Below are 72,089 nucleotides of genomic sequence, written 5' to 3' on the forward strand. Positions count from 1 at the left end.
TGATCCTTCTGCTCTCTTTCTACTATAATCTGCTTTAATCCTGAATCCACTCTCCCAGCAAGCCAATTTTTCCTGTCAAGAAAGTTGTTTAGCGATCCACCAGGACCTAGTATGCATCTAGCATGTTTCTAGATATGATATTTCCCTGCTACGCCCTTCTAATTCACTCTAAGATACAGGCACCCTCTGGGTCTTGAAGATACTTGATCCACGAACAGTCCACAGTCCACAGACCTCAGGCACCCATTTTATCACAATTGCAGACTGGCTGTGGTTCAACAAAATAGGGCAAAGCAGAGCAGAGAGAGTCAAAGCTGGGCTAGAGGAAAAGAAGTAATGAGAGTGGAGCCAGCAACAAATCACAGTACCTTAATGTCAGGTGACAGGCCCACCCTCAGGTCACGACTCAACCAGCTCTCAACTTCCCGCAGTTCTTCACCACCTGCTGCCCCGGTTCCTCTGCGCAGCTGGCTCCTAGGTGCTTCCTCAATGCTCAGAATCTTTTCCTTGAATGTTCGGAGGGGATTTATTTTCTTCTTTACCCTCTCATATGGACTTTCTCGCTGCCAGAACTCCACCAAACTTTCAAATTCTCCTAGACCAGGAGTAGGAGAGGGCATAAGGGGCGAGCGACTTTCCTGAGGTGACTCTCGATGCTTTTATTCTGCCGCTCCCACTACAGCCGCTTTTTTTCCTGAAGCGGGAGAAGGGGGTGACCAGCCTTCCTGCTGTGTCTTTTTTGCCTTTTTCACAGGTACCACTGGTACCGCTGCTGCCGTGCTCTGCCTCCACCTCCTTTCCTGCAATGCCGGTGAACTATATGCTCCCTGAAGCGGGAGCAGGAGCAGGAGCAGGAGTGGGATATTAAGCGGGCTGCTTTGCGGCATCACAATCACTTCCCGGGAGTGATTTGTGGCATCTTTCCCCAACTGCTGCTATCCTTTACACTCCCTAAAGTGGGAGTGGTAGCCAGGGAATGAGCAGGCAGGCTCTTGACATGCGGCGACTTTGCCGCTTCACTTTCACCTCCTGGGAGCGGGAGCAAGGAGCAAGCTCCCCGTAGCTTGCACCGTCCTCACGTTGTGGGTTCTCACAACTTTGCCGCGTCACTTTCACCTTCCGGGAGTGGGAGCGGTAGTGGGAACAAGGAGCAGGCTCCCTGTAGCTTGCACCGTCATCGCGGTGCTTCTCGATCATGCCGATTTCCCAGATCTGGAGAGCCTGCCTGTCAGCTCCACCACTGTGCCCTGCCTCCGCCTCCTCCTTGTGTTGCGTCGCGTCGCATCCTCTATGTCAATTCTCTTCCGAGCTCGCTATCTCGGACATCAGTCTGCAGTATTATCCCCAATCCTCACTTAATGCAAGGGAAAGTTCTATGCTTTTACATTTCACATTAACTCCACCACAAAAGAGAAGTTCACTTTAAATGACCCTAAGCCACACAACACAAAAAAGTAAATAAAGAGTACTAATTAAAAAAGATTTTTTTTTTTTTTTTAACATATGTAAGTAAAGACAAATACTTTATTTAAAAAAAAACAAAAAAATAGGAAACTAGCAATTCAAAAATAAACTTAAACATTTTTTAAATTGCACACCACCCTATTCCCTTATAAACTCTACATCCCACTCCTAAAAGTATTATAAAAAAAACATTTTCAAAACAAATACAATATATTCACCCAAACAAATACATAAAATACATGTACACAAGTGATATGAATTCCACTGATCTACGACAGTTTTTGTTTTTACCAATAATATTAAAAAAATACTATAAAATGTTAATTGTGCCTGACCTACAATATTTCTGACATCATGATATTTAAGACTTAATATTATAATGTATAAAATCAGCAATAAAGAATTAAGTAGCAATAACCAATATATAATTAACAAAAAACCCTACCCACCAAGTCCCCCTAAAGAAACCCAACAATAAAACAAATATTAGAGGATATCCTTATTTAGTTAGTAATTAAAACCATTACAAATCAACAATAAAACCTATTAGACAATCATTATAAAAGTATTAAACTAAAATACCTCAGAAAACAAATCATTATAATCAATACAAACAGCTAGTGCTCTCGAAGTCCCTGAAACCTGGATCCATAGTGGTAATACCAATCTCTAGATAAAGTCAACAATGTTACCTAAGTGGATGCAGGTACAATGCCTTCAGTGCCAATAACACTCAAAGTTGATGTTGACCCTCAATAAGCATTTAACTTTATGGAGTGATTGGTGCAAAAATTAGTACATAAATAAATAATACATTTGGCCTGTAAACAAATAAATAACAATAAAACATAGCATATATTAATATATAATTAAAAAGTACAACCCACCAAACCCCCCAATAAATAATTTGACAAGGGATTACATGGCAGCTGAGACCTGCTCTGTCAACCAGTAGATCCCCTAAGGCTCAGAGCCTAAGAGATCATAGATTTGCTATCCACTCTGTTGACTCTCAAATATCATTGGTCTGCATGCAGCCCAACCCTGCCAACCCTTTACTGACATTTGTCAGCCAGTGCACTCAGAGCCCATTTCCTAACTTTTAGAGTCCAACCATCCTCCTCTGCCAGACCTGCATCACTTTAACTGTCCATAAGATTGATGGGCAATCCTCCTGATATATAGTTTCTTATTGCTTCTTAGCTGCCTACTAAGACCTTGGATATCACACCTAGTGCATTCCACTCCTCCCATGAAGCCCTTTGCTGGTGGTCACATCTTTCAGTGTTTCACCATTCCAAAAATGACCAATCCCTTGCACACACTGGACTGCCAGGTGCTTCATTATGCACCTCTTCTCTGAGTCCAGTCCATTCTTTTCTGAGTCCAGTCAAATTGTTTTGTGTGCCTTCTCCTTGCTTTAACTTCATTCTCACTGCTTTCTCCTTGCTTTTCCCCCTGTTTTTTGTCTGCCTTTTCCTTGCGTTTCTCCTACTTTTTGTGCACCTTTCTCTTGCTTTACGCTCATTTTCACAGCTTTTTCCTCACTTTTTCCCCTGTGATTTGTATGCCTTCTCCTTGTTGTTCCCTTATTCTCACTGCTTTCTCCTTGATTTTCTCCCATTTTTTTGTGTGCAGTCTCCTTGCTTCTCCCTTGTTTTCATTGCTTTCTCCTTGCTTTCACCCCCATTTTATGTGTGCCTTCACCTTGCTTTTCCCTCATTTTCATTGATTTCTCTGGGACCACCAAGCGCCTTGATACCCTGCCAAGTGACTAGTAACACTTTCCAAATCCTGATTGACTTATTGAGCTTCCTGCTCATTCTTGAGCTGAAGACCTGTGTAGGCTGTAATCATGCTCTATGGGCCCTATACAAATTGTTTCTTCATTCTCTGCCTAAGATGTCTCTCTCATGCCAAATACCTTGCTGCTTTATTGCCTGTCCTCAGTCTCCCCCCGCTTCTCACATTTCACCTCTCCATGCCGAAGGATGCCCTTGCGCAGTTTTGCTTAAAAATGTATAGCACAAGCTTGTGCCATTCCAGGACGCCAGCCAGGTGCCAAATTTATGGAATGGCGCAATCTGGCACAAAGTGTGGGCTAGCGTAAAAAAAAAAAATACGTTAGCCGGAGGGAGTGGCGGTATGGGAGAAGGGGGGTTTTCACAAAAAAATGACGTTAGGGTGTTTAGAGTAAAAAATGATGACTCTAACCAGCCTGGTGTCATTGCTTGACGCAAAACCATCCATACCACATGACTCCTGGTTTATAAAAGACAGGATTCATGCCCACCACACCAATGGCCAGCACAGGGGACAAGGGTCCCCTGGGCATGGCCATTGTACCCTTTGCCATTTATGGGGACCCATTTCAGGGCCCCAAATGACACTATAAAATATTTTCAAAAATACTTCCCTCTACTTACCCATACTTATCTAGGGTGGGGTCCCCCATCCTGTGGTGTCCCTCTGGTGTGAGTGGGGATGTTCCTGTGACTTGGGGAGGGCACCTGTGGGCTCTTTCCATGGTGTTTGGCCATGGAAATGGGTCCACAGGTCCCCTAACTCCTGCCCTGACCCAGGCATTAAATATTAGTGCTAAGCAGGCTTAGCGCCATTATTTAGGCCTGCCTCCTTCCCGTGCACCATTGTTGCACAGGAGGATAAATAAGGCGCTAGGGCCTTAGAGTCATTTTTTGGATGGAAATACCCACCTTGCATCCTATTGACGCAAGGTGATTTCACGCATCCAAAAAATGACTTTAACTCCAATATTTTGGCGCTAAACTAGTCTAGCGTCAAAATATAAGTATGGAGTTAAGTTTGTGCTGAATTAGTGTAAAAAAAAGTTACTCTATTTCAGCGCAAACAGAGTATAAATCTGGGCCTAAGACTGCAGGCGGTAAAATTGAAACTGCACAATTCCCCAACAGTAAATTGGAATATTAAGAAAAACAACTAACACTGTCATATGATTTGTCTTTTCTACGAATCCATTGACATTTTTTTGATTGACCTGATTCTGTTCTAGCTGCACCTGAAATTCATTTGTAATGTTTTATTACTTTACATTTACAAATTATTGCAAATGAGAACCATTAAAGAACCAGTCCTGTTTGTAATAAAATGTGAACAAATGTCTAATGTTATTAATTAGATAAGTTTTTCATATTGTAGAAAATATGTAGGGTTTTATAACATTTTTTAGGATTTTTGTTGCTCTTTGTTTTCTGTTAATAATTTTGATTGTTTTAATGTTTGTTTAGCCTTTATAGGCATACAATCAAACAAATAAATAAACCTGACACATTTCCTACTGATCCTGTAAACAAATTTAGACTAATTATGGGCCAATGTTGGTGATCGGTGTGAGGGAGAGCAGAGGGTGGTTTAGACCATTGGAAGTTGCAAGTGATTTCATTCATTACGTCTGAAATGTGCTTGAAGGGACAATGATGCCTTTACAAAAGCATTTTAAGAAATGCAGTTGGAAGCATGCAGACTGTCTGTCCCTATCAGACCTCCAATAGTGCACGCCACACATTCACAGGGAGTCACAAAATGCCCACATCATTCACATATTTGTTCTTGTTCCTCTAAGGGAGTGAGTGGAAACATTTTGTAATTGAGAGGAAAAATTGGATACAGAAAAAAGCCCAGCTTTACTCTCCTGAGGAACATAGAAACAGGTATATTTGAAGGTTTTGGTGATTTGCTCAATATTCTCCTTACTGTGAAATGAAATGAAAGGAAAAAATGCTCTCAGCCCTATTCACCACCCATATGTACATTGGCTTATGTTCTTTTTTACGGTTGATCTTAGAGTGGCACTGCTAAAATGGAATAATGAAGGGATCTGATCAAGCAGTTTTTATAGTGCCTTTTTATGACTAGACTCTGGTTGTCAATAATGAGATCCAGAGTGGCTTCCTTGACATGCATTGGTCTGTTGAACATCTGTAATACATCGTTCTCATCCAATATGGACAACAGAGGTTTGTCAGGAGGTGGTCACATCACAATATAAAGTAACCTAGCATAACACGCCAAAACATAGCATAGGATAAAAACTTTACTCAAAACATAAAATCTCAAAGCAATGGACAACAAGATTCAATCACATGACACAACTGGTGGGACAACGGCACCTGAGGAGTTGGAAGAATTGACTTAAAGGCTTATAATTAATTATAGCACAGAATATTATGGCCCATATTTATACTTTTTGACGCAAACCAGCGCCGGCGCTGGTTTGCGTCAAATATCTTACCACCGGCTAACGCCATTCCTACGCCCCATGCGGGCACCTTATTTAAGGAATGGCGTTAGCGGGCACTGCGGACTGGTCTGATTTTAAAAAATGACTCAAACCAGGCAGCCCTGGCGTGGGGGAAAATGGGGGTTGAGCGTCAAAAAATGGTGTAAGTCAGGTTTGAGGCAAAAATCATGGCTCAAACCGGACTTGCGCCATTTTTTGACGCACAACCCCCATTGAAATGACTTCTGTCTTAGCAAAGACAGGAGTCATGCCCCCTTGCCCAATGGCCATGCCCAGGGGACTTCTGTCTGGCACAGTGGCATGTAGGGTGGCCCAAATGATCCCCCCCCCTATGCCACAAAAAATTTAAAAAATACTTACCTCAACTAACCTGTACCTACCTGGGATGGGTCCCCCCATCCATGGGTGTCCTCCAGGGGTGGGTGAGGGTGGCAGGGGTGGCCCTGGGGGGCAGGGAAGGGCACCTCTGGACTCCTTCCATGGTCAGAGACCATGGAAGTGAACCCACAGGTCCCTTAACGCCTGCCCTCACCCAGGCGTTAAAAAACGGCACACATCAGGCTATGCGCCTTTCTTTAAGACCAGCCCCCTCCTGTGCGTCAAAATGACGCAAGAGTATAAATAAGGTGCACAGGCCTTAAAGTCATTTTTTGGGCGGGAATGCCTATCTTGCATGTCATTAACGCAAGGCAGTTTCCTGCATCCAAAAAATGACGCACACGGAGGAATTTTGACATCTGCGGGCTCGGGCGTCAAAGTTTAAATATGGTGCACAGTTTGTGCCTTATGAGCGTCAAAATATTTGAAGCACATTCGGCGCAGAGTATAAATATGCCCCTATATTTCATATTATAAAGGTTGCAGCTATCTTCAAACAACTCTAGCCTAAATATGTCTCTTATGTTCAGACAGGGGGCATCTCCACAGGTAGTGCTCCTAAAATAAAGTTATAAAAATACATATGTTTAAATAGGACTCTCTATGTCATTTCAGGGATAGGGTGGGTGCATCAGCTACCCAAGTCTAAAATTTCAAGGGCGGAAAACACGCTTTTGTGTTTATTATTTGTTCAGTTTTTACTACTTTACAGAACCAGCACGTTAGCAATTCAAGACACAGTTTTGATACAAGGTTCCTGAGGCTTTTGCTGATTTCCTAGAAATAAAGAAATGTCAACGCTCAACCTGAATTTTGCTGAGTGTGTTGGAACACCAGAAGCAAAGTTAAGGGTCAGTATTCAGAACATGGCTGAAGCAGTGTCATCTCTCTTTCAGTGCAACCTTCTCTTAGTTATTTGAAGGTTTTTCTCTCATTTGTAAACCAGCGAAAATGCAGCATTTATCGACATGGAATAGCAGACAGGTATAATAGTGGCTGAAAATGGTTTCAACGGTCTGAAGTGCTTTCTTCCCGTACTGGCATCGGGCTGCACCATCGCTGTGTTTCTTGTATGATGTAATTGCTGGATTTGGCATGAACTGTTCAGTAAATTTCTCCATCAGCTATGCAACTTCCAAAGTACACGAGTCTAAGATCCTAGGCAAAGTGTTCCATTTCCTTTTTAACTGTTTGGATAGACGTCCTGCATTACGTACAGCTTCTTGCTCGGGTGTCAATAAGCACTGGTTTGGGACATGTTCTTATTGGTCGTTTATCCAGAGCATTCCCCAAGACTGCCTGTTTTAAACGCTCTTGGGTGTTTTTTGGGTTCAATAATTGGACAATTTTTACACATAGTGCACAGCCTTTCAACGGGCATGTGAGCCTGCTTTTAACACCCTCAAGTCTCAAAAGGCTTGTGAATCCACTTCTGTAATACAGATTGGGTCTGTAAAAAATGAACGCGGGCAAAATCTCATGAGTTTGTGCAGTCATTCCTGTTGGGGTGTGGTCCCATGTAAATGACAGAATCAGTTGCCCTTGTGTCTGCTGCTGTATTACAGACACAGGTGCAGAGACAAAAAGGCCTTCACATAACACACCAACTGTGTGCCATTTCGAGGTGTGTCAGGGGGTTCCAGTGATCCCACCACACATCCCTCTGCTGGTGTATGCAGTCACTTAGCGCACCCTCTTGCACCCCTAACAGGAGGTTGGAATGCTACTACTCTAACTTAAATGAGTCAAAGAAAAAATAACAAAAGAGAATCTACTTTATTCCTATTGCAACCATATGCACCCCTATAGAAGGCCAATGACAGTTTTCCCACGGGGCTGTAACTTGGCTGCCGTATTCTCTCTTTATTTTTCACAGATTTAAGCTTAGTGATATAATATTGGCTGTAACTTAATGAGTACCTCATCATCATAGTGACATCCACAAAGTACTCCACCGTTTAAGTCTATGCCAAGAAGCTCCTTTCGCTGGTTGGGTTTTAGTACTGGTGTGACCTCTTTTTGTGTTGTTTTGTTCACATAAGCATTTTAGCCCAGAAATGTGGACCATCAGATAGAATTGAGATATTCAATTCAGGGTGCTACAAATTGTGGCAAAGTGCGGCACTTCTGCAACTAAAGCAAATTATTTAATGCATTCTAAACCTTGCTGTAGAAAGCCTGGTGTTCTTTGAATACATAGAAGTTGGTGCCCCAGGCGAGAGAACTGCCTTTATCAAACTTGCCAATACACAAAGAGGACCTGAGTCACAAAGGTAAACATTCTTTTATGTAAGTTCACACTTGTAGTAACTTTACTACTTTTTGATATTCAGAAACTAAGAGTGTCATTTCACTTCTAGTAATTTTACTGGTATTAAAGTTACACTCCTAAAATTACTATTAGTAAAATCACACTAGTAATTTGTGAATACCAAAACAGTAGGAAAGTTAGGTAAACATACACTTTTGTGTAAGGTACGCTTGCTATAGGAACTTTACCACTGTTTTGTTACTCACAAACTACAAGTGTAATTTTACTACTAGTAATTTTACTAGTAGTAAAGTTGCACTCAGAAAATTACTATTAGCACAATTACACTATTAGTTTGTAAATACCAAACCAGTAGTGAAGTTAGTACAGCAAGTGTAAACTTACACAAGAGTGTAGGTTTGTCTTTGTGAATCAGGGCAGATTGGGGAAGAGTTGAAATATACAGAGATTCCTTTTGTCAGTGGCTGTTCTCTGAGGAAATTGCTAGAGGAAAATATTGTGGTGTTTTGTTCTTCAATGTAATACAGGTCCTGCCCATCATTTTGTGGCATGTACTTTCACCAATGATGTGAAATAACAAAACACCAAAGGCATGATGTGCTCAATGGGTTTGATCTCACAGATCTGCCTATTTGCAAAATCACAGCCTTTCCAAGTACGAAAACACACAGAGCAATGTCCCAAAATATTCAAATTATCTTTTCCTTTCACAATATACACTTTCAGAGACATTTGGAAGCAGGAGGGCGAACTAGTTGATACCCATTCAACATCTTATACTAGCCACATCAGAAAGTTGCTTACTTGAGAATGATACAATTGTTGGGTTTTCTATTTGAGAGCAGCATTATCAAAAATGTTTGGATGCTGAAAGCATGTGGGGAATCTGAAATGGCAGTTTCTGTATAAGTGGCTCATAAATGTTAGCATAGGGCCTACACTCCTTAGAGAATGTACCTTACATAGAAGGGTTAGCATGCCCTTCTTTTGAATGAAGTACGGTATTGTTGTGGAGATTGTTGACTAGAACTGAATCTTTTAAAACTTCAATTATTCTTAAAGAAACACTTTCTTACAGAAGAGCTTTTTAAAAAAGCCAAAACAACCTGATAAATATATGTCTAATATTAACCCTCATGTGGAACTGTCCAGCTTAACTATGGATCACATATTTTGTTACAAATATAAAATATCTCATTCTAGGAATCAAAGGTAATTTCTACATGATCAGTTAGTGATAAACTAAGTTTTATCATTTCATAATGATTTTCCTTGTCTACTATTGACATTTAAATGTGATGACTTTTAACTCATACATTGGTAGGCATCCGCATACTGAATAGCAGGCTATCTATAAGATTATTATCACTTTTGAGTAGTTATTGTAGAGAATAATACTGGTTACAACTTTAATCCTTTAAATTCATTCCCTTGGAAGTTTGTCAAAAAATATATTTGAAAAGACCCAACTAAGTATGAATCGTCAGACTAATGTGAATTATTTACTACAAAACGTATTACTATAATTCATTAGAGGGGTGCTATTCAATGTTCTAATGTGATTCTGCTGTTTTTCTCTTTGCACAAGATTTTATATATTATTTTGTAATGCCTATGATGGTGATTCCATTAAATATTGCTATGACCTGTGTATTACTGAGATATTTGGAAACTCAGTGCTCTCATCATTTATTTATTATAATGCATGACTGATATAAAAATGTCTCTTGGCATGATCTAATTGGTTTATTTTTTATTTTTTCACTTCCTTTATTACTTTTATTGAATTTTTCTTCTGTTGCATACTAATACTTCATAGTTTCAAGACAGTTTGTATAACCCTATTAGGAGAATCATCTATGCTGTGAAGAAGTGACATGTTACTCTAATGGTCATCAAACATATGTTGGTAGTTCTTTTCTTTGGATTCCTTAATAAGGCTAATCTTTCATTTGGATTCTTTCATATGATTGGAATTTTCTTTCTGTGTTCAGAAGAATACGTATTTTCCTTTTCTGAAAAAATTGGGAAGTGTAAATTAGTTACTACTCTAATAATTTATGCTTTGGTAGGTTGTTGCTTTGACCTTACATCTTTGTGTCTTTACACTATGTGGAGCGTGGTTTAATAATTTTCTGGCTACATCTTTGCGGGTCCTTCAAGGGCCAGATCAATTACTTATGGATTCCATTATTTAAGGAATGTTTTTCAACAACTATGTTTCTGCAAATCAGACAAATATATCATTCCAACACCCTGTCTAACAGTGATTTTCACAGTGAACAGAGAACTAATTCTAAAGCTAAAGGCATGGCTGTCAAATAATTGCACAAGACAATAGATTTGTCTGTGTTTTCATTGTAAACATCATTTTGGGAGGCCTGCATGCTTAGAATGAGCCATTTCGTAACACAGCTTAGTAGTTGTATATGTAGTAGATATACAAGATAAATGTTTTTAGGCTTTTACTACCAAGCAGCACAAGCTGTCAGTTTGCAAAATTACCTATTGTCAGCTGTTAGTGGGATAGTGGAATTCGAGCCCACCTATTCCTTGCCATTGGTTGACTTTACTGTCACTGTTGTTTGATTGCTTTAGATTTTATAGCTTTGGTGGGATTTCCTTCCTACTTATTACTTGTCCTTCTACTGCTTACATTTCAGGAGCTCCTTTATATTTTGGTTCAACCAATCAACCAATCAGGATTTGTAGAACGCAGCTAATCACATGACAGAGTATACAGACCTTTGCATTCCCTGAGAAAACAGTGAAAATGAGTGAAAAGTAAGGAGAAAGCATGCATAAAATGTGGGAAAAGCAAGGAAAAAGCAGTGAAAATGAGGGAAAGCAAGGAGAAAGCACACAAAAAATGTGGAAAAGGCAAGGAGAAGGAGGTGAGAACAAGGGAAAAGCAAGGAAAAGCCACACAACAAATGATGAAAGAGCAAGAAGAAAACACTGAAAATGAGGGCACACAAAAAATAGGGGAAAAAGCAAGAAGAAAGCAGTGAAAACAATGGAAAAGCAAGGAGAATGCACACAAAAAACAGTGGGGAAAAACAAGAAGAAAACAGTACAAAATGAGGGAAAAGCAAGAAGGAGGCATACAAAAATGGGGGAAAAACAAAAGAAAGTAGTGAAAACGAAGCAAGGAGGGGACACACAAAAAATGGTGGGGAAAAGCTAGAAGAAACCAGTGAAAATGAGAAAAACACAAGGAGAAGGCAGTCAAAAAACAGGGGAAAATGCCAGCAGGAGACAGGAGTACGAGCAATGCAGCAGTACAGGGAGAGCTGGACCTCCTTGTTAAGCACTTCATGAAAGTTCAGGTGCTATCCAGCTGTTTCTCTCATCTGTTTGTATTCCTTCCTCTGCCGTGCTCTGTGTTGCTCTCTCTCACCTATGTACTTCTTTCCTGCCCCTGCCCTTATGTGCTTCTTCTCAATTGCTTTCTCACCTGTGGGGTTCTATCCTCAGCTTGATGTTGAAAACGCATCGTGAACGCATCACATTTTTCCACTGAAAACGGATCCTTTTTTTAAAAATGGGATCTGTAGATTTTGGACCCTAGCTCACCCGGCACCTAGGGAATCCTAGCAAACCTGTACATTTTTTAAACCTAGACACAAAAGGGTTTCTAGAGTGGGGTGACGTGTGTGGCTCTCACCAGTTTTTTTTGACCCAGAACTCCTTGAAGACCTCAAACATTGACTATTAAAATCTTTGAGGAGCCACCAGCCTCCTTCCACGAGGCATTCCCCTAAGTCTCCTGATAAAAACTGTACCTCACTTGTGTGGGTAGGCCTTATGTACCTGACAGGAAATGGGCCAAAACGCAACATGGATGCATCACATTTCTCCGCTGAAAACTGATCCTTTTTTTTGCAATGTGGGTAGCTGTTGATTTTGGACGATAGCTCAGCTGACACCCAGGGAAACCTAGCAAACCTGTACATTTTTTTAATCTAAATACCTAGAGGTATCCAGAATGGGGTGACTTGTGTAGCTCTCACCAGGATGTTTTTTTTAACCCATAATCGCCTGAAAACACATTTTCCTGACATTTCTGTGATGGAAAGTTCTGAATTCAGTGGGGAGCCACAAATATCCTTCCACTCACCATTCCCCCAAGTCTCCCAATAATAATGGTACCCCACTTGTGTGGCTATAACAGAAACGGAGTAAACCAAGGTCCATTGGCGAGGACCACCATTGAACTTGGATTGAGCCATTCTTAGAGCGGGTACTAGGCCGAGCCACACAAGTGTGGCTATGTTTTTATTGGCAGAAGTGGGGAATACACAGTTGTACAAATGTTGTGGATTCCTGAGGATTCCGGAAGTTTCTATCACAGAAATGGAAGGAAATTATGTGATTTCAGGTAAAGTTTGCAGAGCTTTCTGGGTAAGAATACCTTGTGGGATCTATGAACGACACACCAACTTTTATTGGCTTGCTTGTCTAGTTTACAAAAATATTCCTAGTTCATAGGTTTGTATGGGTGATGCTACTGCATGGTTTCAAATACAGCCCCTACCCTACTGCTTAACTCTGAACACAGCAATTTCAGGCCATTTGTGTTGCTTTCACTTGGCCCACCCACAAATGTGAGGTATAATTCTTATCAGGAGATGTGGGGGAACACAGCATGGTAGAAAACCTGTGGCTCCACAGAGATTTCAGGTCTTTCCGACACAGAAATATATGGAAAATGTGTGTGTCTTACCCAAGTTTGACATTTGCAAGGGTTTCAGGGTAAAGTTACCTGGTGAGAGCCACACAAGTCACTCACAGCCACAGCTATACACGCTGCAAAAAAAAATTAGGTCTTGGTAAGGGCCATATTTACATTTTGGCTGACAAAGAAGACTCTGTTGCCCTGTCAGAGGAACTTAACGTTTGCCATGCTGAGACTACTCCACCTCCAAATTTAGAAATGATCGACAATATGGTGTGAATTCAAAAACATTGAAAGGAGCCGCAGTTCCTGTCAATGCCTTTTTATGTTTGATGCACCACTAAATCAACAAGATGGAGCCATCCATCAATCTTTTTTTAATTTTTAAAAACAAAACCCTGATGCCGGATTTTCTTTCATAAAATAAATACACCTCTCATCATAGGAGTTATCTCTCATGGCAAGGGTGCATTAGACACTACCAGTTACCACCATGGTTGTCCAGGTGGTGAGGGGCAGTGAAAACTGACCTGTATGTCTGCACATCTAAATGTGGTGGGCTGACACAGAGGTCAGCCGCTAGTGGCCCTTACTCAGTCGGTACATTGGAGGGGTGCAATCATGCCACAGATGGAGTAGTCTTCCCCACGGTTACACCAATGCTCCATCCACATTTATATTGGGTGACCCGACTCTTATCTTCACACTAAGGATACTCTGTTGCCATTGCGATGGAGTATCCTTACTGCCACAGAAACAAATTTGGTACTCATTTTTGAAAGTTAATCCTCCACCTACACTGATTGGTTTCAGAACCTCCAGAAACGCAAGCTTCAAACATTGACATTGCTGTAATGTGGCATTGGAATGGTGATAGGCCCTCTTAAATCTGTGCCAGAAGGTCCTAAAACATTGCTTTCCTATGTTAATTGCATAGGAAATTTTGGGAAGCAATTTAGAAAAAATATCCGAATGGAATTATATCAAATTTGGAAGAATATTAGAACTCACTTGGTGTGCTTTCTATTACTTGCTGTAAATCCACTAAGCCTTTTTCAAGGCATTCACAATCATTTAAATTAGGCTCTGGTTGGCCATTTTAGAGTGGAGAAATCAATCTGTATTGGCAACTGTTACATGACTCGGGGGTATTGTCTCTTTCTCCTGAAAATGAATAAAAAAAAATAGGGGTCAGGTTGAGCACAGCCTGGTCCCAGCAGTAATGTGGGGGTCCCAAAGGGACCCCCCTTGATTGGCTAGTAACAACATAGGAAACATTTTGTGACAGCTATTACAGGGCTCGTGGTCATGTTTCCCCATTGAAATGCCTTGTTGTGAATGGCAGGCTTGGATGGTAACAAAAAGTAGCGTATACATAGGGTGATAAAATATTTTCATCACCATATAAAATAATTGTTGGTGGTACCATACTAATTTTAGGAATTGTAGAGTTTTCTAAGGTGATCTTACCCAGTGAAAAATGCTGATCCTCTGCTGGAATTAGATGAAACACGTTTCAAAGAAAACAGTTTTCTCTCACTATGTTCCCATGAAGGTGCCCCAGAAGCTAAAATAGAGCACATTTTCTGTAAATTCAAAATTTCCTCAGCCACATTAGACTACCGTCTGACATTTTTAGTGTATATGTTTATTAACATTATTATCTGTACGCGTACAAACAGCTCAAACCGGTCATAACAAGACATGGCATAAGTAATGTGTGGACAAAACTGGTCCAATCACTGTATACATCAATTTTTCTGTACAGTACTGATAAGCTAAACAGCAGCTAACATCGATACAAGCTTCAGGATCATGCAATTAAACAAAAAAAAGGTAAGATATACTGAAGACCAACTTTGTCATCAACCTTGCTTGCTTCCACGCATTCACCTTCCATCCCTCAATTTTCAGAAGAAATAAACACAATAATAACCAACCATCAGAATGCAGTACTTCTCTGAGAACTACATCAAGGATAATGATGTGTTCAATTTATACAGAAGAATGAAGTAGCACATTTAATTTCACTAGGTAATCATTCCACTGTTCCATAAGATTATATCTACCATCCCTCGCTCTAGTGTCAGCCCATACCAAAATGTGCACGGATGCCCATTGGATTACATCTTTTTGCCACATAGCAATCAAGGGGACCTCTGCCACCTTCCAAGACATGCCAATACGTCTTTGTGCCAGAACAAGTGCTCGACCTTGGAACCCCCTGAGTTGTTTTGTGGCTATTGTCACAACTCCAACGTAAAGAAGACATACCATAGGGTCATGTGGCAAAACAGAGGCAGTGATATCCGAAATGCAAAATATTATATTCTGGAGAAAATCTATTACGGGGCAAAACCATAGCATTTAAAGGAAGTTTGCATCTACCTGTTGACATCCAAGCATGATGCTCTGGGTTCCCAATACATGTTTGCAATCCTGTAAGGGGAGAGATACGTGTGGTGGTAGTCATTACATTCTATAAACCATAATCGGTTATTTCGTGTAACCATTCTTGTAGATCCTAAACATCTCAACCACAAGGCATCTTTTATGTTTATTGATAATCGGCTCGATACTTCAGGGAGCAATCAGCTCCAAACAACAACTCCCTGAACGAATAAACTTGAGTAACATGAGGTTCTGCCTGGTAGCTAATTCCCCTAGAAACAGTAGGGGTAATTCCCCACAGTTACAGAATTGCAAAGAGCAATCATTTAAAAGCTCGTAGCAAAAAATGGATAACTCGAACATAAAAAATAAAACCAGTCCCATATTAAAAATTCTAAGCTGGAACATAGCAGGTTTAAAAAACAAAATGGAAGATAAAGACTGGGTTGAATTCATTAAAAAACAAGACATCAGCTGCTTCCAAGAAACTTGGGGCCGTATTTATACTCTGGTTGCGCCGAATTTGCGTCGTTTTTTTCGACGCAAATTCAACGCTAAACTAACGCAAACTAACGCCATATTTATACTATGGCGTTAGACGCTTCGGGCGCCAAAGTGCCCGGAGTGGGCGTCATTTTTTAGCGTGAACCCCTTCCTTGCGTTAATGATATGCAAGGGAGGCGTTCCCGTCTTAAAAAATGACTCCCAGGCCTTTACGTGGTATTTATACTCCCGGGCAAAAATGACGCCCGGGAGTGGGCGTGGCCAAAAACGCCGCATTTGCGCTGCTTTTTAACGCCTGGGTCAGGCATGGCGTTAAGGGACAAGTGGGCTCAAAATGAGCCCAGAGTGCCCTCCCCTGCCCCCAGGGACCCCCCCTGCCACCCTTGCCCACCCCAGGAGGACACCCAAGGACGGAGGGACCCACACCAGGGACATTCAGGTAAGTTCAGGTAAGTATTTTTTTTAATAATTTTTTTTGGCATAGGGGGGCCTGATTTGTGCCCCCCTACATGCCACTATGCCCAATGACCATGCCCAGGGGACAGAAGTCCCCGGGGCATGGCCATTGGGCAAGGGGGCATGACTCCTATCTTTACAATGATAGGAGTCATGTTGATGGGGGATGGGCGTCGTTAAAAAATGGCGCAAGTCGGGTTAAGACGATTTTTTTGCCTCAACCTGACTTGCCCCATTTTAAGACGCCCTAACGTCATTTTTGCCCAACGCCGGCGCTGCCTGGTCTACGTGGTTTTTTTCCACGCACACCAGGCAGCGCCGGTCTGCTTGCGCCGGCTAACGCCATTCCATAAATACGGCGCCCGCATGGCGCTTCAGAATGGCGTTAGACGGCGCAAAATTTTTTGACGCTAAACTGCGTTAGCGCAGTTTAGCGTCAAAAAGTATAAATATGGCCCTTGGTCTACACATGCTATTGACCTAGATGGGTTCGCCACCTTCCACTCACCTGCAATTAAGCAAAAAAAAGGAAGACCCTCGGGAGGTCTGAGTATTTGGATTAGAACTTCATTACTGAGGAACTCCGTAGTAACTCACACCGTACAAAGCAAGGGAATCCAGACGCTCGCAGTCAAATACGAAGAATGGTCACTTGAAATAGTAAATGTGTACTTCCCACCTATCAGCCGGGCTCAAGTTACGCCAGGGGTGCGGCTCCTTAAAGAACATATCCTAAACAAAAGAACTATGGATCGGAGGAACCCAGTACCAGGTCACATGAACAATCGCTCTCTCCAACCTTGTAAAACCTTTTTATTGATATGTGGTGACTTCAACACTAAACCTCATTCTATCCTCTGGGACGAACAAGTAGCAGAGGAAGATTATGCTTGGAATATCCCAACGCCTCTTATCCAACGTTGTAATGACTCCAAGAAAGGAGAATTAATCTTTGAAGCATTAATAGAAGGAGGACTTCGCACATTAAATGGGAGAACAAAGTCAGATAAAACCTTTAAATCTACCTTTCGAACTGGAAAAAGGCAAAGCATAATTGACTATATGGCAATAAACATCGAAGCCTGGCATTACGTCATCGATATGGAAATAAGGGACAGAATCGAGAGTGATCACGACCCACTGCTAATGGAGATAGTCCATCCGGACACGAGCCCAGGGAAGGCGGAGTCTCCATTCAACGGAAATAGCCTAACAATAACTATGAGACCAAACAGGAAAAACATATTAAGGTCAAATGAGGATGAACCTTATATGAGTGTTCCCAGCCAAACCTGGTTGTCATCACTTAGCACGTTCTTAAACCCATCAGATAATGACGCTATACCCCTCCTGCATAACTTTAATAATTTGCTACTGCAAACAAAAAAGGAAAAGATCAAGCATCCTCAAATCAATCCTAAAATGATGGAGGGCTGGTTCGATGAAGAGTGTTTAAAGCTAAAAAAGACCTTATCACAAGCACTGAAGAACCGGCACTTGAATGATTCCAACGAGCAACATTTTCATGGATGTAGGCAACAGTACAAAAAATTATTAAGATACAAAAGGAAGATATTTCCACATAAACTTTGGAAAACTTTACTGCAAGCAATAACGGCAGGGAACTCCAAAAAGTTTTGGGAGATAGTCAGGTGGGGATGCGAAGGCCCCCCGAAAAACCTAGAACTGAATATTAACCCTCAACTTTGGGTAAAGCACTTTACTGCCTTGTATCAGGAAGTGGCCAAGACAGAACCAGGGATGACCATTAACTCAAACATCCTCACTCAAGGGCTGGGAGGCAGAAATCAAAGATCAAGCAAAGTATTTCCTCTTCAAAAGACCCACGCAGCATCTTCAAATTGTCTTTTTAGATTGGTAAACGGAACCCAGAATGTACTAGTCTCTAACGAATTTTCCAGCACAAATTCCACGCAAGTAGCCCACGTCATTCCACGTGCAATGAAGTTAATACCGGAATTTAGTGAAAAAGAGATTAAACAAGTTATCCTCCTTCAAAAGCCGCATAAGGCTGCAGGCCCAGATGGCATCCCTTCAGATGCTTACCGTAACCAGCTAACGTTATGGTTACCTGCTCTAGCCCGTCTATTCAACAGTGTTTGGCATTACAAGGTAATCCCTCCTTCTTGGAAGGAATCAATAATCGTTCCAATTCACAAAAAAGGGCCTCGGGACATGGTGAGCAATTATAGACCTATCTCACTGCTTGATAGTGTTGGAAAGATTTTTGCCAAATTGATTCAGTCGCGTCTAGACCAATGGCTAGAGGACGGAGATTTAATATCAACACACCAAGCTGGTTTTAGGAGAGGCCAAAGTACAACAGACCAACTTTTTAAGCTAAACATGATCTGTGCTAAATACGCCACCCTTAAAAACAGTCCATTATACCTGGTCTTTGTGGATCTCCAAACAGCCTTCGACAGCGTAAATCGCCAAACATTATGGCAGCTATTGTCGGACATGGGCATACAGGGAAAAATCTTAAGGCTGCTAATTCTATTGCATACAGGAAACACTGCCAGGGTCAGATATTCTACGAGAAATGATTATACGGCCAAAATTCCAATTGAGCGAGGTGTAAAACAAGGCTGCGTTTTGGCCCCAACCTTATTCAATTGTTATATAAATAAAGTAAGTCAAGTTTTGAAGGAATTAAATCTGGACGTGCCAAAACTAGCCAATGAAAGTATACCTATCTTGCTCTTTGCTGATGACGCCGTATTACTGGCAAGAACAGAGATAGCAATGCATGGTCTACTTAGGGGCTTCGAATCTTTCTGTACCTCAAGGAGCATGGTAATCAATGAGGGGAAAACAAAGTTTATGATTCTCAACCAAAAACAGACGTTGCAATCGACTTTTAGGGTAAATAATAAGCCTTTGGCCCGAGTGGCCTCCTATGATTACCTGGGCTGCAGATTAGATGAAAAGCAGACATGGAAACCACAAATCTACAAAAGCAGAATTTCCTTGGCCCAACAAGCCGGAGCAGTACTCAGATTTGCAAAGGCTACAGGCAATCACTCCGTGAGCTCCGCGCTGCTTGCATACAAAACAAAAGCAAGAGCCGCAGCACTTTACAGCGCAGAGATCTGGGGATTCAGAAAGATTCCATCAATACAAGTAACCGAGAACAAATTCTTACGCCAATTACTTTGTCTAGGTAATGCTACACCAATGAACGCAATAAGAATTGATCTACAGATGAGAAAGGTTGAGGACTACATCGCTCTGGCTCCAGTAAGATACTGGATCCGTATTTGGACAAAAGAGGCTCTCAAACCATTCAGAGACGTACTTAAGGATATCATGAAGCTGCAAAACCATCGGAAACTGCCCTGGTTCAAACATATTTCAACTATCCTGGCTGCTATTGGCCAGGATGACTTTTGGCTCCATCCTGAAAAAATCGGAAGGCCTAGTCTTGCTGTCATAAAAAAGGCATATTGGGAGCGAAAGACAGAGATTATGTGCGAGTCATTTAGCCCTTTATTCAAGCGGTATATTTTGTTTAACCAAGAGCTTAAACCAGCAATATTCATAGACAGTATTTATCCGGAGGAAAAAAGGGCTCTCTACTTTAAATTCCGTATGGGCACACTACCAGTGACAGCGGTGGTCAACAGATGGCAATCCGCTCCTCCGGGTAGTTTAGAATGTTGTCCATGTCTTCATGGTGGTCCGGAAACACTTTCCCATTTCCTTTTACTATGTCACTTTACGCTCAGACTCCGTAAATTGTACCTTCGTCCACTTTTCAGAACTTTCGGAGTTAGGAAGTGCAAGGAGGTGGAAGCGCTATGTATGCGTTCAGATGAGAAATACATTGTGACAAAGGTCTCAACTTATATCTTGGAAGCATGGAAATTACGTCTATCAATGCACCTACAGTTGGCACAGGCACAATAGCCTATGTTATCCCGTACCTATTTAGCTTGGGAAATCGGTGCAGGGCAATGTAAACTGGGTTAGGCCTCGGTCTTTTATTAAATGGCTGGAAGGCAATGCAAGGCCCCAAATGACTCGTCCCATGATAAGACATTTTAAATATTAGATTCATAATGTTTTTCTAGAATAAGTTAAGTTTTTATGTAAATTATGGTCAAATCAGGTTTTACGATAATGCATGGTAAATTGGATACATTTTGGCACATGTTAAATCAAAAATTCAAGCATAGTTCCTTTTATTGAGATGTTTTTATCTTAATGTGATTTTTATTGAGTTCGAGGGATTGATATCTATTGTGTGATTATTGTTAAGGCCGGATAGGCTAATAACAATTAAATAAATGGTAAATGGTTTATTGATAATTTTGTCTCCCACCAACCCTTAGAAGTTGGAAACCCTGACCCTGAAGGATCATCACTTAAGCTCTGTAGACAAAAGAAAAAGCATTCATTGATCCTATCAGAATTAACATCATCTCCGGGAGTCTAGCATCTATCACCTGTTACCTATCCAGATTCCATAATGTCCGCCACTCCACAGAGTGCAGAGTATAGAGGAAACTGACGGTGGTCTAGTGTGCCTCCTTCTGTCAATTCCTCAAAGGTACAGAGCTTGTTCTCTGCTACTAGGTCACCCTGTGTCTTGTATCTCCCTACAATCCAGGTATCCACTTGATAAACCTCTCACAATCACCTACACTATGGGGGAGCCCAGATGGGGATAGTGGGTGCATATTGTATCGAGCCTCTACCATGAAGTATGTATTTCTGCCAACACCATGCCGCCACCCTTAATAAAGCACTATGCATTGTACAGTGGGGAGGTGGTCAAAGAGTCACTCCAATAGTGAAATAACCTGGAAATCGATCCCCAGTAGCTGCCTTTCTGGATCTAAAGGGTCTTGGAGCCACCTCAGAGGCCACTTAAGATTAGCAGCCACATAATAACACTCAAAATGCAGAGCACCCAGTCCCCCTTCTCCATAATGGCATATAGAGAGTCCACTTTGACCCTGTGTCTCTTGGTAGCCCAAACCAATTACACCAGCATACGCTGTAATTCTGTAGAGAAGGTCTTCTTTAATATCATAGGCATCATTGCAAAAAAATACAGGAGTCTTGGATGAATTCACATTTTAGCGATGGATACTAGTCCCACAGGATACAGAGGGAGCTGTGTCCAAAAAGGAAGTGACGGGTGAATTGAAGTCAGGGCTTTTCCCAAATTCCCTTCTATCAGGTCCTGGTCAGAGTGGTATATCTGGATTCCCAAATACTTAAAGGTGTCGTATTTTCATGTAAAGTGATGTTCTCATGTGGATGGTGCATGAGGCCAGTTTCCCGAGTAAAGGGAAAAGATAAGACTTCCCCCAATGAATACAAATCCCAGAACGAGGCTAAAAGAATCTAACTCTGAATTGACTTCCAACAAAATCACAGGGTCTACCCAAAGGTAGGTCAGAGTGCCATCAGCATACACTAAAACTATATTGGGATGGTCTCCCATGGGGTAGCCCCAATCACCAGTTTTCTGCCGGAACATGCAGACCAATGGCTCCATGGCCAAGGTGAACAGTAAGGGTGACAAGGGGAAATCCTGCCTAGAGCCCTGTTCAATCGCAAAACTGTCTGACATTACCCTACCGGTATGCACTCTGGCACAAACATACAGGCTCCCCTCACCACCAACGTAATGCGTTTCACTCAATCCATTCATTTGTGGCAGTACCTCCATTTTCTGCAACATATTTGCCAATTTGTCAGAGTCTAACACTTATTCCCAGCTAGGAGAAGTGTGCAGGAAATAACGTAACAATGACCCTATGAGACTCATTTAAAAATATGGTGACTGGAAACAGATCACATGCTGCTATAGGTAAGATCAGAAGGTGATTGGGTAAAAGAAATCCCAACCAGGCATCTTGTGTGCAAAACTATGATTCTGTTATTGAATCACAGTGCCATAAGCAACAATGATCACAGTGCAAACGGAGCAGTGTTCATAGTGACACATGCATTGACAATACAAGATAGAGCGATACATCTGAGGCTGTGAAATAATTTGAATTCTCCAATCATCTAACAGATTTCCATGCTGGATAAATCTGTTTCACACCCTGGGGCCCACATTTATACTTTGTTTGCGCCGGTTATGCATCATTTATTTTGGTGCAAATTTGGCGCAAACCTAACTCCATATTTATACTTTGGCTCTAGACCCGTCCAGCGCCAAAGTTATGGAGTTTGAGTAATTTTTTGTACGTGAAATCCTACCTTGCGCTAATGATATGCAAGGTAGGCGTTCCCGTGCAAAAAATGACTCTAAGGCATGTGCGCCTTATTTATCCTCCAGTGTCAAAATGACACACAGGAGGAGGTGTGCCTTAAAACAAGGCGCCCAGCCAGATTTGCGCAGTTTTTCAACGCCTGGGTCAGGGCAGGCGTTAAGGGACCTGTGGGCTCATTTCCATGGTGGGAGACAATGGAAGCAATCCACAGGTGCCCCTCCCTGCACCAAGGGACACCCCTTGCCACCCTCGCCCACCCCTGGAGGGCACCCATGGATGGGGGTACCCATCCATGGCGAATGCAGGTAAGTGCAGGTAAGTATATATATTTTTTTTTAAGTGGCATAGGTGGGCCTAACTTGGCCCCCCTACATGCCACTGTGTCCCTTGGCCATGCCCAGGGACAGACATTCCCTGGGCATGGCCATTGGGCAGGGGGGCATGACTCCTGTCTTTGCTAAGACAGGAGTAATTTGCATGGGGGTTGTGCGCCCAAAAATGCCGCTAGTCAGGATTGAGCCAATCTTTTTGACTCTAACCTGACTTGCACCATTCTTTGGCGCTCAACCCCCAGTCTGCCCTTCGCCTCCGCTGCCCAGTTACCGTTATTTATTTTTACGCTAACCAGGCCGCAGTGCCGGCTAACGTCATTCCATAAATAAGGCGCCCGGCTGGCGCATTGGAATGGCGTTAGCCGGCGGTAAACTTTTTGACGCACATCTGCGCTAATGCTGATTTGCGTCAAAAAGTACAAATATGGGCCTAAATATGTTGTTGACAACATTATTTCTTGTTGGAATGAACTAAAACAGCCTGCTGACGTGCATCACAGGTGGCACACACCTGGATTCGAATGGGCACCACCATTCACCCAGTATCAGTAACCCACAACTGACTCTCCATACATCATAAAGGCAGGGTACTTCACTTACGAGCACTGGAGAGCAAATAGGGAATCTGCCAATGGCAGAAGAGTCTGTCCCTGCAATGTGAATAATTTATTACTGCCATTTGTTACCATGTAGTCTGGATTGATAGTCTAATAGCCAATCTAACTGTGATCATGTACAATTTGCATGTCCCCTATTCATCAGAACTCTGACAAATAGAAAAGCAAAAAGATGGAGTGATTCCAGATGATTCAATTGATTGACCAATTCACAGGGGAAACACAGAGATAGCTAGAAAACTGACATAGTAGGATGGTGTAGCTTTTCCAAGCTATGAAGCGGATATTCACTCCATTAATTTAATTTAACGTTCATCATCTTGAAATAATCACACTCCTTGAAACCTTCTAAAAAGCCATTATTTAACCAGTTGTCCTAAAGCCCAGTAACAAACACTTTTGATTTAACATCAGCCTCCCATGATGATTATTCTAAGAGCATTTAAATGCTCGTATAGTTTTCACCGAACACAAAATCTCCAAATCACCTGCATAGAGAAGAAAGCAACCTTTTTATTATAGGACTACTGGACATAGAAAGTTGCTTGTTTAAAGAGTGCATGCATTGAAGAAAAAATTTAAATGTAACATCTATAAAATGAGATTCAATTGTGCAGGCTTTATCCTTATTGCACTCTCATTGAAGGTCCTTTAACTTCACTGACTATGTTATGACAACTATGCAATTATTCCATCCGGGCCACATTTTCTTGTTAAATATTGCTACGAAGGAATCTGACAAAGAAACTGACTGACAGTTGGCTGAGGACATCGAGTCAATTTTCCCGAAATATAAGGGGTACATTTACAAGCCCCTTGCGCCGCCATAGGGCACTTTTTTGATGCTACAAATTTGCAAAACAGTACCCCACCATGCACCATATTAACAAATTGGTGCAATGTCACCAATGCGCCACTTTGTAAACCCTTGTGCCACATTATACCTTGTGCTAATGTATGCAAGGGAGGCGTTCCCCTGCAGGGAGGCCCAAATAAATGTTGCAGTGAAATCTATAAGATTTCACAAGGCCATTCTAGCATCTTTTTTACTGATGCTAGGCTCTTTCAGTGGGCCACCCTGAGCTTTGCTGAACTAGCATCAACATTTTTGATGCTAGTTCAGAAAAGCGCTACAACTGCATCAAATAATTTGACGCAGTTGTGCCAACGAGTGCCATGGTGCACTGTATTATAAAGGCACCGCTACCATGGTGTTGTTAGGGGGGTGCAGGGTGACGCAAGGAAACTGGTGCATCGGAGTTCCTTGTAAATGAGGCCCTATGTTTTCCTCCTTCTGTTATGCGATTGGGAATAAGCCTCTCAATGATTGTCAGTTGGTGACTTGCATTAGAGCCATAAATAATTATTTATCTTTTAATGAGATCACCATTCGGTACGGTTAGGGTTTCGAAATTGCACTGTGTGTGGCCAAGCTTTTCCTCCCAAAAACCATATTACATGAATGACAGGCCTGATTGTATGCCATTACGAATGTGCTAACATATTATGTGATCGGATTAGTGCCTGGCGAATGACTTAACTGCTTGTGGCAATGCTAAAATGTGTGCTTGGTAACCAGATTTTATTCAGAAACCTTATCTTGACTTTGTTCTCATTCACAACAGCATTTAATTTGTAAAACAATGAGTGCTGTTGCCAAACACTCCACTCAGAAGCCCACCGCTGGTACAAATAAACGTTGCTGCAATGGATACCAAGACAGCATAGTCTCCATCTCATGCCTCTTTAATTCAATAAAAGACACTTCCTGTTCCTTTATCTTACTCTTAAATGGTCCTGCTTTCTCTTTTTGTGACTTTTTTCCATCTTTCTCTTCATCCATCGTTATGCTCTGTATGTTTTCCCTCTCTTGCTCTCAGGAAACGTCTGATACAGATGTTTTCTGAACGCATCCAAAAATGACTGCTGGTGGCCCCCACCGGCTCAAATTAAGCATTCATTAACTAGGCAGACAGGGAATGTTTCTATTTCTCTGATCTACATGTTTTACAGACTTCTACAAGGCCATTTCGACTTGTGGAGATCTGACTTGGACTTCCTTACATGTCTGCAAAGCAGAACTGAAGGCATTTGGAAGTAGCAAAATATTTGCCGAACAGGTCTGCATCCACTTTATAGCGAATCACTGAAGACTGAGGTGTAAGGATGTGCCCGAATAAGGGAGGGGAAACACTTGAGGCAGTTACCAAAGGAACATGCAGAACAACTGAAAGCCCAACAATGACATAAGGTATGCAGGAAAAGCTAGCATAGCGTGTCATAATCAAGCTTAGCTGTACAATACAGCCAGATAACTGAATGTGTGGTAATACGTATGCAAATTAGTTAGGGTTTAGACTAACAGAGTAGGAATGTACGATGAAGAGTAGAGTATTTCTAGCTTTTGTCTTGACTTAGGTATGACTCCTTTAATAACTATTATAATTTTGAATTATATGATTTCTAGCAGTCGTATGGATGATAAATAAAATATCATTGTAAAATACCAGCCCTTGTGTATGTTTTCTTTTTCTACAAACCCGGTGGGGCTCCACCTATTTATTTTCCCCTGCAGATGAGAGACACTATGACAGGTTTTGCCTGATTTCTAGCACTCCTCGTCTAATATAGCATAGTTCATTGGAGAGAGTAGTGAAAGGCATACATCATTTATCCTTTTCTTTTTGGGGCGGCGCTAAAGAACAATTAGATGTGCTCTTGTAAACTCTGGGAAACACAAGAGCACCATGCCTCTGGAATACTGCTTTCAGTGCAGGTCTTTTCGATTACAAATCATTGTTTTCAGATGTGTTAGTCTGATTTGTTTAATTTGTCTGACCCAGAATTACCTACAGAATGCATCAATTTGGTAAATGAAAGCTCGGGTCACAAAAAGTAATCCTATAACAGATAACTATTTGGTGCAATTCATTGTGAATCAGAGTGAGAAAGTAGCTATACAGGAGTGAACAGCCCCTCCCCTGCGTTGCAAAGAGTGGATCATATGTATCATAAGCCACCTAGACAGGTAAACCTTTGGGCTCAGGACAATTTGAGGAGTAAGTGATAGTTTTTGCAATGGACCTTCCAAGGCACTGTGTCTCAGCCCTTGGGGTAACGAAGTGGCATATCCTGTTTCAATGGCTTTTGGGACCTTTTAGACCCACGAGTTAGTCCAGTTTGGGACAAATTGTAGCTATAGCACTTGGTACTAACTGGTGTAATGAGATGGGTTCAGGCTGCGATAGTTCCTCATTTGCACACCAGCCTGATTAGTGCTTGTTGAAATATGTGCTAGGTATTGATGTAAAGGAGTAACCTGCTGGCTGTCAAATTAGATATTGAGGGTTTACTGAGGATCTTATTGTTACATTTCTATAACTCACATTATCAGAAATCCCCTAGTCCGTTTTACAGACATTCGAGGGGAAGTATAAATGTCCTTATTCTGTTCTTTGATTGGGCGATTTTAACTTACATCCATGCCCCCTGAGTTGTTATGGCACTGAATACACTTTCGATGCAGGTTCTGAACAGGGTAGCCACTTTGAACATTCTGCTCAGGAGATTATGCTGGATGACCCCTTGGCGGATTCTAGGCATAGAGAGGGCATAGAAGGGCCTATAGCCCCAACTTTTAAGGGAACAGGGGCAAACGTGGTTAGTGATTACATGTTTGTTTCAGGCCTACCCGGTTCAGTTTGAGTATAGTTTTGAAGTACAGTGGTCTGTGTTTGGTGACTGTTAGAAATGGGGTCTTTGGGTGGCAGTCAGGTTACCCCCGGTCCAAGCAAGAACCCTCACTCTAGTCAGGGTAAAGGAGAAGCACCCTCAGTTAACCCCAGATCACCACCTTGGTAGCTTGGCATGAGCAGGCAGGCTTAACTTCAGAAGCAATGTGTAAAGTATTTGTACCAACACACACAGTAATTCAGTGATAACACTACAAAATGACACAGCACAGTACAAACAAGACCAAAATGATAAAAATCCAACATACACAAGTCAAGTTATGAATTTTCAAAGAATAAGAGTCTTAAATCCTTTAGAAAACAGTGAGAACATTGTTAGCGTGCAAAGGTACCTGGGTAGCATCAAAATAATACCGCACGGGCGAGTGTGCATCAGAATAGGCCAGCGATGTGTCGATTTCTCACTCGCAAGTGAGACCGTGTGTCGTTCCTCCTCTGGTCGGGTCAGCATGTGTTGTTTCTCCTCTCCCGCAAGAGAGGGATGCGTTGATCCGGACAGGCACCTCGGGCCCTGGCAGGCTTTGCGATGTTATTTCTGCACCCAGCAATGTTGCATTGAAAATCCGGTCACACAATATCACAAAAACGCGATGCGTGGGGTTTGTGTCATCAGCCTTCGTTAGCAGGTGTTGCATGCTGTTTCTCCAGCCACATTGCATTGATCTTCCAGCCGCGATGCCAGTGGAGTGTTGATTTCAGCCGCGAAGCCAGCAGCGCATCTTTTATCAGCCACGTCATGAAAGGTACACTGAACATTTCCCCGCACAGCAGTCTGTGCGTGGGTTTTCAGACTTGGTCTGCCAGCTTCACCTTTCAAGGGCCCAGGAACTGGATAGGGCACCACTTCGCAGGGCATGAGTCTCAGCAGAGAATCCAGGTGCTGGCAGGGGAAGTCTTTGGTGGCCCTGAGACTTCAACAACAGAAGGCAATTTCAGTTCAAGCCCTTGGAGATTCTTTCCAAGAAGGAATGCACAACAAAGTCCAGTCTTTGTCCCCTTTCACAGGCAGAAGCAGCAACTGCAGGATAGCTCCACAAAGCACAGTCACAGGCACGGCAGCACTTCTCCTCAGCTCTTCAGTTCTTCTCTTTGGCAGAGGTTCCTCTTGATTCCCGAAGTGATCTAATTTTCAGGGCTTTGGGTGCTCTTCTTATACCCCTTTCTGCCTTTGAAGTAGGCCTACTTCAAAGTAAAGTCTCTCTTGTTTGTGAGATCCTGCCTTGCCCAGGCCAGGCCCCAGATACACACCAGGGTGAGGGCAGGCACAGCCCTTTCAGGTGTGAGTGACCACTCCTACCCTCCCTCCTAGCACAGATGACTCATCAGGATATGCAGGCTACACCCCAGCTCCCTTTGTGTCACTGTCTAGAGAGAGGCGCAAACAGTCCAACTGTCAAACTAACCCAGACAGGGAATCCACAATCAGGCAGAGTCACAGAATGGTTTCAGCAAGAAAATGCCTACTTTCTAAAAGTGGCATTTTCAAACACACAATCTCAAAACCAACTTCACTAAAATATGTATTTTTAAATTGTGACTTCAGAGACCCCAAACTCCAGATGTCTATCTGCTCCCAAAGGAAATCTATGCTTTAATCATATTTGAAGGCAGCCCCCATGTAAACCTATGAGAGAGATAGGCCTTGCAACAGTGAAAAACAAACTTGGCAGTATTTCACTGTTAGGACATAAAACACATTAGTACATGTCCCACCTTTAGCATACACTACACCCTGCCCATGAGGCTACCTAGGGCCTAGCTTAGGGGTGTCTTATATGTAGGTAAAGGGACAGTTTAGGCCTGGCAAGTGGTTACACTTGCGAAGACGAATTGGCAGTTTAAAACTGCACACACAGACACTGCAGTGGCAGATCTGAGCCCTGTTTACAGGGCTACTAATGTGGGTGGCTCAACCAGTGCTGCAGGCCCACTAGTAGCATTTGATTTACAGGCCCTGGGCACCTCTAGTGCACTTTACTGGGGACTCACTAGTAAATCAAATATGCCAATCATGGATAAGCCAATGTACACATATAATTTATACAGGGAACACTTACACTTTGGCACTGGTTAGCAGTGGTAAAGTGTCCAGAGCAAACAAAACAGCAAAAAGAGAGTCCAGCACGCAGAAACAACCTGGAAAGTAGTGGCAAAAAGTTAGGGGAGACCATGCCAATGATGCCAAGTCTAACAGTGACCATAACACGCTAATCCTTTTTATGGATTGAGGAAGCCAAAAGGTCATGACAACAGATGTTGGCCCTTCTAATAAGAGATTATCCCACATGACCAGGGTTGCAAGCTAAAATGGAGAAAGGTCCCACATGACTCCTTCCTTAATGTCTCTCAATGACGTGTATGACAGTGATTTTCAAGTATGTTTGAGTGAATTTGGGAATGACGAGGTGCTTCTGGATGCATTTTGAAGAATTTGTAAGCAAATCAACAACAGTCTCAGGGCCACGAGCAATCATAGTCAATGCACAACGGAGAGATGGTTTCATTCGAATTGCTCTAAGGCACACCACAACCTGAAAGTGGCTCTAAAGAAAACCCCAAGAGATAGGACAGAGATAGCCAGGAGACGGAAGGATTGTAAGTTCACTATGCCAGCACACAAGAGGGTTAAAGCTTTGGAGGTTTTACCTTAAACAGTAGTGTTTTAGTCTGGAAGATTATTAACTGCCCCCTTTTCTCAGGTGAAGCAAATAAAGTAGTAGACTGAACAACCCCAGCGGATGCTTGGGTAAAGCGTTGTTTCAGGTATTTATGGTATATCAGAGGTGACTGAATCTACTGAATCTCTGGGTATGGCCAGGGAGGAGAATGTCACTTGTTTTACAGAGGAGAATGTCACTTGTTTTACAGAGGAGGAGGTTGGGCTGCCATTGTAACTATGTCTAAGAAAAAGCCCCCTGGGCCTGATGAGGACCCCACTGATTTATTTACTGATAACAGCTTAGTTTTGATACACATTTTAGCATATGTACGTATTGCAGCTTGGATGACAGGTCCCCTCACTACATGACGATGTTCGGATATTGTCCCTGTGTTTAAGAAGGGAAACAGGTCAGACCCCAGACGTTGTAGGCCAATTTCTCTAATTAATTCTTCTGTCAAAAATTTGGGCAGGATGATTTTGGCCAGGTTAGCCAATTGGTTGGTACAAAATAATGTGATCTCTTGCTTCCAGTACAGGTTTAGGGAGGAGGAAGGAACACTTGACCAGTGCCTTAACCTGTACCTGATAACTGGAAAGTACACAGTGACTAAAAGAGAGTGGATACATCTAGCCTTTATGGATTTGCCATCGGCCTTTGACTGAGTTAATTGAATTACACTATGGTCTATGTTAATTAATATGGGCCTTGACTGTAGCATTGTTAGTTTCCTACATGACCTTCACCAGGATCTAACAGCCACAGTCAGATTTAATCATGACGGGTCCCTGACAGCACCTATAAAAATACATAAAGGAGTGAGGTAAGGTTGTATCTTGGCGCCTTTATTATTTACTCTGTACATTAACAACTTGAGCCCGTTTTTATGTTCGGCTACCAAGGATGTGCCATGGGTTGGTCTGTGGTAATTTCGGCACTTGTTTATACAGAGGACACGTTTCTGATATTTGGGACCACTGTGGGGTTTCAAAGACCTCTCAACTCTTTTGTAGAATTCATGGCCTCTTTGGACATGGACACAAATTATGCAAAGTCTGACACTATGGTTATTGGGAAATTGAAAAAGCCTCACAAGAGAATTTTTTTTGGGGGGGAGGGGGACAGGAGGTGACAAGAGTTACCACCTTCCCATACTTAAGGGTTATCTTTGATGGGAGAGATTCTTGAGCCCCACAGAGAAGGGTTAAGAGAAATATGTTGGTCATTTCAGTAGCCTCAGTCTTTAATTTTCTGAGTAGGCTTGGGGGCCAGACCTACACAGACACAAGCCAAATACCTGTCCATTGTGGGTTAAGAAAATAAGTTAGAGTGCTATAAGGTCTTTGGTGAGATACAGAGAGTCGAGAACGGTTTTATAAGACTGCTGTCTCTCTCACAGTCGGTTGCTCCCTTTATTGCACAAGAAGTATTGAGCCTGGGCTATATCTCAGACAACTTGGCTCTTTCCCCTATAGTTAGATGATTTAAGGTTTGGTCTAGAACTGCATTGGAATTGAACCAGGCCATAGTAAGAGATTGTCTTGCCATGGAAAAAGGCCTTACCATTCCGTGGTTGCACTATATTAAAGACTCCCTGGAGAAACTAGGCTGTGCAGCACTTTTTGGGGCACCTGAGCAAATCAAGAAAAAAGGTGTGCCATGGAATAAAAAGCAATTTATGGCAACAGTCAAAATCGAGAGAAAAGTAAAGGAACTTCAAAAACCCACAATTACGGCTTACATACTACTGAAAACAGATTTAAGTATGGAGCCCTACCTGCATGTGGGAACTTCACCCCATCACCGTTTCCTACTAATGCGCTTTAGATTAAGGTGGTCATTATAACCCTGGCGGTCAGTGTTAAAGCTGCGGTAAGAACGCTAACAGCCCGGCGGTAAAAAATTTGCAATTACGACCGTGGCGGAAACAGCCAACAAAGATAGCCACTTTAACAATCCGCCCGCCACAGTGGTACAAACAAACAGCGCGGCGGTCACCGCCAACAGACAGGCGGGAGACAATGTACCGCCCACACTATTATGACAGGCCAATCCGCCACCTTTTCTGGTGTGGATTCACCGCAGATAAAAACACGGTGGAAACAGGAATCCCGAAGGAAAAACGCTCACCTCTACACACCCCACGAGGACGCCATGGATCCGGAACTCCAAATCCTACCAGCAATAGTCTTCCTGGTCCTCTACCAGGAGCACGAACGCCGGCGGCGAAGACCACAGTGAGTATGCCCAGACGTGGGTCCCGTGCTTCCCATGCCACTGGATTCAAGCTAGCCTGGCTGATGAGGGGTGAAACCCCGAAACCGGTCCCAGGATGCTTGTTTCCGGTCCAGTGAGGACCTGGCTTGGCAGTTCGGTATGGACTGTTCCCTTGAGGAACAGGGTCAAGACTGATTTGCATATGGTTGGGTCCAAACTGGGGTGGCATGGTGAGCAAAAGAACGATGAATTAAACCCAGATCTATGACTGGGGGTGAGTGTTTGACAATGTTCAGCATTCCGTCCATCACTTGTTGTTTTTGCTTTGTCACCCTAAGTGGGAAGGGTATGCCCAGACGTGGGTCCCGTGCTTCCCATGCCACTGGATTCAAGCTAGCCTGGCTGATGAGGGGTGAAACCCCGAAACCGGTCCCAGGATGCTTGTTTCCGGTCCAGTGAGGACCTGGCTTGGCAGTTCGGTATGGACTGTTCCCTTGAGGAACAGGGTCAAGACTGATTTGCATATGGCTGGGTCCAAACTGGGGTGGCATGGTGAGCAAAAGAACGATGGATTAAACCCAGATCTATGACTGGGGGTGAGTGTTTGACAATGTTCAGCATTCCGTCCATCACTTGTTGTTTTTGCTTTGTCACCCTAAGTGGGAAGGGTATGCCCAGACGTGGGTCCCGTGCTTCCCATGCCACTGGATTCAAGCTAGCCTGGCTGATGAGGGGTGAAACCCCGAAACCGGTCCCAGGATGCTTGTTTCCGGTCCAGTGAGGACCTGGCTTGGCAGTTCGGTATGGACTGTTCCCTTGAGGAACAGGGTCAAGACTGATTTGCATATGGCTGGGTCCAAACTGGGGTGGCATGGTGAGCAAAAGAACGATGGATTAAACCCAGATCTATGACTGGGGGTGAGTGTTTGACAATGTTCAGCATTCCGTCCATCACTTGTTGTTTTTAGTACTGTACCTTCGACACAGGGGAGGGGGGGAGGGAAAAAACAAGGACACTCACACACGCAACACCCCCACCCCCACCCTCACCCACTACAACACACACACTAATGCATATTAATACATCACAGTTACACCCCCCAACCCTCCCCCGGAAGAATGCAAAGACAATAGAAAATGAGTGTAACAATTGTAATATATTAAAAGCAAGTAGGCAAAAATATATATATACACCATATACAAAATATATACCAAGTATAGTAGTCCAGGTAGTGCTCTAATAAAGTCCGTGGAAAACTGGGACCACACGGTATGGGCGAGGCCCACACAAGATCCCCGACCATGACAGAGAGAACAATGCCGGGGCATAAGACAGCAACTAAACAGGCACCTCAGGGGGAGGGAAAGGGGGGTCACCTCAGCCGCTTGAGTGCACAACGCCAAATCCACGAGGGGGCCACATGCCCACTGTTCAATCTCAAGTCTATACAGTGGGTGGGTTGCCCACTGCTTTATCCTGGGGAGTGCAAAGCCACAGTCTCTCAATTCTCTACAGTGGGTGGTTTTCCCACTGCTTTATCCTGGGGAGTGCAAAGCCACAGTCTCACAAGTCTCTACAGTGGGTGGGTTGCCCACTGTTCAATCCTGGGGAGTGCAAAGCCACAGTCTCTCAAGTCTCTACAGTGGGTGGTTTGCCCACTGCTTTATCCTGGGGAGTGCAAAGCCACAGTCTCTCAAGTCTTTCCAGTGGGTGGTTTGCCCACTGCTTTATCCTGGGGAGTGCAAAGCCACAGTCTCTTAAGTGGATGACAGTCTCCACTGGTTCTTAAGGGGGCATGGTGCCCAGATTGCTTCATCCTGCTAAGGACAGGGGTAGTGGATGACAGTCTCCACTGGTTCTGGAGGGGGCATGGTGCCCAGAGTGCTTCATCCTCCTAAGGACAGAGGTAGTGGATGACAGTCTCCACTGGTTCTGGAGGGGCATGGTGCCCAGAGTGCTTCATCCTGTTAAGGACAGAGGTAGTGGATTTATCTCTCCACTGGTTCTGGAGGGGGCATGGTGCCCAGAGTGCTTCATCCTGCTAAGGACAGAGGTAGTGGATGACAGTCTCCACTGGTTCTGGAGGGGGCATGGTGCCCAGAGTGCTTCATCCTGCTAAGGACAGAGGTAGTGAATGACAGTCTCTACTGGTTCTGTGGGGGGCATGCTGCCCAGAGTGCATCATTCACCCTGTGACGGACTCAGTTGCGTCAGTGCCCTTGCCGCTCATGGGCCAGCGGTGCTTGAGACAGCGGTGCCCTGTTCAGTGGTGTTTGAGATGGCGGTGCCCTGTGCAGCGGTGCTTGAGACGGCAGTGCCCTGTGCAGCGGTGCTTGAGATGGCGGTGCCCTGTGCAGCGGTGATTGAGATGTCAGTGCCCTGTGCAGCGGTGCCTGAGACGGCGGTGCCCTGTGCAGCGGTACTTGAGACAGTGGTGCCCTGTTCAGCGGGGTTAGAGACCCCTGTGCAGCGGTGCTTGAGGCGGCGGTGCCCTGTGCAGCGGTGCTTGAGACGTCGGTGCCCTGTTCAGCAGTGCTTGAGATGGCGGTGCCCTGTGCAGCGGTGCTTGAGACGGCGGTGCCCTGTGCAGCGGTGCTTGAGACGGCGGTCTCCATTGCAGGGACTTCATGGCCCAGCGGGGCTTTTGCTGGCGGTCCTTCATGGCCCAGCGGGGCTTTTGCTGGCGGTCCTTCATGGCCCACCGGGGCTTTTGCTGGCGGTCCTTCATGGCCCACAGGGGCTTTTGCTGGTGGTCCTTCATGGCCCACCAGGGCTTGTGCTGGCGGTCCTTCATGGCCCAGCTGGGCTTGTGCTGGCGGTCCTTCATGGCCCAGCTGGGCTTGTGCTGGCGGGCCTGTCCTGGGCAGCTGGGCTTGTGCTGGCGGGCCTGTCCTGGGCAGCTGGGCTTGTGCTGGCGGGCCTGTCCTGGGCAGCTGGGCTTGTGCTGGTGGGCCAGTCCTGGGCAGCTGGGCTTGTGCTGGCGGTCCTGTCCTGGGCAGGTGGGCTTGTGCTAGCGGTCCGGTCCTGGGCAGCTGGGCTTGTGCTGGCGGGCCTGTCCTGGGCAGCTGGGCTGGTGCTGGCGGTCCGGTCCTGGGCAGCTGGGCTGGTGCTGGCGGTCCGGTCCTGGGCAGCTGGGCTTGTGCTGGCGGGCCTGTCCTGGGCAGCTGGGCTTGTGCTGGCGGTCCGGTCCTGGGCAGCTGGACTTGTGCTGGCGGGCCTGTCCTGGGCAGCTGGGCTGGTGCTGGCGGTCCGGTCCTGGGCAGCTGGGCTTGTGCTGGCGGTCCGGTCCTGGGCAGCTGGGCTTGTGCTGGCGGGCCTGTCCTGGGCAGCTGGGCTTGTGCTGGCGGTCCGGTCCTGGGCAGCTGGACTTGTGCTGGCGGGCCTGTCCTGGGCAGCTGGGCTGGTGCTGGCGGTCCGGTCCTGGGCAGCTGGGCTGGTGCTGGTGGTCCGGTCCTGGGCAGCTGGGCTTGTGCTGGCGGGCCTGTCCTGGGCAGCTGGGCTTGTGCTGGCGGTCCGGTCCTGGGCAGCTGGGCTTGTGCTGGCGGGCTTGTCCTGGGCAGCTGGGCTTGTGCTGGCGGGCCTATCCTGGGCAGCTGGGCTTGTGCTGGTGGTCCTGTCCTGGGCAGGTGGGCTGGTGCTGGCGGCCCTGTCCTGGGCAGCTGGGCTGGTGCTGGCGGTCCTGTCCTGGACAGCTGGGCTAGTGCTGGCGGTCCTGTCCTGGGCAGCTGGGCAGGTGCTGGCGGGCCTGTCCTGGGCAGCTGGGCTGGTGCTGGAGGTGGCCTCCTGGGCAGCGGGGATGATGGCAGTCTTCTCCGCCATGCTGCTCTTCCCAGTCTTGGCGGGTTTCTTGTGGCCCTTCCCCACCTTGGAAGCTGTCACAGCTGACTCCACACTCCCACCGGGACCCCTGGGAGCGGCTTTGGTGGCTGGAGTCTTCCCCCTCTCCCGCAGGGCACTGGCCAACTTCTGATGCTTCACAGGTGGGGGACTGTCTGTGCTGTGGCTCCGTGCCACACTGGTTGCCGGTGCACTCCAGATTCCGGTGACTACAGGCACCACTGGTCCAGGAGTTGTTGTGGCTGAGGTGCTAGTTCGGGACTTAGGAGACGGACGGGGTGGGGGAGGTGTGGGAGTGAGGTCAAGGTTGGACAGGAGAAGTTTTTTGGACACACTGGGACGGGTAGCTGGAGGGGGTTTGGGAGTGGAGGAAGAGGTGGTGGTTGTAGGAGGTGTTCGTTTGCTGACTTTGGGTGAATGTGCATGCACTGGAGGCTGTCGTGAGGTGGATGGCTATTAGGTGGGTGTGTGCCTGCGTTTGTGTATCTTCGGAGGGGGCGTCACAGACACACTGGGAGAGGACACAGGGGATGTGTGAATGGTAGTGGGGGTGGTGACTGAACGTGAGCGGGGTGTGGTGGTGGGTGTGCTGGAGAGGGACGTAGTGGCTGTAGAGGTAGTGCATGCAGGTGTGAGTGTAAACGAGACTGGGAGGGAGGAGGGAGATGAGGAGGAGGGGGACACAGTGGAAGCCGTGGATGTTGGTGTGTCTGCATGTGTGTGATGCTTGCGTGAGTGCCTGTTGGATGTGTTGTGCTTATGTTTGCCTGAGCTTCCCTTGTGTGTTGACCTGTGTGCATGCTGGTCTGTAGGTTTGCTTGGGATAGGCTGAGGTACAGGGGATTGGGTCGGGGTGGAGGAAGTTGGAGGGGGGAGGCTAGACGCAGGGACAATGGCTACCATCAGTGCTGAGGCCAGTGTCTGAAAAGCTTGCGGAAGGGCTGCCTGACCAGAATGAATGCCCTCCAGGAATGCATTTGTTTGTTGCAACTGCCTTTCTACAACCTGGATGGCATTCAAAATGGTAGACTGCCCAACAGTGAGGGACCTGAGGAGGTCAATGGCCTCCTCACTGAGGGCAGCAGGGGTGACTGGGGCAGGGCCTGAGGTGCCTGGGGCGAAGGTGAGGCCCACCCTCCCGGGTGAGCGGACACGGGGCAAAGGCTGAGGGGCTGCTGGGAGGGCGGTGCTGGAAGGGGTGGTGGCGGCTGTAGATAGGGGTGGCACAGATGTTGCCGCCACCACAAGGGAGCTCCCATCAGAGGACAATCCGTGTCACTGGTGTCAGCTCCTGTCCCCGTCGTGGAGCTCCCCTCGCCCTCCGTCCCACTGGTGAAGTCCGAGTCCGTAGTGTGGCCCTCCATGACCATGTGGGATGCAGCCCCCTGGTGCTCCGGTGCCACTGCTCCTCCGCTTGATGATGCTAATGCACACAAGAACAGGGAGACCACAAAAGGGGGGGGCGACAGAAAAAAGACATGTTGAGTGCATGCATTACCGCTACCGTTGGCGGACATGACAGACACAGAAGCCCCCTGCACTACGCTGCACTCTTGGGCTCCACTGTTCAATTCCTGGGAAATGGCCTACAAGGCTATGGACGACATCTGCACACATAGATGACACAGGGGCATGACTAGGTGTACTTGGCACTCTACAGAGGTGTGGTGGGGTGCCACATGGCCTGCCTTACGGAGGGACCTTGCCTACGGAACTCGCCGTGGCCTAGGGAAACCCACAGCCCACCTCCCCCACACAGACACCTCCACTGCGCGCAAAATCAGCAGAATGAGTGTGTACTCACCCCCTTGTGCCTGCTGTGATGCCCTCAAGCGCCCATCCAACTCCGGGTAGGCCACTGCCAGGATCCTGAACATTAGGGGGGTCATGGTGCGACGGGCACCCCTCCCACATTGGGAGGCCATCCCCAGCTGAGCCTCCGCCGTCTTCTTGCTCCAGCGGCGAATGTCCTCCCATCTTTTCCGGCAGTGGGTGCTCCGTCTGTGGTAGACCCCCAGGGTCAGGCACGCCAAATATCTTTTTTCTGGTGGGTGCTGACCTACATGAAATGTACAGGGGGAAGAGAAAGTAATTACCAACTGCACCGTCAAAGTGATTGACCCCCATCCCTACCCTTGCCATGTGGCACATACATTCACCGTCTTTCATGCACGCCGCACTCTCCCCCTTCCTTCTTACATCCAGCCCTCTCCACACAGGCATAGCCCATCCAACATGCTCCCTGTGTACTTACCTGTTTGTCTGGAGGACCGTAGAGTAGCGTGTACTGGGGGAGGACCCCATCCACGAGTTTCTCCAACTCCTCTGATGTGAAGGCAGGGGCCCTTTCCCCAGACACTCGAGCCATTGTCTCTTCCAGACCGAGGTCACAGCAGCACTTGAAGTGTAGGTCCTCTCCTGTCGAAGATCAGGTATCGAGTGATTTAACAGATAGAAAATGGCGGTCACGTCCGCGGCGGTGCGTACCGTCACCGCCGGCGTACATAGTCATTGGCTTCTGGGACCCCTAGGGTCCAATGTTAACCAATGCAGCATTGCGGCGCGGTCTTCGACCGCCTACCGCGACGGTGTAGAACGCCAGCGCACTTACCTCACATCCCATTTTCCCACTTTAGAGGTCAGGCAGCTGCCATTTCAGGGGCCCACAAGGCTTCATTTTCAACTGTGACACACATACCTAGGCCTAGACTCAACACACATACAGGCCACCTTTTGTGTATGAATGGTGTTCTGTGTAAACTGTGGGTACGTACCTCTGAGTTGTTTGACTCTGTGCTCGCTGTTGTCCTTCATAGGCACCGTCCACTGGGACATGTGAGGAGATGGCGGCATCCTCCGGTGTACCGACCGTTGGTGGACCTGTCGACAATGGAGAGCAACATGTGATTATCACATACAGGCTTGACCGTGCCACAATCCAGGAACTGTGTACCCAGTTGGAGCCAGACCTGCTGTCAGCAATCCGCCATCCCACAGGAATCCCCCCTCAAGTGCAGGTGCAGTCAGTGCTCCATTTCCTTGCAAGTGGGTCTTTTCAAACAACAGTGGCCATTGCATCAGGGATGTCCCAGCCTATGTTTTCCAACGTATTGTCCAGAGTGTTGTCTGCCCTTCTGAAACACATGCAGAGCTACATAGTTTTCCCTCAGGTGGAGGATTTGCCTACAGTGAAAGGTGATTTCTATGCCCTGGGACACATCCCCAACATCATAGGTGCCATTGATGGGACCAATGTGGCTTTGGTACCCCCCCACAGGAGTGAACAAGTGTACAGAAAACGGAAGAGTTATCATTCGATGAATGTACAGATGGTATGTTTGGCAGACCAGTACATCTCCCATGTGAATGCCATGTTCCCTGGCTCAGTGCATGACGCCTACATCCTGCAGAATAGCAGCATCCCTTATGTGATGGGACAACTCCAGAGGCACCGTGGTTGGCTATTAGGTGAGCACCAGGAAGGAAGACAGTGGGAATGGTTGTCTGGGTCTGGGGATATCCCTCCAGGTTAGTGCGTGTCTAACAGTTGTCCCTCGCCATTTCCAGGTGACTCTGGTTACCCCAACCTGTCATGGCTACTGACCCCAGTGAGGAATCCCAGGACAAGGGCAGAGGAACGCTACAATGAGGCCCATGGGCGAACTAGGAGGGTGATCGAGCGGACCTTCGGCCTCCTGAAGGCCAGGTTCCGGTGCCTCCATATGACAGGTGGATCCCTATTCTACTCACCAAAGAAGGTGTGCCAGATCATCGTGGCCTGCTGTAGGCTTCACACCTTGGCTTTGTGATGACAGGTGCCTTTTCTGCAGGAGGATGGTCCAGATGGCAGTGTAGTGGCAGCTGTGGAGCCTGTGGACAGTGAAGACGAGGAAGCAGAGGAAGAAGACATGAACAACAGGGACTCAGTGATCCAGCAATATTTCCAGTGAGACACAGGTAAGAGTACAGACCTGCCTACTACATGTACTTTAACACTACTGCCTCTCTACTCTCTGTCGTTTTCACCAAGTGTATGGTCACTGAGTTGTCACTTTCCCTTACGATTTCACAGATGTGGGTCCGACTGTGTGACATCTGCTTAGATTCATCATGGACTAGAGCTGTGTGACATAGGTATGTTGACATTACAATTGAAAGAGCATTTTGTCACTGTAATTGCTAATACTCTATTTCGAAATCACAGACTCCAGATTGTTTTGTGCTTGAAGTGTGTTTCTTTAAGTGCTCAATATTGGAGGGGGTAGTAAAATGGTGTGGGGTGATGGCGGAGGAATGTCCATGACGGAGTCCAGTCTATTAGTCTCACAGGTGCCTTGCCCATATGGGCATAGGAAGTGGAGCTGGGGCAGTTTAAGTATGGACAGGGTGACAAAGTGGGACAGTAGAATGACAATCAGGGTGGTCTCATTTCTTGGCGGAGGTCTTGGCATCATGCTCTGTCTTTGTCCTGGATCTCAGGGACCGTTTGCAGGGTTGCTCTCCCTCTGCAGGGGGTGGGGTGCTGGTGTGGTGGTCCTGTGGTGGGGCGTCATGTCCACTAGCGCCGGCGGAGGTGGTGGGCAGTTCATCATCCATGCTAGTGTCAGGGGCCCCTTGTAGTGCTACAGTGTCCCTCCTGGTGTTCATGAGTTCCTTCAGCACCCCTACGATGGTGCCCAGGGTGGAGTTGATGGTTCTGAGTTCCTCCCTAAGGCCCATATACTGTTCCTCATGCAGGCGCTGGGTCTCCTGAAACTTGGCCAGTACTGTTACCATCGTCTCCTGGGAGTGGTGGTATGCTCCCATGATGGAGGAGAGGGCCTCGTGGAGAGTGGGTTCGCTTGGCCTGTCCGCCCCCTGTCGCACAGCAGCCCTCCCAGTTCCCCTGTGTTCCTGGGCCTCTGTCCCCTGGACTGTGTGCCCACTGCCACCAGGTCCCTGTTGTTGTTGGGGTGGTGGGTTAGCCTAGGTTCCCTGTAGTGGTGGACACACAGCTCATTGACCTGTCCTAGGGATGGAGGTATGGGCCCGCTGTGTGGGTGCTGTGCTGGTGTTTCCATAGGAGGGAAGGTCTGTGGTGGCTTGTGACTGGGTGAGGGGAACCGACTGTCCAGAGGTCCCCGATGGGCCGGGCTGGTCATCTAGATCCAATTGGATAGAGCTGCTGTCATCACTGTGGGCCTCTTCTGTTAGTGGAATGGACATGTGCGGACCCTCCTGTCCTGTGACGTTGGGTAGGGGTCCTGCAGGGGTATAAAAGGATGGTTATTACATCTGTGTGTGGCATGGTGTGCAATGGGTGGGTGACCGTGTACCCCAGTGCGTGCATTCCTGTGTGGGACCTTGTGTGATGATGGTTTAGGGGGTTGTACGGGTATGTGCAGTGGGCATGCTTTAGTGATGGGTATCCATGCTTTGTTTTTGCATGCAGGGCTTGGGGTTAGGATGGGTGGTTTGTGATGTTGGGACATTTGTGAGGAGTTGGAGTGATGTTGGTAAGGGTGAGGGTGGGGGTATGTGATAGCATGCAGGTAGGGTGGGGGATGTAATAGTTAAGATTTGTCTTACCAGAGTCCATTCCTCCACCTACTCCTGTGAGGCCCTCAGGAAGCAGAATCGCCAAGACCTGCTCCTCCCATGTTGTTAGTTGTGGGTGAGGAGGTGGGGGTCCGCCGCCAGTCCGCTGAACCGCCAGGTGGTGTCTTGAGACCATGGAGCGCACCTTCCCACCTCTTCCTGATGTCCTCCCGATTTCTTGGGTGCTGTCCCACTGCGTTTACCCTGTCCACTATTCTTCGCCATAACTCCATCTTCCTTGCAATTGAGGTGTGCTGCACCTGTGATCCGAATAGCTGTGGCTCTACCTGGACGATTTCCTCCACCATGACCCTGAGCTCCTCCTCCGAGAAACTGGGGTGTCTTTGCCGTGCCATGGGGTGGTGTAGGTGATGTGTGGGGTGGAGTGTGTGGTGATAAGTGTGCTGATATGTAGTGATGCGTTGTGTGTGGTGCATGGAAGTTCTGTGGGTGATGGTGTTTTGTGCCTGTGGATGCTGTTGTTCTTGCTGGTGGTGTCTCTCTCTGGCCTTCTTTCGGAATTGTTGGTCATAGGGGTTTGTGGGTGATGTGGGTGTGTGTTTTATATTGTATTGGATACGTGGGAGTGGTGTGTGTATGTGTATCAGGTGTGTGTATTTGGAATTGGCCAATGTGGCTGTGTTTTGTAAATGTGTGTGTATTTTGAGCGCGGCGGTGTGTACCGCCAATGGAATACCGCGGTTGAAAGACCGCCGCTTGGATTCGTGGGTCGTGTCAGTGTGGGTGTATTTCTGTTAGCGTGACGGTGGAGGTTTTGTTTTCGCCAGTTCATCACTGACCTTTGGTGTGGCGGACTTGTGTGGGTGTCTGAATTTTGGCGGATTCCGAACTGTGGGTCATAATAGCTGTAGCGGAATTCCGCGGCTGCGGCGGTGTGTTGCCGATCTTCTGCACGCCGGTAAGCGGCTTTTACCGCCAATGTTGTAATGAGGGCCTAAATCTTTTACATTGGCTTTAAACAGATCTTCAGGATTAACATATTGTGGAAATCAAAGGCCATGTTTATGTGACAATTATTTGATTCAGGATACAATGCACTTCATCTTTTTCTGTGATCACTATAGTACTTTGAGACAGCACTTCTTCTTGCCACTACTTAGAGGACAAGGATATCGGCAGGTGAAACCTGACTTGATTAATCTAGAATTGTTTCAGTCCTCTGTAGTCTGTTGGAAACTGGCTAGCTTTTTGTCAGGCACACTTAGGCTGAGGAAGAAACACCTGTACCGCTGAAGGACTGGGGATAAATCCCTCTCTTATGCTTTTCTTTACACAAAAGAAAAAAAATGAACTTATGTTCACTGTTTCTGATAGCTTTTTATGACTGATTTTTACTGTTCTAATTGCCTTTAGTTCTCATTTAAATGTATTTGAACTAATATAGAATTTTTTAATTTTGAGTGTTTTTGCACACTTATTTTAAATAAGGAGTTTTAGTATAGTTGTATAATGCCAATATCGTATATTAGGCCCTCATTACAACCCTGGCGGTAAATGCCGCCTACCGCCGTGCTGACGGCCACCAACATACCGTGACCGCGGCGGTAATCTGCCACAGGTATTATGACCCACACATAGAAATCCGCCACTATACAGACACCCACACAAGTTCCCCAGACCAAAGGTCCGTGATAAACTGGCGATAGCAAAACCCACACCGTTACTTCAACAGGAATACTCCCATGGTATCACCACCCACGAATCACTGCAGCGGTCTTTCAATCGCGGTAAACCATTGGTGGTACATACCACCACGCTCAAAATACACACACACTTGCAAAACCACACCACATTGGACAATTCAAACTACACACACCTGATACACATACACACTCCAAAACCACACACCCAATCCAATATTACACACACCCCACATCACCCACAAACCCTTACAGTGAAAAAAAAGATAGCAAGCAGAGAGAGACAAGCAAGGAGCACCCACTCAATCAGAGGCACAGAACACCATCCCCCATACACCATTTACGCACATCACAGCATACACCACAACACATCACCCCACCCATCACCCCACAGATTCTCACACATATCACACGCACCACATCCATGGCACCCCAAAGACACCCCAGTTTTCTGAGGAGGAGCTAAGGGTAATGGTGGATTAAATCATCTGGATAGAGCCACAGCTATTCGGATCACAGGTGCAGAAGACGTCCATTGCAAGTAAGATGGAGCTATGGCAGAGAATAGTGGACAGAGTCAACCCCGTGGGACAGCACCCAAGAACCAGGGATGACAACAGGAAGAGGTGGAACAACCTACAGGGGAAGGTGCGTTTCGTGGTAGCAAGACACCAGATTGCTGTACAGGGGACTGGCGCGGACCCCCAACTCCTCCCCCACAACCAACAACATGGGAGGAGCAAGTCTTGGCGATCATGCATCCTGAGGACCTCACAGGAGTAGAAGGAGGACTGGACTCTGGTAAGTCAAATCTGAACTACTTCACCCCCCACCCTACCTGCATGCCATCACAAACTCCTACCACTACCCTCACCCCCATCACTCCAACACCTCACATATACCCCACTACCACAACCCACCCATCCCAATACCAGGCCCTGCATATACACCAATGCATGGACCCCCATCACAGACCTGCATGGACACCCATCATCCCAGCATGCGCAGTAGAGAGACTCACCCAGCCCACAAAATCACCACTCACACAAGGGCAAGCCAGTGGGAAATCACAATCATAGATGGAAACACACCCATGCTCAATATGGGCCATGCAGATACATTAACAATGCATTTGCACCCCAACAGGACCCCTACTCAACATCACCGGAGAGGAGGTGCCAGCTACAGCCAGTCCCCTCCCTGAAGAGGCCCACTGTGATGACAGAGCTCTGCATGCCTGGATCAGGATGACCAACCTAACCCTTCATGGGCCTCTGGACAGTTGGTTCCCCTGCCACAGTCCCAACCCACCACAGAGCCTCCCCCTCAGGAAACACCAGCACAGCACCCACCCAGCGGGCCCATGTCACTGTCCCCAGGACAAGTCAATCAGCAGTGTGTCCACCACTACAGGGACCCCGGGCAACCCCACAAACACTAGACGATCAGGGACCTGGGGTCAGGGGCAATGGGCACATGGTTCAGGGGACAGAGGCACAGGACAACAGGGAAGCTGGGAGGACTGCTGTGTGACGGGGGAGGACAGGCCCAGGTAACCCACTCTCGGAGAGGCGCTCTCAAACATCCTGGAAGCATACCACCATTCACAGGAGACCATGGGCCAGACACTTGCCAAGTTGCAGGAGACCCAGCGGCTGCAGTATGGACAGTACCTGGGGATCAGGGATGACCTAACAAAAATATACACCATCCTGGTCACCATTGCAGGGGTGCTGGCTGACATGGACAAGACCATGAGGGAGGCAGTGGCCCAACAAAGGGTGCCTGACACTAGCCAAACTGAGGAACAGCCTTCCACCTCCGCCGGCGCTAGTGGACAGGAGGCCCCGCCACAGGACCAACATGCCACCAGCACCCCACCCCCTCCAGAAGGCGAACCACCCAGCAAACAGTCCCTGCGATCCGGACAGAAGACAGAGAACATTGCCAAGACCCCTGCCAGGAAATAGAACTCTCCTGATAGTCACCCTTCTGTCCCACTCTGTTACCCTGTCCACCTTGAACTGCCATTGCTCCCCTTCCTATGTCCCCTTGGACATTGCACTTGTGATACCAAGAGACTGGACTCTTCCCTTGACTTTCCTCCACCATCACCCCAGCCCCTTGCACATGCACCTATACTTATTAGCACCTAAATAAACACCCTTGAAACAAATACCAATCTGGAGTCAGTCTAATGATTCACAAATGTATTAGTACAACATTATCAAAGCATTGCAATGTATATGTACAGTGAAATATACTACAGGATGACTTTTGGTGGGCAGCAGTATATGTAGCAGGAGTCAGAATGGGGCACAGAGATCTGAAAATAGAGAACCCAAAGTGAACAGTCAGTGGCCATAGACATAGGGTAAGAGGCTGCCTTGTACAATGTCCAACAGATTACTGAAATGTTAAGTGCAGTTACAGTGTCTTACCTATGTGTCACTGGAAGTACTGCTGTATTATATGTGTTCTGTTGTCAACATCTTCTTTCTCTGCCTCCTCTTCCTCACAGTCCACAGGCTCCACCGCTGCCACAACACCATATCCAGGCACATCCTCCTACAGAAAAGGCACCTGGCGTCTCAAGGCCAGGTTGTGCAACATGCAGCATGCAACGATCATCTGGCACACCTTCTTGGGTGAGTAGTACAGGTAGCCACCTGCCAGATAGAGGCACTGGAATCTGGCTTTAAGGAGGCCAAAGATTCTTTCTATAATCCTCCTTGCACGCCAATGTGCATCATTGTAACATTCCTCTGCCCTTGTCCTGGCATTCCCCACTGGGGTTAGTAGCCATGAGAGGTTGGTGTAAACAGAGTCACCTGTAAATATAGGGTGAAAACTCTTAGACACACACTAACCCTTAGGGGCACTCCCATACCCAGACATCAACATGTCCTAGGTGGGGACCTTTGGCTAACCTATTAGCCACACCCGGTGCCTCTGAAGTTGAAACATCACATATGGGATGCTGTAATTCCTCAAGATAAAGGCGTCTTGCACAGAGCCAGGATATTTGGCATTCACATGGGAGATGTACTGGTCCGCCAAACACACCATCTGCACATTCATCGAGTGATAGCTTTTTCTATTCCTGTAAACCTGTTCATTTCTCCGGGGGAGGGGGACAAATGCTACATGTCTACCATCAATGGCACCAATGTTGTTCGGGATATGTCCCAGGGCATAAAAGTCAGCCTTCACTGTTGCCAAATCCTCCACCTGGGGGAACACGATGTAGCTGAGCATGTGTTTCAGCAGGGCAGACAACACTCTGGTCAACATGTTGGAGAACATTGACTGAAACATCCCTGATGCCATGGCCACTGTTGTTAGGAAGGAACCACTTGCCAGGGAATGAACCACTGACAGGACCTGCACTATAGGGGGGATTCCTGTGGGCTGGCGGATAGCTGACATCAGGTCTGGATCCAATTGGGCACACAGTTCTTGGATTGTGCCATGATCAAGTCTGTATGTGATGATAATGTGTCTGTCCTCCATTGTTGCAAGGTCCACCAGGGGTCTGTACAACGGAGAATGCCGCCATCTCATATTCTGCCTCAGCTGTTGAAGCCTATGGAAGAGAACGGTGAATAGAGAATCATATTTCCACATCTTTTGCACTAATTTTGAATAATTTACTTTACAGAAGCAGTATGTGAACTCCAGAGTCAGTTGATGTGCCAATGTCTGCTGTGATGCAGTTAGGTACCATGCCCTGTGCCCCCATGAAATGGCGGCTGCCTGACCTGTGAGGAGGGCGTTGTGCGCCTTCGCGGTAGGGAGTCGATGACCGCTGCGCAACTTCGCATTGGTTATTATTGGGCCCTATGGGGTCCAGGAGCCAATGGCATGCGCGCCCGCGGTGATGGTACGCACCGCCGCGGATGTGACCGCCATTTTCTAACTATTCACTCACTTGCTACCTGACCTTCAACAGGAGAGGACCTACACTGCAAGTGCTGCTGTGACCTGTGTCTGGAAGGGATAATGGCTCATGTGTCTGGGGAAAGGGCCCCTGCCTTCTCTGCGGAGGAGTTGGAAAAACTGGTGGATGGGGTCCTACCCCAGTACACATTAACCTACCGTGCTCCAGACAAACAGGTGAGTACACTGTGAGCATGATGTGTGGGCCATGAATGTATGGAGTGCTGTGGATGTAAACCACATGTTGGGGGGTGCTGAGGCGTCCTGTCCAGAGTGCACCATGTGAGGTGGTCAGTGCATGTGCGTCATGGCATGGGGGGGAACTGGTGGGCAATGAGTATGACGGTCTGGACGGGTGAGTAATTTCCTTTTCTGCTGTAAAAGCACCCACCAGAAAAATGGTATTTAGCGTGCCTCGCCAAGGAGGTGCGGACCCTGGGAGTCTTTCACAGGCAGAGCACCCACTGCCACAAGAGATGGGAGGACCTGCGCCGCTGGTCAAAGAAGATGGAGGAGGCCCAGCTGGGGCTGGCCTCCCAACATGGAAGGGGTGCCCGTCGCACCATGACCCCCCTAATGTTCTGCATCCTGGCGGTGGCCTATCCGGAGTTGGATGGGCGCTTGAGGGCATCACAGCAGCCACAAGGGGGTGAGTACAGAGTCAGAATCATGACTTTGCATGCGTTACGGTGTTACCTGGGTGGAGGATGTGGGCTGTGGGTGCCCCTAGGCCAGGGCGAACATGGCAGGGTAGGTCCCTTGTTGGGCAGGCTCTGGAGCACTCCTACCTCAATATTGTAAGTAGCCATCTACTACTGGGCAGGGTCCTGTGGGTTTCTGGTGTGCAGATGCTGGCGTTAGGCATTATACCCCATGGGCTGGTGACTGTCTTAGTAAATGGTTGGGCATGGCCTAGTGCATAGGGCTGCTCCCTGTGCATGGTGTACGTCAACGGTGGTGCTGTTGCTGGCATTGACCAAGTGTACCCTCTGTCTCCCCCTCACACTTTTTGTTTTGTCACCCTGTCCTTGTGTGCATTAGCATCATCTGGTGGAGGAGCAGAGGCACCAGCAACGGAAAGAGATGCATCCCACATGGGCCTGGAGGCCAAATCCACCGAGGATGAAGGCACCAGTGGGATGGAGGGCGAGGGGAGCACCATGATGGGGATAGGAGGGAAGACCACAGACAGCGACTACTCCTCTGATGGCAGCTCCCTGGCGGTGGCGGACACCTCTGTGCCCACCCCAACAACAGGTACAGCCGCCACCACCCCACCAGCACTGCCCTCCCAGCAGCCCCTCAGCGTGTTTCCCGTGCCCCCTCACCCAGGAGGGTGGATATCTCCTTCACCCCAGGCACCTCAGGCCCAGCCCAAGTCAGCCCTGCTGCCCTCAGTGAGGAGGCTATTGACCTCCTGAGATCCCTCACTGTTGGGCAGTCAACCATTCTGAATGCCATCCAGAGTGTCGAGAGGCATTTGCAACAAACAAATGCATAGCTGGAGGGCATTCACTCTGGTGTGGCAGCCCAACAGAGAGAAATCAGGCTCTGGCCTCACTGATGGCAGCCATTGTTCTTGTGTCTAGCCTCCCACCTCCAACTTCCTCTACCCAGTCCCAATCCCCTCAACCTCAGCCTATCCCAAGCACACCTTCAGACCAGCATTCACCCAAATCAGCACACAAAAGTGGCTCAGGCAAATATAAGCATCACACTTCATCTCACAGGCACTCACACAAGCACCATGCCCATGCAAACACACCAGCATCCACTGCCTCCACTGTGTCCCCGTCCTCCTCGTCCACCTCCCTCCAAGTATCGTCTCCACTTACACCTGCATGCACTACATCCTCATTCACTACCTCCATCTCCAGCACGCCCATCACAACACACCCCTCACTGGCAGTCACCAACCCCACAACCATGCACATGTCCCCTGTGTCCTCTCCCAGTGTGTCTGTGGCCCATCCTCCCAAAGTACACAAACACAAGCACCCACCCACCCAACAGGCATCCACCTCACAACAGCATCCAGCCTGTGCACCTTCACCAAAACTCAGCAGACAGACACCTCCTACAACCACTCCCTCTTCCTCCACTCCCACACCCTCTCCATCTTCCTATCCCAGTGTGTCTAAAAACTTTTCCTGACAAACATTGACCTCTTCCCTACCCTCTCCCCTGTCCTTCCCCGCCAGATCCCAGGCCAGCACCTCAGCCACCAAGTCGGCGTCTGCTGTGGTACCTGCAACTCCCAGAGGATCAAAAGGGGCACCCGTCAGGCCAGGCAGTGTGCCACCGACCCCTGCAAAGGATCAACGCATTCCACCACTTGCCAGGGTGAAGAAGGGGCCAGCATGCAGCATGGCCAAGGAGTACAACCCACCCAGCAATGCCTCCTCCAAAACTCCAGCTGCCAGTGCCAAGGTCCCAGCAGCATCTGCTAAGGTGAAGAAGGGGCAGAAAAGCCAAGGCAAGGCACTTCAGGCCTCGCAGGCTCCAGGTGAGGGCCTGCTGCCCACCATCAGAACCGACAGCCCCGCCACCTGTACCGTGGCAAGCACCGCCACAAGCATCGCCACCTGCACCACCACCTGCTGCGCCGCTGCCACAACAACTGTCAGCAGCAGCATCCCCTGTGGGCAGCCGTCCGAAGTTGCAGGAGACGGCCTGGAGCCTCCCACCACCACTGGAAGTACCCCAACCAGCACCGGCACTACCTCCAATTTGCAGCCTTAGTTGCCGCAGGATGGAGTTTGGCCCTGCCTCCATGGAGTATCATGCTACCTGTTCCCTGAAAATCTCATACCTCAGACACCCAGGTGAGGGAATTTGAACTGCCACACCCCAATTGCAGCATCACTGGGCACAAAGCCCCATCCAGAACCAGTGGTGAAATGCATCCCCTCCCCCTATCCTTGGCAGGATGAAGCAGGCTGGGCCCAAAGCCCCATCCAGAACCAGTGGAGAAAGGCATCCACTCCCCCTATCCTTGGCAGGATGAAGTAGACGGGGCACAAAGCCCCCTCCAGAACCAGTGGAGATGCCACCCCCCTGAGAGACTGTGGCCTTGCACTCCCCAAGACCAAGCAGTGGGTAACCCACCCACTTCAGAGACTGTGGCCTTGCACTCCCCAGGAGCAAGCAGTGGGCACCCCACCCACTTGAGAGACTGTGGCTTTGCACTCCCCAGGAGCAAGCAGTGAGCAACACACCCACTAGAGAGACTGTGGCTTTGCACTCCCCAGGACATCGCTGTGGGCATGGAGCCCCATCGAGGAGCAGTGGCGTAGTACCATCTTCCGGCTGAGGTGCCCCCCCTTCCCCACCCCTCTGTGGTGCCTGTGTTTTTTCGACCCTATGCCCCTGCAGTGTTTTCTCTGTATTGAGGCAGGAGTCAAGTGTGGGCTTGGCCCATGATTTTTGGCCCAGTGGGCCACAGACATTTGCAAAGGACAGTGTACGGCCTTCTGTACATATTGTAAATATTTGTGTATACTGTTTTTCTATTCGTTAAGTATATCTGCCAATTTCTAATATATCACTGATATAACTCAATTCCTTTTGTCCTTGCGTTCTTCCAGGGGGTAAAGGGGTGTAAATGTAATGTTGAGACATGTGTTTGTGTGTATGGTGTTGTGGGTGGGTGTGGGGGTGTTGCGTGTTGCGTGTGTGTGTCACTGTCTTTTTCCTCCCCCGTCCCCTGTGTGCTAGGTGCAGTACTCACCGTGGTCGTCAACGCCATCTCCTTTGATATTCCTTGTGTATGAGGAGGTAGACCAGCATCGGCAAGACCTGCAGCTCGGGTTCCATGGCGTCCTGGTTCTTCGTTGATTGTCGGAAGGTGAGTGGTTTCCCTTCCAAAGACTGTTTCCACCGTGCTTTTGATGGCATTGGTACCGCCCCGGAAAAGCTGGTGGATTGGAGGGTTGTAATAGGGTGGGTGGTACATTGTCTTCCGCCTGTCTGTTGGCGGTGACCTCCGCGGTGTTTGTTGCTACCGCCGTGGTGGTCGGAGTGTTAAAGTGGCTGTCTTTGTTGGTGGTTTCTGCCGTGGTCGTGATCCCATTTTTTTTACCGCTGGTATAACCGCCGCTTTAACACTGATCGCCAGGGTTGTAATGAGGGCTTTAGTCTTCTTTTTGCACCTCTTAGAAGTTGACGTCACTCTATACATCCTTGATGAATGTTGCCTCTTTTTGTTTGTATGCTTTTATGGATTGTTGAATTAATTAGAATAAAGATTATTGACTGACTGACTTTTTCTAGTTCACAGGCAAAGATGGTGGTCACTGGCAAATGTTCATGCCATACCAATTCTAGTAGATGCCACTGATATAGAATGCTGAGCGGTCCGACAAAGCTGACATAACATTTTTGGTGCAGGAGAGAGTACACACCAGGTAATCTTCCTCCAGGGTTACCTGCAAATTCTAGGCACATTTTCAAACTGACCTCACCCAGCCCTTAGTAAGGGGTAGAAACAATTTCTGGATACTTTGCCCACTTTATTAGGGCTCATTTGGAAGGGGTGCTTCTACACAGGCAAGACAGTACTATGGCAGATCAGAAACATTTCCAAGGCCTTAGGTTTACTTCTGGAGTGCATGCCTGTTTATGGTGTAGCTCTCAAGCAATCTGGAAGGGAGCTCTGCCTTATTTTTCTAGTTTGTTGGAATCAGCAGTATTCCACAGTGAATGAGTTTCAGTTCATTCTCTTGACAATTTAAAGGTGTGCATAAATATCCCTCAGAATTTGCACTAAGCAAACTAAAGAAAATACAATTTCACTCAACTATGTTTCCTGTGGAAAGGAGTATTTCAGGGATCTTCCCTGAACCTAACTCTTTTCAACATCCACGTCCTCCCTCTGGCTGACAATATTGAACGCTTCAGCTTCACCACCATTTCAGACGTGGACAATACACAGATCATCATTACTCACTCACATAAAAGAAATAACATTGCCTCTCAAATGTGTCTTTTTTCATGAGCAGCCAGCAGGCTGGATAACAACTGCATATAGTCGAATGGTGAGAAGACCGAGGTAATGATCCTGGGTAGTAAGTCTGACATCTGGCCTAATAGTCTTGGTCCCTTATCATCACCAAAACAAAAAGTAAAAAATCTTGGAATGACTCAATGATAAGTTGTCATTCGACAATCATGTCAACTCATTAGTCGGACAGCATTTTGGGCTATTGAAAATCCTAAAGATATTATTAGGATTTCTATCAGTTTCATCATAGAAAACTGTCATCCAAGCCCTGATTATTTCCTGGTTAGACTACTGTAAAGTCATTTACCATGGTCTTTCTTAGTTGCGTCTCAAAAGACTTCAACAATTCCAAAACTCTGCTGTTGATCTGCTGTTGAAACTCCCTCAATGTGCTTCCGTTGGAACCGGTTTGAGCAAATTGCACTGGCCTCACTGTTACAGGGCATCATTTACATATATCCCTTCAGTCTTTGGTCAAATTATAAATTCTAGCTCGGAACTCAAGATCATCTGGTGCCAGACTAGCTTTGGTTCCTAAATTAAAAAAAATCTGAATCGGAGGCAGCTTTTTAAGTTACCTGATATGCAATATCTGGAACTCCTTGCCTCAAACTATTCGACAGATTCCTCCGAGGCCTTCTTTAATGAACAGTTAAAAACTTAGGGGCATATTTATGAGGGGGTTTGTGTTGGTTTTGCACCACACAACGTGGTACTTGTGCAACACAAACCCCAAATGTGATTTATTAAGCCATGCAAGGCCACTTTGGCACTTGTGGCCCTGAGTGGCTTCACAAATCTGGAGTAAAGCAATGCAGCACAAATCGATGTGTTACCTTACTCTGCCCTTGGAAGGCATTTCATGGGTGTTGAATGGGTGTTCACAAGCAACTCCCATATTTTGTGCCGATTTCCTGGGTTTACCAGAACTGGTAAACCTGGGAATGCAACAAAATGCCATGCCTTCCAAGGGGATGTATAATGAGGAGAATACCTTCAGCACACATAGATAGAGGAATATGACTCAGATGATTGTTTTTATGCAGTAAGGTGCCCGGTCTTGCACAAAAAACAATCCTGCATGCAACGGAGGCACCCTTGCATCATTGTAGAAAGGCATGAATGTGCCGTATTGAATTAAATATGGCACATTCCTGTCCTTTTTCTGTCACGGGATGCAGGATGTTTGCCTTGCTTCGCCCCACTGTGTGTTTTTTCATAAATATGCACCCTAGTTCTATATCTCTCTATGTCTTTTAATCTTCAATTTTTTCACTTGCATCATCTACGCTAGAGCAGAACCCTAGCACTGAGACACTTCAATGAATTAGCCATGCATTCTACAAATCTGCATAATTATTATTAATTAAAAAAGAGAGCTGGAATTCAACCAAGAAGTTTCACAGTGATTCTGTCCCAAGACATTTTTAAGATAATGGGAACAATTTTACATTTTATAGCGGAAGCTTGTATAAACATTCTAGAAGGCTATAGGTTATGAAGGGATACTCATGCAATATTAGAATAGTTCCATGTGTGTCCTCTCAGTATGTTGTTGGTTCATCCAATCTAAAAATATTCTAAATATGACAACCAAATCATGCATTTTCCAACAAAAATGTAATAGAATATATAAAAGGCTGTATTGAATGTGACACTTTTGCAAGGTCAACCCAAACCTTTTGTCTGTACCTTCTGATTTCTGAACCTGTTTTTGTTGGCTTTAGGACTCTGCACACTTTACCACTGCCAACCAGTGCTTAAGTGCTTGTGCGCTCTAATAAACATGGTAGAATTGGCTTATTCCCAATTGGCATATTTAATTTACTTATAAGTCCCTAGTAAAATGGGACTACATGTACCCAGAGCCTTTAAATTAAATGCTACTAGTGGGCCCACAGCACTGATCGTACCACCCACTTACTTAGCCCCTTTAAACATGTGTCATGTCTGTCATTGCAGACTTTGGGGGTGATTCTGATTCTGGCGGGCGGCGGAGGCCGCCCGCCAGAATTCCGCCCCCATTATACCGCTCCGCGGTCAGAAGACCGCAGAGGGTATTATGAGTTTTTCCCTGGGCTGGCGGGCGGTCTCCAAAAGACCGCCCGCCAGCCCAGGGAAAAACTCCCTTCCCACGAGGATGCCGGCTCGTAATCGAGCCGGCGGAGTGGGAAGGTGCGACGGGTGCAGTGGCACCCGTCGCGTATTTCAGTGTCTGCAAGGCAGACACTGAAATACTTTGTGGGGCCCTCTTACGGGGGCCCCTGCGGTGCCCATGCCATTGGCATGGGCACAGCAGGGGCCCCCAGGGGCCCCGCGACCCCCCCTACCGCCATCCTGTTCATGGCGGCTTTCCCGCCATGAACAGGATGGCGGTAGGGGGGGTCAGAATCCTCATGGCTGCGGAGCGCGCTCCGCAGCCATGGAGGATTCAAACGAGCAGCGGAAAGTCAGCGGGAGACCGCTGACTTTCCGCTTCTGACCGCGGCTGAACCGCCGCAGTCAGAATGCTCGTTGGAGCACCGCCAGCCTGTTGGCGGTGCTCCCGTGGTCGGTGGCCCTGGCGGCCACCGGCCGCCAGGGTCAGAATGACCCCCTTTGTGTGCATTTTTAAACTGTCATTTTGATCTGGCAAAATAAACCTTTTGCCAGGTCTAGGCCTTCCTTTGTAAAACATTAAATCTACCCCAATGACAGGCCTTGGACAGCCCAGAGGGCAGGATGCAATGTATTTAAAAAGTAGGACATGTACGCTTAAGTCTTACATGTCCTGGTAATGAACACATCCTAAATTAGTTTTCCATTACTGCTAGGCCTACCTCTCCCATAGGATAACATTGGAGTTATCTTATTATGTTTAATAAGCTGTAACATCCAATTGGGACCAGGCAGACAGGTCAAGTTTGGTGTCTAAAGTTAAGACTGATTTGCATATGGCTGGGTCCAAAATGGGGTGGTGTGGTGGGCAAAAAAGACGATGGATTAAGCCCAGATCTCTGTGACTGGGGGTGCACATTTGCCTTGTTCAGCATTCCGTACATCAACTGTTCTTTTTTGCTTTTGTCTCCCTAAGTGGGAAGGTTTATGCCCAGACGTGCCTCCTGTGCTCACGGTGCTACTGGATTCAAGGTAGTCTGGCTGATGAGGAGTGATACCCCAAAACCATTCCCAGGATGCTTGTTTCCGTCCAGGGAGGACCCAGCCTGGCAGCTCAGGCTGGACTGTTCCCATGGGGAACAGGGTCAAGACTGATTTGTATATAGCTGGGACCAAACTGGGGTGGCATGGTGGGCAAAAAAACAATGGATTTTTTTACCCAGATCTCTGTGACTGGGTGTGAATGTTTGCATTGTTCATCATCTGTTCTTTTTCACTTTCTAAAAGTGACAACTTCACCAAAGTATGTATTTTACATTGTGAGTTCAGAGACCCCAAACTCCATATCTCTCTCTACTCCCAATGGGAAATTTCACTTGAAAGATATTTCAAGGCAATCCCCATGCTACCATATGGGAGATATAGGCCTTGAAAAAGTGAAAATCTAATTTAGCCATATTTCACTGTCAGGACATGTCCTAATTTTTAAATACACTGCACCCTGCCCATGGTGCTGCCGTGGGCATGCCTTAGGGGTGACTTACATGTAGTAAAAGAGAATGCTTGGGCCTGGTAAGTGAGTGCACTTGCCAGGTCGAACTGGCAGTTCAAAACTGCACGTGCTGACACTGCAATGGTAGGTTAGAGATATGTTTACAGGGCTACTCCTGTGGGTGGCACAATCAGTGCTGTACGCCCACTAGTAGCATTTGATTTACAGGCCCTGGGCACACATGGTGCACTGTACTAGGGACTTACTAGTAAATCAAACATGCCAATCATGGATAAACCAATCACCAATACAATTTAGACAGAGAGCACTTGCACTGTAGCACTGGTCAGCAGTGGTAAAGTGCCCAGAGTCCTAAAGCCAGCATAAAAGACATTCAGCACAGGATAAAAAACAGGAGGTCAGAAGTCAAAAAGGCAGGAGAAACCAAGCCAAGGATTGACAGGTCTAACAGCTATCCAATACACACTTTTGATTGTAGAAAATAAACATGATTCCCTCAAAATGAATGTGTTATTTTCATGAAAACCACAATTTTTTCTGACATACCAGTGTTTTGGTTTAGTATATAATGTTTGGTGTGCAAACATACCAGCCTGTCATTTTCATCAAATGATAACACTTATATTTACTAAAGACACATGTGGATAGATTCTGCCTTTTATGACATAGATATGTGTCCTATGTGAATAATTGACCGCCATAATGTCAGCAATCGCAATTTACCAAGGTGGGGCATTATTCCAATATAAGCTATAGTTTAATTGTCCTTACACCACTTAGTCTTTCACAGAAGAATCTAATTTCTCCTACAACTCTCATAGAAATCCCATTGATTCCTTGCAGGGGTCATGTGGTCATGTCCAGCCTGGACTATTGCAAAAGCATCTACAAAGGACATTTAAAGAGTCCTCTACATGAACTACAAGGAGTTCAAAAACATGCAACATGACTGGCAATAGGTCTTACATAATAAGACCGCATCTTGCTTTCATTAAGGTCAAGCTATGAGCCATCAATCAAAGGGAACCATCAATTCAAAACTTGCCACCTCATCCACAAAGCTTTACATGTTCACTGCCCAAGCTACCTCACATAGGTGTTTTCTCCTTCTTATTCAGCAAGACATCCCAAATATATCTGCCCCAGCCTACTCACAATCCATCAGATCAGATGCAAGAAAGTTGGTGTACAATCTGTTCATTTTCAAGCCTCTTCAATGCAAAACAAGAAGGATTACTTCAAATTCAGGAAATCCTAACAACTTACCTGTGCATCCACATCTTTGGATATGCACCAAATATACACTGGCCCTAAATCACAAACTGTAATTTGTAGTACATTTTGTAGTACTTCAAAACATACTACAAAATGAAATACACAAACTATGTGAGGAGTTTTACAAGTCTGCACTACCTATGCTTGGGGGTACGGTGTTCTCCATCCAGATCACAGAGTCTCCAGTTGCGGAGACCTCTGCTCACATAAATATAGGGAGTGCAGAGTCGTAAAACTCTGCATGTAGCTTGTGAATACATAAAAGTAATAAACTTACACAACAGTGTAGGTTTACTGTTGTGAACCAGGTCCTTAATATTTAGTAAGGAGAGGTTTCACTATTCTTGGCATTATCCTTGACATTATACTCTTACTGTCAATCGCCCTGACACTTAAAACCAGCTAGGAACACCTATGTCACCTTGCATCTTGCCTTTGATAGCATTCAATCGCATACAAAGAGGAGGGCTTTTATCAGCCTCCTCATACAATATATCACTTGATGCTGTCAACTGGAGTTTGCTGTTGTATTCAATTAAATAAATAAATACTGCCATGACTGACCAAAATATAGAAGAATTACAAAATTATATCAGGGCAACTTTGTAACAGTGGTGTGAACCCTTACAAAAGGATGCCTAGAATTACCTGGTTTATACCTGTGATTGTAAACTACAGAGGGTGAACATCATCATCTGATATATGACCACAATATGGTAGGTTACGGAGATATGTTTCAGAGAATCCTCTTCACCAAACTGAAGGTCTACACCTCCCCTCTCTGATTCACAGTTGGCCAGACCTTAAGTATGTCAGTGACAAAGCCTACTTTGATTCCTTCACTGACATACTCCTGGAATGGCCCAGTTGAGTAAGTGTCAGGAATCCCCAAGGTGCCTCCTGCATTATCTGTCAGCATCCCCAGGGATTAGAGTTAAATCATATCTCTTTTCTTGGTTAAACCTTCATGTTTTCTAAGTAAACAGAATGTGCTGTGTTACACAATTGGTTTTATCAATGCTTGTTTTACCAATGCGTATTTGCTAATGTGAGCAGGTGTAGACATGTGCTTCTAATTCGGTGTGGTGACTCATCCACATGTGGAAACTCAACTGCTTTCCTGATTAGTTATAAACAGAAGAGTGAAGCATGCCTCCCTGCTTGGCTTTGTTTTGCTTCCTGATCACAGCATCTGATTTGGCAGTCCAGCCCCTGCTGTCACCCTTGTATTCAAGACTTTTGAGGCAATTCTTTTCTTTGTTCCTGTACCAGCTGACACCAGGCATTCCTCCAGAACTCCGGAAAAGACTTCAGCTAAGTGACTAGTATTTTCCAGGGAGTTTGTTCTTTGAGCGCCGCGCTTTCCTAGAACAGCAAGTGTATTTCAGACCTCGTATTTTGGCAGAGTGGTTATCTTGAAACGACAAATGCATTTCTGAACATTCTACATTATTATTGTAGTTACTTGACTAAATGTGCTTCAGAAAAGTGGCAGTGCAATTTTAAAAGAGCATTTACGTGACTTTTCTTTCTCTAATAGCATAACTCTTGGATTTAAATTGTGTCATTCATGCCTTTGTTTCAGGTTTGAGGAATTTGCTTTTGAAGGGTTTTTCACACACCCAGTGAAATCAAACTGTGCTACCCTAACTGTTTAAACCCAGAGTCTACATTTGTATTTCTTGGATTGTTTTTGTTCCTTTTAGTTTAACCCTATGCATACAGGAATGTTATATGTGTTATAATTAATGCCATTAGTTGTCTTTCTTGTGCATGATAAGTGCAACCACAGTACTAATTGTAGAGTGCAACAGCAAATCTCTGTGAAGCCAGCTCTAGTGTTGCAGTACTCATTGTTATGGTACTCCGTTTGGGTTTTTGGTAATGCAGTGTTAGTAATTGTGCCAACAGTTATTATTATCCAAGAAAAGTGCTAGAGTATTCTTCTACCGCTCCCGTGCCCATATCAGAAAGAGAGATTCAGTTTCAAGGAAGTTGAGTGCACTAACTCTACTATCACTCTGTCAACCACGACCTGCCCCCCACGAAGATACAGGGTGCCTGGCTGGACCGGCAAGACGTGGCAGTGTTTTGTCTCTTTCTCTTCCATTCCCCCTTTCCTTTTGGGACACCTGCCGGGGTTTCTGTGTCCACCAGGAAGTGCCGAGAGGTGTTCGAGGAGGTCAGGGGGCATACCATCGCCCCTGCAGACATCCTGTTTTACAGGTGAGTGGCCTCATCTCGACAATGAGGGCCATCAGAGGTTTGTCCATTAGAATACCCACCTGATTTACAGTGGCAGTCAAATGACCAATTTGTACTACCTCTTAACAGCTTGAAAAACAAGGCTGTAAGAGACAGTAAAAATGCTGGGAAAAACTCCCATAGTGTGGGTGTCATTATTTTTTTTTTTTCATAAACAAAATCCTTCTTTGGCCCTTTGTTTCTGAAGAAACAAAATTAAGTCAAACATTTGATGGTCAACCATCACAGTGGCTCCTGTGAATGATTAGTTAAGCAGACAGCCAGCTGCTAACTCTAAATTCAGAGTAAATACCATCCTCCGATCTCTAAATCAGGCCCATAGTTTTTTTATCAAAACATATCATCATCTATGCCAATTATAGAGACTAGTTTCTCTCTATTGGTCCTATTTTGTTTTGAGCCCTGAAGTATATTAGCTGAAAATACTGCATTAGCTAAGTAATAATACTGTTTCTTGTGGTAGTATTCTGTGACATAATGACACATTCTAGGTTTTGCACCTCCAAATGATGGCTGACTGGGCAATTAGGTCACTATCCCTGCTATTGGTTATTTCCCATTACTTCAAGACTGTCTCTGGTATCAAACAAAGTCAAATATGTGTATCAAAGTACAATTGTACCACCTTCCAATCTGCTGGATGGATTGTTTGCACAGAGTGCAATGAACGGAAAAGCAATAGCGATTATGTACTGGCACTGAAAAACTGAAACTGTACAATCAAAGGAGCCTGCGCTTGTCTCAGTAACTTACATACAGGTCAATATCAATCAATATAGCCCTCTGTGTCAAGCTTTAACAGTGCATGCTTCCATGTCATATGTTTAATGTTAGATATTAATTTATTTTCAAAAACTTTCAAATAAGTGGCATTACACTAGATGCCATGATATTACTGTAGGCAAAGTTGTCCACATGCACCACCTCAGGTAACAGACATTATGGTGACCAGGGCATTAGAGAACACAAAGGGTAATCACTGATATATAAGCCGTAGTCCCTAGTGAGACAGACAGTATAAAGTTTGGGGTGGGATATCAAGGTATGGAGTAGTTACCTAAAACATTTGATTCATGTAATCTGTGTCCATCACTCTATTGTAAAAATATCAGTATGGGGAAAAGAAAGTCAAGGTACTTTCCTGCCTAGAGGTCTTATATAGAGGTGTTTGAGGGGTGGAGGTGTGTTCTGTGTGAGTCATTCACCTGAATTCCAGGCGTTCCAATGGGGCAATGACAATTCCCCAATCCTGGTGAAGACTAACGTGACTGCGATGGACAGTACACTGCCCTCTTGCAAGTCCTCAAGGTGTTTTGGGAAGAGAAAAAGAGAAAATATCAGCTTCTGCTTCATGGACTGCAGAATCGAACTGCTGGACCCTGGACTGCATGTTGGGTGTCAGGACTGATTTCTCAATATACTGGGTTCTTGGTTTTTAGGATTCTGGGCTGCACAAGAATTACTCCATTAATACAATGAATTTGCATAAACTATTGCAAAATGTCAGTTATTGTTCACACATTGTGCCTACATTACTATTAGTCTCAACACGTCTGTTCCTCTTTTTACTATACTTTCAGAGTCTCTAAAACAATGTCCAAAACTCAAAAACAATCAATTTGACTAAAGGGCTTCTTTGTGTTCTGGCGTAATCTCCTGCCAATAATAGTTTTGATAAACTCCTTCTATTTTCGATCTCCTAATTCTCAGGGGAGAGCTTGTTACAGGAAATACGTCTCTCCTTAATGTCTGTTTAGCGGTATCTTAGATTCCCACCCAAATGATAAATCGCATTAGTTCTTATTGTCATAAATTATTTAAAAGACAGAGGGGGTCATTCTGACCCCGGCGGTCTAAGACCGCCGGGGCCAGGGTCGGCGGGACCACCGCCGACAGGCCGGCGGTGCACCGCAGGGCATTCTGACCGCGGCGCTTCGGCCGCGGTCAGAAGAGGCAAACCGGCGGTCTCCCGCCGGTTTACCGCTGCCCTTTGAATCCCCCATGGCGGCGCAGCTTGCGGTTCGCCCGCCAGGAACAGGATGGCGGTAGGGGGTGCCGCGGGGCCCCTGGGGGCCCCTGCCGTGCCCATGCCTATGGCATGGGCACGGCAGGGGCCCCCGTAAGAGGGCCCCGCAAAGTATTTCAGTGTCAATTCTGAGCCGGCGTCCTCGTTGCAGGGGCATTTCCTCTGGGCCGGCGGGCGCTCCTTTGGAGAGCGCCCGCCGGCCCAGAGGAAATGTCTAAATGGCCGCCGCGGTCTTTTGACCGCGGTGCGGTCATTCAGCGGCGGTAGCTTGGCGGGCGGCTCCCGCCGCCCGCCAACATTAGAATCAGGCCCAGAGCTCTGTTTTGTTTCATTTAAGTGATTAATCTTTCTTTACCTTGAAATGAAGTTACTTGCTTGAAATTTGCGGAAGAACCCAAACTGATTTTTTTTCACATATCTTATATTCTCTCTTTTACAGAAAATATGGGATCATTGGCAGAAGATGGAAGAGAAGAACAGGGGCTCCGCTTGAAGTCAACCAGAGGGGGAGAATCTCTGGAACTTGACTGGAGGCTGCCCGGACGACAAGAAATGCTGGAAATTGACTGGAAGTTGATAGGAGAATGAAGAACACTGGAACTCCACTGGAAATAGGCTGGAGGGCAAGGAACTTGACTTGCACCGAACACCACTGGAAGCAGGCTCGAGGACAAGGAACTTGACTTCACTGGAAACATGTGAGCAGAGCAATAGGTACGAAGCCAAGCAAGGCCTCAGGCTCACACGCATCCTTAAATAGGCAAATGTGTACGTCTGCTTTTTGGCAGTTGATTGCTTGTTAAGGAAATGAGCAATTATCTTCCTGATTGTGGCACATGTTCAATACAGTTCACATTGAGAAGAGCACATGTTTTGGCAGTTACAGTTGAGAAAAGTTTAGCAAGTAGAATACAATGTGTATAATCAACAAGCATTGGTTATAACAAATGAGACATTTATTAAGCATTGGTTATTTTAAACTTGATATTCAAGGACGTAATGAATATACCCACATATTTCTGAGTGTTGGAACTAACAGCACCTTACTGCAATCAAGCTCTTAGATGTGCTAGTATACAGACAACAAGGGAGTGTTGGTACTGGCAAAATAGTTGCCCAGCATCTTCCACACAGGTCTGAACTGAGGTCTCCAAGGAGAGTGATAAAAACCATTGTTATCAGCTCCTCTTACGTGGGAGAGCCAATTCAGCCACGACTTGAAGGAGGTGGCAGCAGTGTTTTTCCAGTTGTTAAGTACCAACTTACAGGCCGCTGTCAGTAAGATGTCTAGCAGTAAGTTATCATTTTCTGACTGGACCCAATGGTCTAGGAAACCATGGATTAGTGAGATGAAGTCACTTTTAAAGTGAATCCCAAATAGGGATCAGATAAAATCAAACATCTGGGCCCAGAAATGAGATATACCACAGCAGTAAAAGGGTAGGTGTGGTAGGCTTCCAGTGTCTTTGCTGCAACTAGATCACACTGGGTTGTCTCCTAACAGCATCTTATGGAGTCATAAGGTAGTCCAAAATGTCCTATGTATTTTGTGACATGAAAGGGGCAATTTTATGAGAAATCACCAATTTTCAAATCAGACCCTAGTCCTCCAGAGAGATTGAATCAAAAGTGTCCAGTTCTTTAATAAATTGGAGGTCAAGTCTGTAGGCTTGGGTTTTAGGAGGTGATATAATTTGGAGGTTGTAATTGTGGGAAGTGAAGGATCTCATGGAAGCACTTAGATTTAGATATGCTAACTTTAAATTAAAGGAAGTCATAAAAGTCCATGTCCAGTAGATTATACCGTTGTTGGATTTCTTTCAAACAGAGATCGGTTTATATTGTACCTAGCAGGGGTGTAGCTTGGTCAGTAAGATTGGGGGTGTATGAACTTCAGTTCTTCCCAACAATCACACTGGGCCCTGCTTGTCGTAAAATATATTTTAACATTATACACATAATCCTTGTTATAAAATGTATTTGAACATTATACACATAGGCGGTCATTCAACATTGGCGGTAAAAGCCGCTTACCGCCGTGCAGAAGACTGCCAACACACCGCCGCGGCCGCGGAAAACCGCCACAGCTATTATGACCCACATCTCGGAATCCGACAAAATTCAGACACCCACACAAGTCCGCCACACCAAAGGTCAGTGATAAACTGGCGAAAACAAAAACATCCACCGTCACGCCAACAGAAATACGCCCACGCTATCACGACACACGAATCCACGCGGCGGTCTTTCAACCACGGTATTCCATTGGCGGTACACACCGCTGCGCTCAAAATACACACACTTCTACAAAACACCGCCACATTGGACAATTCAAAATACACACACCTGATACACATACACACCACTCCCACACACCCATTACAATATAAAACACACACCCACAAACCCCTACGACCGATATTACAGAGAGAAGGCCAGAGAGAGACACCACTGTCCACAAACTAGCATCCAGAGGCACACAACACCATCACCCACACAACTTCCACGCACAAAACACCACACACCACTACATATCACCAACCTTAACACCACACACACCACCCCACACATCACCTACATCACCCCATGGCACGGAAAAGACACCCCAGGTTTTCGGAGGAGGAGCTCAGGGTCATGGTGGAGGAAATCGTCTGGGTAGAGCCACAGCTATTTGGATCACAGGTGCAGCACACCTCAATTGCAAGGAAGATGGAGCTATGGCGAAGAATAGTCGACAGGGTCAACACAGTGGGACAACACCCAAGAAATCAGGACGACATCAGGAAGAGGTGGAACGACCTACGGTGGAAGGTGCGTTCCGTGGTCTCAAGACACCACCAGGCGGTTCAATGGACTGGCGGCGGACCCCCACCTCCTCACCCACAACTAACAACATGGGAGGAGCAGGTCTTGGCGATTCTGCATCCTGAGGGCCTCGTAGGAGTCGGTGGAGGAATAGACTCTGGTAAGTCAAACCTTTAACTACCCCCACCCTCGCCCCACCCCTATCACTCCAACTCCTCACAAATGTACCAATATCACAAACCACACATCCCAACAGCAAGCCCTGCATGCAACACCAACGCATGGACACCCATCATTAAAGCATGCCCACTGCACATACCCATACACCCCCCTAAACCATCATCACACAAGCTCCCACACAGGAATGCAAGAACTGGGGTACACGCTCACCCACCCATTGCACACCATGACGCACACAGATGCAATAATCATGCCTTTACACCCCTGCAGGACCACTACCCAACGTCACCAGACAGGAGGGTCCAGACATCTCCACTCCACCCACAGAAGAGGCCCACAGTGATGACAGCAGCTCTGTCCAACTGGATCTAGATGACCAGCCCGGACAATCGTGGGCCTCGGGACAGTCGGTTCCCCTCACACAGGCACAGGCCACCACAGACCTTCCCCCCTCTGGAAACACCAGCACAGCACCCACCCAGCAGGCCCATAACTCCGTCTCCAGTACACGTCAGTCAGCTGTGTGTCCACCACTACAGGGAACCCAGGATAACCCACCACCCCAACAACCACAGGGACCTGGGGGCAGTGGCAGTGGGCACACGGTCCAGGGGACGGAGGCCCATGAACACAGGGGAACTGGGAGGGCTGCAGTGCAACAGGGGGCGGACAGGCCATGGGAACCCACTCTTCACGAGGCCCTCTCCTCCATCATGGGAGCATACCACCACTCCCAGGAGACGATGGCAACGGTACTGGCCAAGTTTCACGAGACCCAGCGCATGCAGGAGGAACAGTATTTGGGGTTCAGGGAGGAACTCAGAACCATCAGCTCCGCCCTGGGCACCATCGTAGGGGTGCTGAAGGAAATACTCAACACCAGGAGGGACACTGTGGCACTACAAGGGGCCCCTGACACTAGCATGGACGATGAACTGCCCACCACCTCCGCCGGCACTAGTGGACAGGAGGCACCGCCACAGGACCACCACACCAGCACCCCACCCCCTGCAGACGGAGAACCACCACACAAACGGTCCCTGAGATCCAGGAACAAGACAGAGCATGATGCCAAGACCCCCGCCAAGAAATGAGACCACCCTGATTGTCATCCCACTGTCCCACTTTGTCACCCTGTCCATATTGAAACTGCCCCAGCTCCACTTCCAATGCCCATATGGGCAATGCACCTGTGAGACTAATAGACTGGACTCTGCCATGGAAACTCCTCCGCCATCACCCCTCACCATTTAACTTCCCCCTCCAATATTTTTTATGTAAATAAACACACCTAAAGCACCAAAAGATCTGGAGTCTGTCTGTGATTTCGAAATAGTGTATTTGCAATTACAGTGACAAAATTCTCAGGAAATAGTAATGTCAACATACCTATGTCACACAGCTCTAGTCTATGAGGAATCTGAGCAGATGACACACGTTGGGACCCACACCTGTTAAACCGTAAGGGAAAGTGACAACTCAGTGACCATACACTGGGCGAAATCGACAGATAGGACAGAGGTAGAAGTGTAAAAGTACATGTAGTAGGCAAGAATGTATTCTCACCTGTGTTTCACTGGAAATATTGATGGATGACTGAGTCCCTGTTGTCCATGGCTTCTTCCTCTGCTTCCTCCTCCTCACTGTCCACAGGCTCCACAGCAGCCGCAACACCGCCATCTGGACCATCCTCCTGCAGAAAAGGAACCTGTTGTCACAAAGCCAAGTTATGAAGCATACAGCAGCCCACGATGATCTGGCACACCTTCTTTGGTGAGTAGAATAGAGATCCACCTGTCATATGGAGGCACCGGAACCTGGCCTTCAGGAGGCCGAAGGTGCGTTCGGATACCCTCCTAGTCCGCCCATGGGAATCATTGTAGCGTTACTCTGCCCTTGTCCTGGGATTCCTCACTGGGTTCAGTAGCCATGACAGGTTGGGGTAACCAGAGTCACCTAATAGCCACACACGGTGCCACTGGAGTTGACCCATCACATAAGGGATGCTGCTATTCCGCATGATGTAGGCGTCATGCACAAAGCCAGGGAACATGGCATTCACATGGGAGATGTACTGGTCGGCCAAACATACCATCTGTACATTCATGGAATGATAACTCTTCCGGTTCCTGTACACCTGTTCACTCCTGTTGGGGGGGACCAAAGCCACATGGGTCCCATCAATGGCACCTATGATGTTGGGGATATGTCCAAGGGCATAGAAGTCAGCTTTCACTGTAGGCAAGTCCTCCACCTCAGGGAAAACGATGTAGCTCCGCGTGTGTTTCAGCAGGGCAGACAACATTCTGGACAATACGTTGGAAAACATAGGCTGGGACATCCCTGATGCCATGGCCACAGTTGTTTGAAATAACCCACTTGCAAGGAAATGGAGCACTGACAGCACCTGCACTTGAGGGGGGATTCCTGTGGGATGGCGGATTGCTGACATCAGGTCTGGCTCCAACTGGGTACACAGTTCCTGGATTGTGGCATGGTCAAACCTGTAGGTGATTATCAAATGTCGCTCCTCCATTGTCGACAGGTCCACCAGCGGTCGGTACACCGGAGGATTCCGCCATCTCCTCACATGTCCCAGTGGACGGTGCCTATGAAGGACAACAGCGAGCACAGAGTCAAACAACTCAGCGGTATGTACCCACAGTCTACATAGAGCACCATTCATACAGAAAATCTGGCCTGTATGTGTGTTGAGAGTAGGCCTAGGTATGTGTAACGCAGTTGGTAATTAGGCCATGTGGGCCCCTGAAATGGCGGCGGCCTGACCTGTAAAGTGGGACAAAGGGATGTGAGGTAACTGCGCTGGCGTTGTACACCGACGCGGTAGGCGGTCGAAGACCGCGGCGCAATGCTGCATTGGTTAACATTGGACCCTATGGGTTCCAGGAGCCAATGACGATGTACGCTGGCGGTGATGGTGCGCACCGCCGCGGACGTGACCGCTGCGGACATGACCGCCATTTTCTATCTGTTGAATCACTCGATACCTGATCTTCGACAGGAGAGGACCGACACTGCAAGCGCTGCTGTGACCTCGGTCTGGAAGAGACAATGGCTGCTGCGTCTGGGGAAAGGGCCCCTGCCTTCACATCGGAAGAGTTGGAGAATCTCGTCGATGGGGTCCTCCCCCAGTACACACTACTCTACGGTCCTCCAGACCAACAGGTATGTACACAGGGAGCATGTAGTATGGGCTATGCCTGTGTGGAGAGGGCTGGTTGTAAGAAGGAAGGGGGCAGAGGTCTGAGTGCATGAAAGATGGTGGGTGCATGTGCCACATGGCAAGGGTAGGAATGGGGGCCACTTACTTTGACGGCGCAGTTGGTTATGACTTCTCTTCTACCCTTGTATATTTCATGTAGGTCAGCCCACCAGAAGAAGGATATTTGGCGTGCCATCGCCAAGGACGTCTGGACCCTGGGGGTCCACCACAGACGGAGCACCCACTGCCGGAAAAGATGGGAGGACATTTGCCGCTGGAGCAAGAAGACGGCGGAGGCTCAGCTGGGGATGGCCTCCCAACGTGGGAGGGGTGCCCGTCAAACCATGACCCCCCTGATGTTCGGGATCCTGGTGGTGGCCTACCCGGAGTTGGATGGGCGCTTGAGGACATCACAGCAGACACAAGGGGGTGAGTACACTCTCATTCAGCTTACTTTGCGCGCAGTGGAGGGTTCTGGGTGGGGGAGGAGGGCTGTGGGTTTCCCTAGGCCAGGGCGAGTTCCGTAGGCTAGGCCCCTTTGTAAGGCATGGCCCTGTGGCCCCCCACCCCACCTCTGTAGAGTGCCTAGTACAGCTTATTCATGCACCTGTGTCATCTATGTGTGCATATGTCGTCCATAGCCTTGTAGGCCATTTCCCAGGAATTGCACTGTAGAGCCCAAGAGCACGGCGTAGTGCAGGGGGCTGCTGTGTCTGTCTTGTCCGCCAACGGTAGCGGTAAGTCATGCACTCAACATGTCTTTCTTCTGTTTCCCCCCCACCCTTTTTGTGGTCTCCCTGTTCTTGTGTGCATTAGCATCATCAGGCGGAGGAGCAGTGGCACCGGAGCACGAGGGAGCTGCATCCCACATGGCCATGGAGGGCCACACTATGGACTCTGAATACACCAGTGGGACGGAGGGCGAGGGGAGCACCACGGCGGGGACAGGAGCTGCAACCAGCGACACGGACTCGTCCTCCGATGAGAGCTCCCTTGTGGCGGCGGCAACATCTGTGACCCCCACTACTACAGGTACAGCCGCCACCCCCCCTACCAGCACCGCCCTCCCAGCAGCCCCTCAGCCGTCGCCCCGTGCCCGCTCACCCAGGAGGGTGGGCCTCACCTTCGCCCCAGGCACCTCAGCCCCTGCACCTGTCACCTCTGCTGCCCTCAGTGAGGAGGCCATTGACCTCCTCAGGTCCCTCACTGTTGGGCAGTCTACCATTTTGAATGCCATCCAGGGTGTAGAAAAGGAGTTGCAACAAACCAATACATTCCTGGAGGGCATTCATTCTGGTCAGGCTACCCTTCATCGAACCTTTCAAACTCTGGCCTCAGCACTGATGGCAGCCATTGTCCATGTGTCTAGCCTCCCCCTTCCAACTTCCTTCACCCAGACCCAATCCCCTGTATCTCTGCCTATCCCAAGCACACCATCAGACCAGCCTGCTCACACCTCACCACACAAGGGATGCTCAAGCAAACATAAGCACCACACATCCCACAGGCACTCACGCAAGCATCACACACATACAGACACACCAACATCCACTGCCTCCACTGTGTCCCCCTCCTCCTCGTCTCCCTCCTCCCTCCCAGTCTTGTCTACCCTGACACCTGCATGCACTACCACTACAGCCACTACGTCCCACACCAGAACACCCACCACCACACCCCGCTCACGTGCACTCACCACCCCCACTACCATTCACACGTCCCCTGTGTCCTCTCCCAGTGTGTCTGTGACGCCCCCTCCCAAGATACACAAACGCAGGCACACACCCACCTAACATACATCCACCTCACAACAGCCTCCAGCGCATGCACCTGCACCTAAAGCCACAAAACTTACACCTCCTACAACCACCACCTCTTCCTCCACTCACAAACCCTCTCTAGCTATCCGTCCCAGTGTCTCCAAACAACTTTTCCTGTCCACCCTTAACCTATTTCCCACCACCCCCCATCCAACTCATAGGTCCTGAACTAGAACCTCAGCCACAAAATCTCTGGGACCAGTGGTGCCTTTTGTCACAGGTATGTGGAGTGCACCGGCCACCAGGCCAGCCAGTGTGGCACAGAGCCACAGCACAGCCAGTCCCCCCCTGTGAAGCACCAGAAGTTGGCCAGTGCCCGGCGGGAGAGGGGGAAGACTCCAGCCAGCCAAGCCGCTCACAGGGGTCCAGGGGGGAGTGTGGACTCAGCTGTGACTCCTCCCAAGGTGGGAAAGGGGCAGAAGAAACCCGGAAAGTCTGGGAGGAGCAGCACCCCGGAGAAGACCACCATCGTCCCTGCTGGCCAGGAGGCCACCGCCAGCCCCATCGTCGCTGCCCAGGAGGGCCCCGCCAGCCACAGCCCAGCTGCCCAGGAGGATCCCCCCAGCCACAGCCCAGCTGCGCAGGAGGACCCCGCCAGCCACAGCCCAGCTGCCCAGGAGGGCCCGCCAGCCACAACCCAGCTGCCCAGGAGGACCCTGCCAGCCACAGCCCAGCTGCCCAGGAGGACCCCGCCAGCCACAGCCCACCTGCCCAGGAGGACCCCACCAGCCACAGCCTAGCTGACCAATGAAGGACCGCCAGCCCCAGCCCAGCTGGGCAATGAATGACCGCCAAGTCAAGCACCGCTGAACAGGGCAAGGACCGCCAAGTCAAGCACCGCTGAACAGGGCAAGGACCACCAATTCAAGCACCGCTGAACGGGGCAAGGACCGCCAAGTCAAGCACCGCTGAACAGGGCAAGCACCGCCAAGTCAAGCACCGCAAGCCCATGAGCGGCAGGGGCACTGACGCAACAGGGACCGTCACAGGGTGAGTGATGCACTCTGGGCACCAGTCCCCCTCAAGAACCAGTGGAGACATGCATCCACTCCGTCTGTCCTGCACAGGATGAAGCACTCTGGGCACCAGTCCCCCTCCAGAACCAGTGGAGACATGCATCCACTCCGTCTGTCCTGCACAGGATGAAGCACTCTGGGCACCAGTCCCCCTCCAGAACCAGTGGAGACTGTTATCCACTTGAGAGACTGTGGCTTTGCACTCCCCAGGATGGTACAGTGGGCAAACCACCCACTGTAGAGACTTGAGAGACTGTGACTTTGCACTCCCGAGGATGGTCCAGTGGGCAAACCACCCACTGTAGAGACTTGAGAGACTGTGGCTTTGCACTCCCCAGGATGGTACAGTGGGCAACCCACCCACTGTAGAGACTTGGGAGACTATGGCTTTGCACTCCCCAGGATACATCAATGGGCATGGAGCCCCTTCGTGGATCTGGCGTCATGCACTCATCCGGCTGAGGTGCCCCTCCTTCCCTTCCCCCTGAGGTGCCTGTTGTATTTCTATCTGATGCCCCAGCAGTGTTCTCTCTATTTTGATCTGGTATCGTGTGTGGGCCTCGTCCATGCATTTTGGGCCCAGTGCATGAAAGATGGTGGGTGCATGTGCCTCATGGCAAGGGTAGGAATGGGGGCCACTTACTTTGACGGCGCAGTTGGTTATGACTTCTCTTCTACCCTTGTATATTTCATGTAGGTCAGCCCACCAGAAGAAGGATATTTGGCGTGCCATCGCCAAGGACGTCTGGACCCTGGGGGTCCACCACAGACGGAGCACCCACTGCCGGAAAAGATGGGAGGACATTTGCCGCTGGAGCAAGAAGACGGCGGAGGCTCAGTTGGGGATGGCCTCCCAACGTGGGAGGGGTGCCCGTCAAACCATGACCCCCCTGATGTTCGGGATCCTGGTGGTGGCCTACCCGGAGTTGGATGGGCGCTTGAGGACATCACAGCAGACACAAGGGGGTGAGTACACTCTCATTCAGCTTACTTTGCGCGCAGTGGAGGGTTCTGGGTGGGGGAGGAGGGCTGTGGGTTTCCCTAGGCCAGGGCGAGTTCCGTAGGCTAGGCCCCTTTGTAAGGCATGGCCCTGTGGCCCCCCACCCCACCTCTGTAGAGTGCCTAGTACAGCTTATTCATGCACCTGTGTCATCTATGTGTGCATATGTCGTCCATAGCCTTGTAGGCCATTTCCCAGGAATTGCACTGTAGAGCCCAAGAGCACGGCGTAGTGCAGGGGGCTGCTGTGTCTGTCTTGTCCGCGAACGGTAGCGGTAAGCCATGCACTCAACATGTCTTTCTTCTGTTTCCCCCCCACCCTTTTTGTGGTCTCCCTGTTCTTGTGTGCATTAGCATCATCAGGCGGAGGAGCAGTGGCACCGGAGCACGAGGGAGCTGCATCCCACATGGCCATGGAGGGCCACACTATGGACTCTGAATACACCAGTGGGACGGAGGGCGAGGGGAGCACCACGGCGGGGACAGGAGCTGCAACCAGCGACACGGACTCGTCCTCCGATGAGAGCTCCCTTGTGGCGGCGGCAACATCTGTGACCCCCACTACTACAGGTTCGGCCGCCACCCCCCCTACCAGC

The sequence above is a fragment of the Pleurodeles waltl genome, chromosome 9 (genome assembly GCF_031143425.1).
Source record: "Pleurodeles waltl isolate 20211129_DDA chromosome 9, aPleWal1.hap1.20221129, whole genome shotgun sequence".
Lineage (NCBI taxonomy): Eukaryota > Metazoa > Chordata > Amphibia > Caudata > Salamandridae > Pleurodeles > Pleurodeles waltl.